Source organism: Xyrauchen texanus, chromosome 16 (assembly GCF_025860055.1).
Source record: "Xyrauchen texanus isolate HMW12.3.18 chromosome 16, RBS_HiC_50CHRs, whole genome shotgun sequence".
NCBI classification, from domain to species: Eukaryota; Metazoa; Chordata; class Actinopteri; order Cypriniformes; family Catostomidae; genus Xyrauchen; species Xyrauchen texanus.
Window position 1 is genome coordinate 32777694 of NC_068291.1, and position 72089 is coordinate 32849782.

At 42.2% G+C, this 72089-nt stretch overlaps 2 pseudogenes; both read left to right on the plus strand.

Moving 5' to 3' along the window:
• Positions 1 to 2124: 2124 nt before the first annotated feature.
• On the plus strand, positions 2125 to 24521 carry LOC127656769 (ryanodine receptor 2-like; annotated as a pseudogene).
• A 17-nt stretch (positions 24522 to 24538) lies between these two features.
• On the plus strand, positions 24539 to 40656 carry LOC127656770 (ryanodine receptor 2-like; annotated as a pseudogene).
• Positions 40657 to 72089: the final 31433 nt, after the last annotated feature.

A 72089-nucleotide genomic window follows, 5' to 3' on the forward strand; every position in this document is an offset into this window, starting at 1 on the left:
TGGGATGTTGAAAGTTAACCTAAGTTAAATATACATTCATGATGTGAAATCGTTCTTTTCCAGAGTATTGAATTATCATTCTAAATGTATTTGATTGTTATAAATTGGGTTTCGTTTAATTAGAGAGTCTGATGTCAGTTTTTAAATAATCTGAGTACATTTTGTTTGGAGTTGTTGGCAAAAGTGTGTAGTAGCTGGTTATTTTAAGTCTAAATGTGATTAATTAGTGGTTGAAAATATTTTGTTCTTGTTACACTTAAATGGTCTAGTGGTGGAGCCAGACAAGTCTCAACTATTCTGTCCGGATCACAAAGCGGCCATGGTGCTGTTTTTGGACAGGGTTTATGGAGTTGAGGACCAGCATTTTTTGCTACATCTACAGGAAAGCTGCTGTTAACATGGATACTGTAAGTGGGCAGACATAACAAAAGGAAAAGGAAAATTCGGACCATTTATTTAAAACCCCATGTATCGTTTCAAACCCTAGAAGGAAAATCACTTGCCTTTTTTCTTCCAATAGCTGTTGAAGACCCCTCAACATTCAGTCTTAAGCCTGTGAACACCAGCAGTGTCACTCTGTACTGGGATCAGTATGAAAGTGAGAACCAGACTGCCTCTTTAAAGGGATAGTTCACACAAAAATGAAAATTCTCTCATCATTTAATCACCCTTTTGCCATCCCTGATGTGCATGACTTTGTTTCTTCAACATAACACAAACAAAGATTTTTAGAAGAACATACAGCTCTATATGTCCATAAAATGCAAGTGGATGGTGATCAGCACTTAAAAGCTCCAAAAAGCACAGACAATTGTGGTAAAAGTAATCCATATGATAGAAGACAATTGATGTCTTCTAAAGTGAAATGATCACTTTGGTTGAGAAACAGACTTATATTTAAGTCCTTTTCACTCTAATTGTTTACTTCCATTCGCTCTCAGATGTGCGTTCACTAGGGGACCTGTTTGGCGATGCTTCTCGCGTGATGTAAGCACGTTGGAATGATCACGAGAGAAATTACGCGATACAACTGGAAGTGCAGCACAATTTGCTTACAAGAGATTGCTGTTCACAAGCTTCATTGGTTTTGCTTTCATTTAAACATGTCAGCGGCTTACATCACTTGAGAATCAGTGTGAATGAGTCCCTGTATCTGTTTTTCACCCAAAGTGATTGTATCACTTTAAAATACATTATTTAGGGGGCCTGGGTAGCTCAGCAAGCAAAGACGCTGACTACCACCCCTGGAATCGCAATTTCGAATCCAGGGACTGCTGAGTAACTCCAACCAATTGGCCCGGTGGCTTGGGTGGGTAGAGTCATGTGGGTTTCCTTCCACGTGGTCACTATAAGGTGGTTCTGGCTCTCGGTGGGGTGCATGGTAAGTTGTGCGTGGATACCACAGTAACACGCTAAGATGCGCATGCTGACTATCTCAGAAGCGGAGACAACTGAAATTCGTCCTCTGCCATTCGGATCAAGGCGAGTAACTGCGCAGCCATGAGGAAAAAGATAGCATTGGGAATTGGGCATGCCAAATTGGGGAGAAAATACATTATGAAAGCATATGAATTACTTTATTACAATCGACTGTGCCTTTTAGAGCTTTAAAGTGCTGATCACCATCCATATGCAATATATGGACCTATAGAGCTGAGATATTCTTCTAAAAATCTTCATTTGTTTTCTGCTGATCTGACAACTGGGATGGCATGAGGGTGAGTAAATGATGAGAGAATTTTTATTTTTGGCTGAACTATTCCCTTTAATGTAACTTCCTGAATCTTAGTCCTTATAGTTGTCACAATGATAAACTGCTTGATGGACCATTTGGGACACACTCTGCCTTTTAAACTTTTCATGGCAGTTTATGGAGAGTCTCAAAAATATCTCCCCATTATAAAAAGCCCTGCACTTAAATCTAAATAAATCCTACAGGTGAAATCAGAGATTATACAATATATTAACAACTAATTGCTTATTTGACTAATATTATACGTTTGTTTAAAATTGGAGTTGGGAAATAACAGAAATATTAGTAATTCTAGAAAGTGCTAGCCAGCTCTGTACATTAGAAGGATTAAAAGAGAAATTAAATGCACTTTCTTTCTGGTTTTGAAGGCCATGGCTGAGCAGTTGGCTGAGAATTATCATCACATCTGGCCTGTGAAGAAAGTAAGTAAAGGTGTGTATTACAGATGCAGTAAATTTCATTAGGGTTCCTGCGGCCACCTGCGTCTTACAGTGAAGCAGGACACAGTGAAATAGCAATTCTATTTTAGGGGGAGGTGCACTGTACAGATATGGGTGATGAAAATAAAAAGTATTTAACCCTCGATATTGTTGTTTGTAATTTATATTGTTCAAAATGTTATCTTCTTTTTACTAAGTAAGGGATAAACTAAATAATAAAGGAGAGCCCAGTAAAGGCTAAAGATAAATTGTAGACATTCTCTCACAAAAATGTTATTAAATCTAATATGTTTTCTTTATTTTTCTTTTTTACCATGGGGATTGTCTGAATACCAAATTGGCATACCTAAAATTATTTGTCAGTGATGATGCTGATAATACAGTAACATTCTTTGTCCAGGAGGGGGCAGTCATCACTTGCTTGTACCATATGATGCTTTGAATGGTAAAGATAAGAGTCGAGTCAGAGACAAAGCTCAAGATGTTCTTAAATTCTTCCACATCAATGGGTACTCAGTGAATAGGTAAGAACTTTTCCCTGCTGTTCAATACTAGTATGACCACAATGCTTTTTAATTGCCCATTTCCTTTCACTGACTGCATTCTCACTGCATAGGAACAGAAAGATTGCAGATGCTGACTCTCCAGCGATTGCCAGCCGCTTTGCCTACGGCCTGCTCCAGCAAGCCCTCTGTCTCACTGAGCAAGCCAAGGAGCAGTTACTAGAGCTGGGTTAGACACATTCAAATATTCCAACTGTTCCACCATCTCCTCTCCACTTTGCTACAATTAGTTATTTAGACTTACACATTAGGCTTTTGGTGATCTCAAAAACAGGCAGCACACTTCTCTTGTTTAATGCAAATGTGCAAGAATTTCAAGGCCACATTAGTCACGTTTCCACAAACATTCCAGTGCGAGCCAGGGCTATCAACTGGTCAGCGAGGGCCAATAGACAAAATGGATCTGCGTTCCCACCACTGGGCTAATAATCCCTCAGCATTGCCCTAAAACTCACCCTTAATAAGCCACCCTGGTGATACCTTGACACACTCCGCCCATTTCACATGCAAAAGGGAAGCTCAAGCTGAGGTATCAGACTCTGGAGACTAGCTACCCCTTGAAATGAACATGGTGGAGACTAAAGCTGCCATTTGTTTGCTTATTTTGGTGTTTGCTTGGTGGAAAGCGAGACCTGACTCAGCTAAACGCCACCTTTGACAATGACCCCGCCTCAATCCCCAGTTGACCTTCTTTGGCCCAAGGGTAATTGGCGGGCCAAAGGTGCTTTGCTGTTGGCCCCAAGGAAGAACAGAAGAGGCATGATGAAGCCGTGGAAGTGACAGTGGGAATGCAACTGGCCCTGGCACACACTAGTACACCCTCATTTGGCCCAATATTTGAATAAAAATCAATTTACTCACACTCATGTTATTCCAAACATGTATGCCTTTCTTTTATTCAAGGAATGCAAAAGGAGATGTTTTGAAGGATGCTCACACTGCTCAATTCCATGTCATTGTTTCCTAATGTTTTCCAAAGTATGCCGTACTAGAGAGTATAATCAAAGTCCCCATTTTCAGTAGAGGAAAACACAATTTCGTTTGAATGAGGTGTAAAACTTGGCAAAATCAATGCGCTGTCAACTGAAAACACATTAGTGTTTTTTTTTTTTATTCCAATGAAGTAAGAAATTATCTGAAAGGAAATATTTGTGGTGGCTTCTCATAAGAACATGAAAACATATCCTAGGTATCTTCTTTCAAAAGAACTTGCATTTGGTGTGTTTCTGTTTTGCAGATGTTGTTCAGGCTGAAGGACAGACGCACAAAACCGCTTCAGAAGCAGGTGAAAACCTGGCCAGCAGGAGCCATCTCTGCTCTTCAGGACTGTTTTGAGTGTACTGACTGGCACATGTTCAGGGAGGCTGCAACATATGGCGATTCTACCAACTTGGAGGAATACACAGCATCAGTGACCAGCTACATCAGCAAGTGCATTGATGATGTCACTTTCTCCAAGACCATCACCACATGCTCCAACCAGAAGCTGTGGATGACTGCGGAGGTGCGCACGCTGCTGAGGCCCCGAGACTCCGCCTTCAGAGCAGGCGATAAGGCAGCCCTAAGAACAGCTAGGGCCAAACTGTCACGGGCAATCAGAGAGGCAAAGCGCGCACACACCCAGAGAATCCACAGTCACTTCCAGGACAGCGGTGACACGCGGTGCATGTGGCAGGGCATCCAGGCCATCACCAACTACAGGACAACATCATTTGCCTGTGACAAAGATGCCTCCCTTCCAGATGCGCTGAACGACTTCTACGCTCGGTTTGAAGTGCAGAACGACGTGATGGCGAGGAAGTCCACCCCTCCTCCCAATGACCAGGTGCTCTGTCTTACCATGGCAGATGTGAGGAAAACTCTACGTAGAGTCAACCCACGGAAGGCTGCTGGACCAGACAACATTCCTGGCAGAGTGCTCAGAGGATGTGCAGACCAGCTAGCGGATGTTCTTACCGACATCTTCAACATCTCTCTGAGCAGCGCCGTCGTTCCAACGTGCTTCAAGGCCACCACCATCATCCCCATGCCAAAGAAGTCTTCAGTGTCCTGCCTCAACGACTACCGTCCCGTCGAACTTACACCCATCATCATGAAGTGCTTCGAGAGGCTCGTCATGAGGCAGATTAAGACCCAGCTGCCCCCTCACTAGACCCACTGCAGTTTGCGTATCGTTCAAACCGTTCAACGGACGATGCCATCACCACAACCCTCCATCTGGCCCTCACCCACCTAGACAATAAGGACTCATACGTTCGAATGCTGTTCATAGATTTCAGCTCAGCATTCAACACAATCATTCCCCAGCACCTGATTGGAAAGCTGAACCTGCTGGGCCTGGACACCTCCCTCTGCAACTGGATCCTGGACTTCCTGACTGGGAGACCTCAGTCAGTCCGGATCGGGAACAGCATCTCCACCACCACCACACTGAGCACTGGGGCCCCCAGGGCTGTGTGCTCAGTCCACTGCTGTTCACTCTGCTGACTCACGACTGTGCAGCAATGCACAGCTCGAATCACATCATCAAGTTCGCCGATGACACGACCGTGGTGGGTCTCATCAGCAAGAACAACGAGTCAGCATACAGAGAGGAGGTGCAGCGGCTGATCGAACTGGTGTAGAGCCAACAACCTGTCCCTGAATGTCGACAAAACAAAAGAGATGGTTGTTGACTTTAGGAGAGCACAAGGTGAACACACTCCGCTGAACATCGACGGCTCCTCTGTGGAGATCATCAAAAGCACCAAATTCCTTGGTGTTCACTTGGCGGAGAACCTCACCTGGTCCCTCAACACCAGCTCTATCACCAAGAAAGCCCAGCAGCGTCTCTACTTTCTTCGAAGGCTGAGGAAAGCACATCTCCCAACCCCCATCCTCACTACATTCTATAGAGGGACTATTGAGAGCATCCTGAGCAGCTGCATCACTGCCTGGTTTGGGACTTGCACCGCTTCGACCGAAAGCCCTGCAGAGGATAGTGAGAACAGCTGAGAAGATCATTGGGGTCTCTCTTCCCTCCATCAAAGACATTAAAAAAAACACTGTATCCATAAAGCAACCAGCATTGTGGACGACCCCACACACCCCTCACACAAACTCTTTACCCTCCTTCCGTCTGGCAAGAGGGACCGAAGCATTCGGGCCCTCACGGCCAGACTGTGTAACAGCTTCTTCCCCCAAGCCATCAGACTCCTCAATACTCAGAGACTGGTTTGACACACACGTGTCCTGAGTTGCACTTTAATTACTGTCACTTTATAACTGTCTGCTACCTCAATAACTGCTATGTGCGTAGAACACTATTTCATAGTATGTTATGTTTACATTTTTAGAAACTGTCATCTTTTTGCACTACTGAGTACTGGTCGGCGCTGCACTGTCTATTGTCCTGTTCATTGTCAGAAATTTGTTGTACTGTCCCGTACTTTTTGCACATGTTTGGACGTGCACTTTATATAGGTATATATAGGTTTTTTTATATAGGTATTTTATTTCGTTGTGTTGTCTCATGTGGTCCTGTGTTGGTCCTTTGTTGTTTTTATGTAGCACCATGGTCCTGGAGGAACGTTTTCTCGTTTTGCTGTGTACTGTACTAACTGTATATGGTTGAAACGACAATAAAAACCACTTGACTTGACTTGACTAACAAGACTGATAAAGTTCCCCAGGAACAGCACATGTATTTCTTCATTAAGGTCAGGCATCAGAAATTTGGATCAGACCTTTTGTACTGAAAGCCATGAGAATTCATCCCAGCATAGCAGCTGACCAAGTCAAGATGACTTGTTTAAACAACTGTCTGATTTGATCTCCAATCAACCATATACTGTAATGGATTTGTGGATTCTCTTTAAGTGACAGCAAATATGTATTTTGAAGATTGGGAATTTATTACTGTGTTTTGAATCTTACATTGTAATCACACAAATATCTCAACTTGTGTAAAGCAACAAGATGAACATTTACACATATTTATAACCTGAATCATAGTTGTCATAGTCAATTTTTGTAAGTGCAGATAATTATTGCTTTTATGTTGTTTTTGCAATTAGACATTTGTGAGGGTCATGCCACTGTCGATCTTGTAAATGATTAGAGGTCATGTTTTGCTTTGCGTGATGGTATCTCCCGCTGTTCTGAGACAATATACTGCCTGTCAGTTAAAAGGCTTCTTTTCCATGCAAAGATCAATAATAATGGTTAGCAGTTCCCTGACCTCCACATGAACATCCATCTCATTAATGTGCACTAAAAATGTTCACTTCAAAGCTAAAACATCTCACTGTCATTTTAAATTAACTTTTCTTGAAGGTTTTAATTCTAATACTGCAGATTACTTGATTTTATTTGGTTTATTCAAACCTCACTGTTGTTTTTTTTCTGTCCCAGGCTGTATTGCCACTGGTTGATCAATACTTCATACATCACTATCTTTACTTTCTGGCTACTACAATGTCTTCCCCTTAGAGATGGTCTTCAGTCCTCCAACAAAGAGAACGAAATGGTGACCAGGTAATTAGTGAAAACCAACTACTGTGACAGTAGTGTGTGTGTGAGTGTCTGTGAATAGCAAGGCTCAGTATTAAGGACTGCTTTCTACATCATCTTGCATTCATAGATGAAGAAAACCATGAACAAATTATATATATATATATATATATATATATATATATATATATGAGGGCTTTCAGCAAATATTTGTATATATATATATATATATATATATATATATATATATATATATATATATATATATATAGGGCTGTCGATTTAATGTGTTAATTCAGTGGGATTAATTTGACCAAAAATAACACATTAAAAAATTAACGCAATTAATCGCACCATAATAAGGAAGATTCCTGAGAAATGCAAGCGTGTAATACCACCTGTTTACTCCAGAGGGCAGTAAGTGAAATTTCAGCTGTATGAGCAACGCACAGTTTATACAGTGAAGAAAACAACCCACAACACAGACATGCGTTACGTGCTTGCGTTCAAAACACTTGAAGGAGCGCAAATGCAAACTAAGGGATCTCAAGATGTTTTTAAAGATTGAGTATTAAACTATATTTAACTTGAAACAGTGAACTAAACATTTTATGTTTATGATGCAACGCACCCGAGACGCTACACAAGCATGTCTGACGCCGGTGTAGATTGATGGGCTCTTAAACAAGCCCTCATAATAAATCTCCAAATGATTGACAAATTCACTTGTGAAATGGATTGCTGTGAACTGTTTGCCAATGATTGATTTATGATCAATAATATGGTAGTAAACAATACATTGTATGCTAAAGCCACTTTTTGTATGGTCTTATCAATGATTAACTCTTCTGCCACAAGAATGTAATGCATTTTAATTATCTGAATATTTTTAATTTTATATATATATATTTAAAGATAACTATTTATAATTATATATTGATCTAAATATGTTTAATCTTTATATATTGAATTATTGTTATATGAGGGGCTTTCTCAGCAAATATTTGTATACGATTAATCGTGATTAATTAATCGGGACACAATGTAATTAATTCGATTAAAAATTGTAATCAACTGACAGCCCTAATATCTATCTATCTATCTATCTATCTATCTATCTATCTATATATCTATATATCTATCTATCTATCATATCTATCTATCTATCTATATATATATATATATATATATATATATATATATATATATATATATATATATAGATATTTATTAGATATTATTAAAGGAATAGTTTATCCAAAAATTTAAATTTATTCTACATTTACTTCCGTCACTCCAATCACTTGTATGAATTTCTTTCTTGCATACAACAGAACATTGTGATTTTGAAGAACTGTACTGGTCACTCCTTTCTGTGCAGTGACAATAAATGGGGACCAAGGCTTTCAAGCTTAAAAATGTGCAGAAGTGCTCTAAAACTATTATCAAAATGTCCATTCGACTTCTGTGCAATATTACTCCAGTAAGTCGCCAGGAAACTTCCGATAGCTTTGTGTGTGAAACAAATAGAAATAGAAAGTCGTTATTCACTGAAAATCTTGACCTCCACCCTCAAAATTTCTCCTTTTGTGTTCCATGAAAGAAAAAACATACTGTAATACAAATTTGGAATAACAGTGAGTAAATGTCATTTTGATTTTTGAAAATTATTTTTATTTCACTTTTATTTTATGTATTTATTAATTGTCTAGCTGTAAAGTATGGTATATGAGATGTCTGGGCTCAAACCCTGTTCACTTTTGCTACTTTTGCTATTATTGTATATTTTCAGTTCCATCCGTCTTGTTATTTCCACCCATTTACCTAATTTCTTCTCTTATACTCATCCTTTCTCCTGTCATCATTTTAGTTTGCTCTGTAAACTTGGAGCTCTAACTAGATGCAGAATCTGTTTGGTACAAACACTTGTAATTTAGTCAATTCTTTATATTCAGATCATTCAGTTGCATGTGAAAATCCCAGTAGATCAGAAGATACAGAAATACTCAAACCAGCCCGTCTGGCACCAACAATCATGCAACGGTCGAAATCACAGAGATCACATTTTTCTCCATTCTGATAGTTGAGGTGAACATTAACTGAAACTCCTGAACTGTATCATATTTAGATCATATTTTGTAGTTTCCTTATTTTATACTATTATTTCTGAACACCATTGTTATTTGAAATCAATTAGATTTTCATTTATTTTACGCTTTTGACAATTTTGTGTCTTGCAATTTTTTTTATTTCTGTTACACATATTTGTTTACTTTAAGGAATGCCTTGCATTCAAAGGAACATGCTATTGGAATCATGTTGGAGTTACCTTTTTGAAAAATACTTTCAAATATAGCAAAATCAAATCAAGAATCGTAAATCGTCCTTACTTTTGAAAAGAATATCGCCTAGCCCTAATATAAGGAGGTGTTTGATTCTAATAAATTATTTCTAAATAATTCATTCTGTTAAAAAGCATACTATTGAAAAAGCATCCAGGCTGATATCTTATGAAACTAGTGATGATGCTAGGCAAAGATTTCTACTTTGAAGAAGCTTTTGAAGTTTTGATTTATTAAAAGAAAATACAAAATAAAATACAAATTGGTCACCCATGCTTCAAAGGTAGTGTGTTTTCTTCAGTCCGTAAAATCAGTTCTGAAGATCACCATGATCTCTATCACCAATGTTTATAAATAGTTATATCACATTAATAACACATTTATTACTATGTAATATGTGGTTTTTTCCTTCAGTGGATAAAGTGCTCACCTACTATTACAGGATCCTCAGCAGTCTCTACATTCTTGGCACCTGTAATGGCACCTTCATTGAGAGGTATTGCTCTAACCCTTTTATTTATTCTTATTATATCTTATTGTGTAGTGCTCTATTAGTCTTCAGTTTTGTCTTTTGAAACATTGAAATCCTTTGATAGTAGCTCAGGTCTTGGCTTGTTCTTTATCTGTCAATCATTCTTTATCTTTGTTTTGGTCGGTCCTAGGGGAGTGTCTGGCTGCATTATCTGCAGCCTTTCCTGTGTGTTTCTTGGAGCTGAATGACCTTCATTCCCCCTCTTCATTCCCTAATAAAGAGAATGAAAAGTTAAATAAAAAACACACACACACACACACACACACACACACACACACACACACACACACACACACACACACACACACACACACACACACACACACACACACACAGTTGTGTTTCCATGTTTTATGGGGACTTTCCATAGACATAATGGTTTTTATACTGTACAAACTTTATATTCTATCCCTTAAACCTAAACCTACCCCTAAACCTAACCCTCACAGAAAACTTTCTGCATTTTTACATTTTCAAAAAACATAATTTAGTAACATTTATAAGCTGTTTTCCTCATGGGGACCGACAAAATGTCCCCACAAGGTCAAAAATTTCGGGTTTTACTATCCTTATGGGGACATTTGGTCCCCACAAAGTGATAAATACACGCTCACACACACACACACACACACACACACACACACACACACACACACACACACACACACACACACACACACACACACACACACACACACACACACACACACAGTCAAAAAATAATTTTTAACTCTTTTCTTTAACAAGAAATTAATCTTTGGCCTGTAAACCTAGAGGCCCTCATAGTCATTATTCATTATTCTACCTATTTATGCTGATAAATAATATAGAATGAAACTAAATTGCATTATTTTCCAAAACAAGGGGATTGTGACCATGAGAGCAGGAAGATAAATGAGAAGGGTGATCGTTACTCCACACTCACCTCTCTCATTGTTGCTGCACCAAAAAACTACTCTCTGTTGCCCAGAATGGATGTTGCCATGGCAATCAGGGTCTGGTCACCCTGGCCAAAAAGTGTTTCTATCAGATAAGGGTGCAGTCAACCTGTTTATCTGCTGAAAATGTCTTGTGAAAATGCCAATTTGGGACTTCTCGCCTCACTTGTCACTATGCCTTCACAACAGGATCTGTGTGAAGGCATAGTTGATCCCCTCAGTGTTGAGGGTTTTAAACATTGCCCGTGTCCTTTTCCACCTGGATCAGGTTAGACTGCAAATGAACAGCAGGAACCTTAAGTTCACTTGTAGCAATGTAGTTATTTAGAAATGTTGGTTATGTTTGAAAAGGTATTCTGGTATTCTAATGTAGTTGTTCTGTGGTAGTTGTTACTGACATCTTATTATTGATTGGTTGACGTTCTGATGTGTTTCCGGTCAGGTGGAGCGGCCTCAGAAGATGAAGAGGGCAGTGTGGCATAAGATGCTGTCCAATCAGAGGAAACGGGCTGTATCGGCGTGTTTGAGAATTTGTTTATACAATCTTCCCAGGTATGCTGCAAAGAATGTCAGAGTGTTACGATAATGCCATTTAACATTCATACTAAATTATGAATTACCCAAGTGATAAAAACTGAGAGGCAGCAGAATTACTTATGTTAGGAATTACTACGTCTAAAATTCTCTCATCATTTACTCACCCTCATACCATCTGCTGAACACAAACAAAGATTTTTAGAAGAATATCTCAGCTGCTTTGGTCCTTATAATGCAAGTGAAAGGTGACTAGATATTTGAAGGTCCAAAAAGCATATGAAGGCAGCATAAAAGTAATCCATATGACTCTAGTGGTTAAATCCATATATTCAGAAGTGATGTGATAAGTGTGGGTAAGAAACAGATCAATATTTAAGTCCTTTTTTTACCATTAATTTCCACTTTCACTTTCAAAATATGAATGTAAAAGTGAAAGAGGAGATTTATGGTTGACACTTTTTTATTTTTGGGTGCCCCTTTGGGTCACATCTCTGATTTTCGAGTAAAGTGTGCTATTCTCAAAACCAGTTGAAACAAAAAGCCTTTTATATTTATTAAATTGTGTGTGAAATTGTTGATGAATCAAGTTTTTCTGGTATGAAAACGTTCACATACAGGTTTTATACTCAAGAATATGCATATGCATGGTTGGTGAATGAGACCCTATTGCTGTATTTTGCTGTAGATTTGTCTTCTGCAGGCACAGAGCAGTGAATCTCTTCCTGCAGGTTTATGAAAGAGTCTTGCTAACATGCCTGTGGCGATTTAGCTGTGAGCGTGTTTGATTTGCTGTGTTCCCTGATAATGCTTGACTATAACATTTCATTTTTTAAATGTATTTTTCACCTAGAGATTTTTCTTTTTGATTTTATGGTAGTAGAAATATTTTTACCCATCAGAAAGCAGCTCATGTAGAGATTGTGAACCAGGGAGTGGAGCAGAGAAAAAAGATTGAGCCACTTCTTCAGCTTATCAATCTCTTCAGTCAAAGTGCCCTGACTGAGAGAAAATGTGTATGTGTGTGAGATGAATTCATGCATTTGTGTGTGTGTTTTCCATGTAGATCGATGCCAAGAAACCCATTTTAAACGTACTTTTAAGTGGATTATAAAATTTCGTTTGCTAGTGTTTTAGTGTACATGTTCTAGCTCTGTTCCAAAACATAATAAGTACAACTGTATCAAGCAATCTGGCCAATATTCACTCTCTACTTTCTTTTCATCTCTTTTCACAGCAAACTGTGCTATGCTGATATCATGGCCAAGGTAAGAAGCACTGTTGGGACTCAGCTGCTTTTCCTGTGCAAGGTTTGTTGTTTTCGCCACAAAAACCTTAGGCTAAATTGTAATGTCTTTGCAGTGTTGCCAAAGTGAGGAAAATCAGGATAAAGATGGGCTGAAATCATATGAGGTTAGCTATAGGACTTATGTGAAATGAAATGGTCTCATTGTCTGATATTAGGTTATTTTAGTAGAAAGAACTGGAATTTAAATAGTAAAAGTAGGAAAATACCAAATCAAAACAAATTTCAACGGTATCAATGCAAAGACATTAGGAAAATCGTGTTTATCCTGGATATCAAGAAAGAATAAAAAACAAAACAAAACAAAAAAAAACACCTGCAACAACAACAAAACACAAGACAAAGGCTCTACTAGAATACATTTTGAACAATCGTCAAGTCTGTTATATAACTCTCTACTTTATCTAATTAGCTTTTGTTGACATCATTAGCCTAGGGATTCAAATACTTTTTCCAAACTACACTGTGAAAGTTTGAATGATGTATTCAATATGTAAAAGGGGGACAAGGGGAGGGGAAAAAAGAGGAGAGGGAAGGAACAGTGGCAGAGAGAGAGAGAGAGAGAGAGAGAGAGAGAAATACCTGGTTCGCCGTCACCCAGATACGCTGTCGCCCCGGGTCTCAGCCACTCCCCGACCTCTGGCGGATGACAGCTCACTCCTCCCCTGGTGTACGGTAGTGGCTCCTCCGGCCCCGGGTAAACGATCATGCTGCTCCTCCTCTTTTCTCTTTTTTTTTCTATGGGGGGACAGCAGCGTGCCTCAGATCCTCCGTGGCCGGCAGTGAGGCCTCCGTCCCTGGGCGGATGGCAGTAGCTGCTCCTTGGTCAGCTGGTAGTGGCAAGGACCCAACAACAGCGCATCCCTCTTCCTTCTTGGGCTTCGGCACCAATGTAACAGGAGGGTTAAAATGGGAAAAGAGGAAGCGGGAACCAGACGAACCATTACCAAGTAATGTTTAATGTAAAATGAAAACAAAGACAAAACACAAACGCACACACGTCAGCTGCGTGTGGCTATCTCTCTCCTGAACTGCCACATCCGGCTGCCTTTATCCCTCTCATCGTTTGGTTAGCCCAATTGGGGGCCAGGCGTGCATAGTCATGGACCTGCCCCGCCCTCCTCCTCATCACAAGGTGATACAGGTGGCTGCCTAGGGCACTGACATGCCTGGAAGGACCCCATGAACACAAGCAAAGTAAATTATGAACAATGAAACAAGATTATGAAACATTGAAGAATTTTTTTTAATATTCTCCGCAGTTGTATCGCACACACACTCAGGGCAGTGTTCAACACACGTGGAACTGATCATTTAACTTACAAATCACAATGACAGTGAAAATTTAAAACAACATATAAGTATAAAATGAGCTCTGAATAATCACAAAAATTCAAATAAATTGAAGTTACAACAAATAAAATAGCAACAGTGTATCTAAAATCGGCTAGAAGGAAAGCTAAGTAATACACACAAATCTGCAAAATGTATTCATAATGCAAAGCATTGCTGGGAACTGCAGCGCGGCTTCTTATAACAGTATTATTAGATCACACACCTTGCTGACTAATGCTCACACCTGACAGAAATGCAGGAAATAAATATTGCTTTGTGGCTATTTGAGTCTTTAGGCTTATTTTGTGTAAAGGATAGCAGGAACAGCACTTGTCAAATCATTAGGGCTTTTCATGTTTTCTCAAGAATAGGCTGTAGTAAACAGGTGGTACTACAAGCTTGCATTTCTCAGGAATCTTCCTTATTACAATCCGGAGACATTGTGATTAATTAACCCGTTATTTTTAGTACAATTAATCGCACTGAATTAACGCATTAATTCGACAGCCCTATCAATAATTTATCAGTAATTGAAATTTCAGCTGTTTGGTAACACATAGTTTATACAATGAACAAAACAACACTTCAGCAGACAGAAGAACACAAACATGCGTTACATTCTTGTGTTCAAAACACTTGATGGGGTGCAAATACGAACTAAGGGATCTCAAGATGTGTTCTAAGTATTAAACTATAATTAACTTGACACAGTGACCTAAAATTATTATGTTTATGATGCAAACATAATGACATAACAACATGTCTGACACTTGTTGAAATTGACGGGTCCTTAAACAAGCCCTCATAATAAATCTCGAACTGATTGAGAAATTCACTTGTGAAATTGATTGCTGTGAACTGTATGCCAATGACTGACATTTGTTCAATAATATGGTAGTAAACAATACATTGTATTCTAAAGCTGCTTTTTTTTTATATGGAGTGGTGGTGGTGTAGTGGGCTAAAGCACATAACTGTTAATCAGAAGGTTGCTGGTTCAATCCCCACAGCCACCACCATTGTGTCCTTGAGCAAGACACTTAACTCCAGGTTGCTCCAGGGGGATTGTCCCTGTAATAAAATGCACTGTAAGTCGCTTTGGATAAAAGTGTCTGCCAAATACATAAATGTAAAAAGTAAATGTATTGTCTTATCAATGATTAACTCTTCTGCCACAAGAATGTAATGCATTTTAATTATCTGAATATATATATATATGCATTTGGATATATATATATTTATAATGCAATATATATATATATTGCATTTTTTTTTAATATTTAAAGATAACTATGTATAATTATTTCATCATTATATATTGAATTATTGTTCTATGAGGGGCTTTCTCAGCAAATATTTGTATATGCGATTAATCTAGATTAATTAATTGGGACATCATGTAATTAATTCGATTAAAATTTTAATCGATTGAAAACCCTAGTTATTTCACATTCTGTCACTTTTCACCAACCTGTCTCATGTATATATGTGTTAGATTAGATTTATGTTTAGAATAGCAATAAAGTTTGTCTGTGTTCAAAGATGACTTGACTGTGGTATATTTTGATAAATAATCTCATCCCTGTTTCTACAAGATTTCGCTTCTAAGCTGTACCTAAATACATGCAATACTATTTTCAATAAGCCATGAGAATAATATCACTCCATTAAGTGAATTAATCATAATTCACTTATTAAAGCTAATTCCTTACAGTAGAAATTGTGAGTGGATACAACTAGACGTTGTATTATGATTTCAATGGTTGAGAATCTATTAAGACAAATAATCTAGTTATTTGTCATTTATCTAATTTATAATGGTTGTCGAACGCGACTAATTCCATTATACATTTCCTTACCTATGTAGGACAGTTTAATTTAGTTCATAGCTCACATATTTCGAGACTCTAAATTCCTTTCTAAATTTAGCTTAACAAATATCCTTACATATTATGGTGGTAAAATGCGTGCAAAATACCCTACATAACTGATCCTGTCCACATCTCTAAACTATATATGTAATACCCTACATGTGTTTGCGTGTTCAACGTGTCTGCGGGGAAAAGTTGTTTTATGTTATGTTTAATTGGAAAGATAATGTCTACGTGTTATCAAGCCGGTCACTGCTTCCTCCTTGCACATCATGTTAACATGTTACAAGGCCCTATTTAAAATCTGCAGTTGTTTAACTTTTATTCACTTTTGCACACATTCTGGCCACCTGTTTTTTTCATTGATTTTGTTGCTCTAAATAAACTTTTACGCAAAATTATGTGGGTAGTTGAAATGGAATTTCAAGCATTGTTAGCACTATCCTATACTATTAAATTATTTAAAACTATTTTAAACAGCATTTTATTATTTTGTGTAACTTTAATGGGTGATATTAAATACACTAATGGTTGTATTTGTTAACATTAATTTACTACATTAGTTAGCATGAACTAACAATGAATATAATACTTAATAATCTTGGTTAATGTTAATATCTATAGTAGTCCATTTGTAACATTAAAAATTGTATAAGTTAACATTAGTTAATACAACATGAACTAACATGAACAAACAATAAACAATTGTATTTTTATAAAAATGTGTTATACATTGTTAATGATGCCTAATGCAAACCTTATTGTAAAATGTTACCCATTAATTATCATACTTGCAGGTTCCATGACCTCATCTTAATTGAGACATTGGTTTATTTGTACTACTAGAAAAAAGTTGAAAGGCTATCAAAATAAGGCGATAAAATGGGGACATGGCAAACCACCTAAAATATACACATTCCCTTATGTATGCATGTACATTTTAACCTAACATCTTCATGTTGTGAAAAAAAGCTGTTGGACACATTATTTCTCATCTAACGAGCTACACAGTATAATGCTTCGTTTTGCTTTCTATTAACAAAATCTGCTCATAAATGTTGCAGTGGTTCTATGGATGTTTTAAAGTTATTACAATTTTCATGATTTCACCTAGGGCCCCATGAAACACAGGCCCTTCAAGTTTGTTCATTATTTTATCCTAGATGAAGTTTATACATAAATGCAGGTAATTCCAAAGGGTTCACATACTTTTTTTGCCACTGTAGCTCAAGTGTGCTTTAAATATATGTATGGTACAGGTTTAGAAATTAACCAGAACTCAGGGCAAAAAAGCCAAAGAGAGTGGCAAAAATATCCCAGATATTTAAAATGTGAGATGAAAAGTTTCTCTGTTTTTTAATTATCTAACATTTTATATACTTCATAACATTCTATTCTGACTCAACCATTTTCATTTTCTAGTTTGTATACTAGCATTCTATTGTAAAATAAACTCTGCAAGCAATAAATGCAAATAAATCAACCATTACAACTCGATAACATAAAAGAGCTTTGTGGCAGCGGGGGCGTGGTCAAGCGCCCGTCCGGGAGAGAAAAGCGGTAAGGGCGCTCAAACCTGAGCTAAATGATGACTAACACCTGTGTCTGATTGCAGTAACATGAGGAGAGCGGCATAAAAAGGGCAGGAGCGACGGCGCACGGGAGAAAAAAGAAGCAAAGACTGTCTCTGGATACCCTTTAAAGAAAAGATTAAAAAGACTTACCCTTTAAGTTGACGCTGGTTTCCTTGTATTGTTTTACAAGCTTTAACATCCATTCATACTGAAAGTAGTCAGGAGTTGGCAAACGTAACATCCAGTTAATGAAGTGAGATTGGAGGTGTGGGTTAGAGATACTTTGACTTACAAAAAGCACTCAAACATTTTGAGTTCGCTATTCACAAGAAGCATCTGCTGACTTGGACCATGCTTCACAAAAAAGAGATCACAGAAGACCTATGATCAAGAATTGTTGCTTTGTATAAAGCTGGAAAGGGTCTCAAAGAGCTTAGATATTCATCTGTCCACAGTTAGAAAAAATTGTCTATAAATGGAGACTATTTAGTATTGTGGCTATTCTCCCTAGAAGTGTCTGTCCAGCCAAGATGACTCAAAGGGCACACCACAGAATGCTCAAAGAGGTAAAGAAGAACCCTAGAGTGACATTTAAAGACTTGAAGGAATCATCAGAACTGTTTAACATTTCTGTTTATGAGTCTCTACACCCCAAAGGCAGCAACAAAAACATTGCTCAACGATTGAACTTTGCCAAAGGCCACCTTGACACTCCACAACACTTCTGGGATATTGTTTTGTGGACTGATGAAACTAAGGTTAAAGTGTTTGGGAAGAACATACAGTTATGGCTTAGTCGCATACCAACATGAAAACATCATCCCAACGGTAAAGTACGGTAGAGAGAGCATCTTGATTTGGGGCTGCTTTGGTGCTTTGGGGCCTGGACCGTTTGCCATCAATGAGGAAAAAATGAATTCCCAAGTTTATCAAGATAACCTACAGTAAAATGTCAGGGTGGCTGTGAACCAACTGAAGCTCAGTAGAAGTTGGGTGATGCAGCAGGACAATGACCCTAAACATCTAAGTAAATCCACTACAAAATGGCTACAAAAAAAGAAAATACATCTTTTGGAGTGGCCCAGTCAGAGCTCAGACCTTAACCCAAGAGAAATGCTGTGGAAATGTCACACCAGACATCCTAAGAATATGGCATTGAAGCAGTTCTGTAAGGAAGAATGGTCCAAAATTTAATGGTGCAGTTCTAATCCGCAGATAGTGGAAACGCTTGGTTGAGTTTATTGCTGCCAAAGGAGGATCGGCCGGTTATTAAATTTAAGGGTTCACTTTTTCCACAGCACTGTGAATGTTTAATGGGATGTGTTCAATAAAGATTAAATTAAAGTAAAAAATAAACATTGTGTTTGTCTATACTTTTGACTTTGATGAAGATGAGATCACATTTTATGACCAATGAATGCAGAAAAATAGATAATTCCACAAATTTCTTGCCACTGTATACACTTGTATCCTGATATCTTGAGTCAGCTGGCTCTGACTTTTCTTATTTTCACTGCTAAAATGTTATGCTACTGAAGATGAAGTAGGATTTGATGTTTTATGAACCAGGTGATATGGGACCTATTGTGGCGGCCACATTGAAGCATGGCATTGCAATTTTAACCCACTTATGTCCAGCAGGTAAGTTTTAAAAGGTCAGCCTGTATTACCTATGTTAGATAATAACCCAAATTTTTTGACATTTAACAACAAAAACAACTTTTGCTGTGGAATATAACAACTTCCTATGTTCATTCTTTTTCTTGTTGAATTCTCTGTCATCCCCTCACCCCTTTGCCTTATAGAAAATGCTGGATTACTTCCGACAGATAGGAGATGTGGGCTTCTTTCACAGTGTGGCAGGCCTATTGCATTCTTGTAGGTTTGATTGTTTTTGGGTAATACATTGCTAGACAGAAAGCTCCTCAAACCACCTACAAGTGGTGAATTGCTTTGTTCCCCCCATATGTTCAATTTTAAAGTTACTCTGTATAATCAGAGAAAAGAACATCATTTTAAATTGCTTTTCCCCCCTTCAGTATATATCTTTGCTGTAATGGAAGTGCCTGTTGAGTGTCTCTGTTAGTTTGTATAATAAAAAATTAAGAGGATTGTGTGTTTGATGTTGGTGTTGTGATTCTGTGTGTCACAGCCTGCTGGATTTGAATGTGTTTGAGAGGCAGATCAAAGCAAAGAGTTTAGGAGTGGGTGCTGAGGAAAATTCAGGTACATCACTGACATCTCCAACAAATTGCTTATTTGAAAAATCTATTTAACTATCAGAAGGTAGATTTTAATTTGATTTTATTGGCACTCTACTGTATATATTTCTCACTCTTACTCTCTCTTCGGTGATAGGGTAATGGTAGATGAACCACTGACATGTGATCTTTTCTGATTCCTTCAGCTTCTTTGAGAAGGCCATAACACAGGTTATTAAAGATACAATATGAATTAATATCATTGCGCTCATACAGTTATTTTAGTACTGGGTCTTTCCAAGTTAGGTGAAGTATATCTCTTTTTTGGGGGGGAAATTATTATAAAGTATTAAAAAGAAATTACATTTGGTGACTAGAAATAACACTTCAACTTATTAAATACATTTGTTTAACACCTAATTGTATATAATATATATATATATATATATATATATTTTTTTATAACTAAAATCCAGATAGCTGTGTTTTTAAAATGGAATTTAATAATGATTAGAACTTGTCATATTTGAAATATCACAGATGACAAAAATAGTTTTCTATACTTAAAAGAGGAACTGAATGTATTACATTGAGAAATGAAAAAATATCCACAAATTCAAAATATTAGATTAATGGTATTTACTACAAAATAAAAAAGCCCAATCTGATTTATCACTATGTATCAGCCCATGTTTCAAATGTGAAAGTTTATTTTTCCATAAGAACTAGTGGTATGAGACAGATTTTCACCACACAGATTGCCAGAATTACTCAAGGACTCAAGCTGGAAATAACACAACCATCAACATCATTATCTCCACTATGGATTATCTGCTCAAGGTCCAGGCAAGCCCAAAGACTTAGCAAACACTAGTTTATTATGTTTTCCATTTTGTCTGTCTGTAATGTACAGTACATGTACAGGGTCTGAAAAATACACATTTGCTGCTGTGAGTCATTTGAGATTTTCACCATGGAATTTTACAATTTGAAGAAAGAACCAAAACAGTGAGACAGGGCTTGTAGCCAAATAATGTTGCCATAAACTATTCGCTGCTGACAGGCAGCCTCAGTTTCTTTGTCTAATACTTAACCTGATGGATGGTCTCATATCTGCTGGAGTCCATCAGCGAGTTCTACTGGTATTATTCAGGGAAGGATGTGATTGAGCATGGTCAGCACAACTTCTAGAAAGCCATCAGCGTGGCCAAACAGGTGTTTAACACACAAACTGAATACATTCAGGTAAATGCACAAACACACAGTTTTTAAATGGGTCAGCAGAGATGATTTTTCAGCAAATAAACTGTAAATCTGCTTGGCCTAATTTTAGAGATACTGTGCAACATTTTGTTAACTGCATCATATAATGGCAGAAACATTTCTAGAAGCTTTTCTTTGAATGTCCTTATCATGCCTGCCTCCACAATACCGTGAACACCCAACTTTATGGCCCACCCTGAGAATCGTAAGGCCCACCTTACCTCCGAGTGGCAGTTCACACCGAAGGCAGTTTTGCATCTGTTCACACTGTTTTTCAATTGTATTTCTATGTAAACATGCCATGTAAACAAACGTCTTTGACTCTTGTGCCAAGTCTAGCTGTTTTTCAGTGTCTTGTGCTGGAGGGCTGTGTTTTGTAGATGCAGTGTGAAATTCAGTATGATTTCAATTTAAAAACACATCTCAAGACACCTGCATTCTGCTCTATTCATGCCGCTATGTAAAGTTTTTTTAATTTTTTTATTTGCACAATGAATTGCTTTTTTATCTGTGTGAACAGCCACTTTTAGTTGGAACTGAGCCTGGTTCATAATGAAGAGATAATAATTTGTTTGATTTCTGAGGCTGTATTACTTAATATTTGAAACACCTTATTTATCACCTGATCTGACCTGTCTTCCTAATGTAGTGGGACAAACAGTGAGTATTACATAGTCATCTCTTTGTAATCATTGTACCACACCCCTGGGTGCATTGCTTGTCCAATCAGAGCTCTTTAGGGATCCTATAAAATGAAACCGTATGGCACTGCTTGTGTGTCAGAGCACCGCTTGTACGTCACTGCCTGAGGACCGCCCATTTTCTGGTTTCATTCATCCTAATTTCAAGGTATGTTGTTTGGCTACTAGCTAACTCTCATGTGCTCTGAGGTAATCGGTTTGATTCTTTTTGTCGATTAGCTTCGGTACGGACTGTTTATATCTGCGGTCAGCTGGCGGCTGTTATTTTCTCAATGATTCCCCTCAACATTATCCCTTGGACGTTTATCCGGCGCTGCTGAGTTACAGGTGTGTTGATGCCTTTTTGATACTTGCGTGGGTGTGCGATTTCTGTATCTACAGCTGGAGTTATGACATAAAGGTATGTGGAGCTGTCCCTATTTAGGTGTATTTTTAAATGATTATGTTGTAAATAATTATTTTGTTTGCATTGTAGGAAGAACCATTGGGTTTTAGGAAACCTCTCAGCTGATTAAGCCTGCGGGGCAACATACTTCAATGCTGCTGTTTTGTCTCTAGATTTGTTTTCTTTGTTTTGATTTGGTTGTTTTGATTTGTTTTCTTTGTTTTGATTTGTTTGCTTTGTTGTTTTGATTGGTGCTTTATTTAACCTCTCCTTTGGGTGATCGAGTACTATGTGAATCACCGCCATTTAAGTGCTATATTTATTGGCCTGTGAGGTTAATCTATTGTGTTCTGCTCATAGAGAGTGGTTAATCCATAAACTGAGGTTTTGTCACCATTTTCCCTGTCTAACAACTGCTACTATTCTTGTGCTGTTGAAGTGTTTCATTTCATTTATTATTATTATTATTATTATTATTATTATTATTTGTAGTTAACTTTGTTTCAGTTTACAGGAACGGAGACCCAGGGCAGGCTGCTAGCTATCCTCGTGTGGTGGGGACTTCTGTCACTGAGTGACGTGTGTTCACGCTTTCCTTCATTGGTGTGCTGATGTGTGTGTGGTGAGATTCGTGCACTGGGTGGTAAGATTTAATGATAGGAGCCTTGTGCTCGTTCACTAGCTTATACCTGCCACTGGTAAGCCTCGGTTTCTTGTTGTGTAGTGTTTGTGTTTATGTGTGCAATTTCTGCCTGGGTCATACAGTTTTAATTATAACATGTTTTAAAGTTTCTGCTGGATAATTGTAGCCAATAAAGCTTTTGTATTTTTGGTATCCACGTCTTGGGTCTTGATGTGAAACAAGTGAACCTGTGTGCCCTTTGTGGGTTATCTATTTAAAGATTGATATTTCCCTGTTTGACAGGGTGGCGTAGTCAGCTATACTAGTTTTGCCCTGCTTCCTCCTAACGCCACGTTACACTAACATTCACCAAAAAGTATTTTTGAATGTGTGATTTAGGGTCCATGTACAGGTAAGCCAGATAGAGTTGCTGAAGGCGTTGATGGACTTACAAAAAGACATGGTGGTAATGCTGCTTTCCATGCTTGAAGGTAGGAGTAATGCCCATAAAAACTTTAAAAAGGTCTTCTCATTTTCCATGCAGTTCCATACTCTTGTTCTGCTTTTGAGAAATGTGACATTGGTAATTATCCTGTCAGTAAACTAATTTATGTCTCTAAGAAACTTGGTGAATGGGACCATTGGCAAACAGATGGTAGACATGCTAGTTGAATCATCCAGCAATGATGAGATGATCCTCAAGTTCTTCAATATGTTCCTCAAACTCAAAGACCTGACTTCTTCTGAAGCCTTTAAAGAATATGACCCAGATGGCAGAGGACTCATTTCCAAGAAGGACTTACCAGCGAGCCATGAAAGCCATTCCTGTGCTGAGACAGCAGAAAGCGAACTTCTTCTGGATTACCCGGATTTCATGACATGTTTTCATGAACCAGCCAAAGACATTGGCTTCAATGTAGCAGTTCTTTTGACCAATCTGTCCAAGCACATGCCCAATGGTGTCCGTTTGCAAAATCTTTTGGAGCTGGCGGACATTGTACTTTAGTATTTCCATCCTCATCTGGATAGTATCTAAATCATGGGTAGCTGGAAACGGACTGTCAGGGTCTACTTTGAGATCAGCCAATCTAGCCGCACACAGTGGGAGAAACCACAGGTATTAGAAGATAATTTACATTTGTGGCCTACTAGTGTGGGTCTTGTATATAATTATTTTTTTAAATGTCTGTTGTATAACTTGAATGATTAATGGTAGGCTGTTCTCTAGGTAGAATGTTCTCAAAGTATTTTTGTGTTGATTCAGGTGAATGAGAGCAAACTGCAGTTCATCTTTTTTGTTGTGAATACAGGAGGAGAGAAAGAAAAGATGAAACCATTTGTCAATCTCTGCAAAGACACTATATTTGAGATGCAGATTGCTGCTCAGATATCGGGTTCAGAGAGTGCAGAGGAACTAAAAACAAAGGATGAAGAGGAGGAGGAAGAAAAAGTAGAAAAGGCTGAAAACCTTGAAGATAGCAGGATGACTAAAGACTTGAGATGTTTCTCCATGATGAATCTTCTCTCCATAAGAAACATCAGAAAGAATAAAAAAGATACAAATCAAGGGTATCATCTCAGGGATATTCTAATTTTTCCAGAATTTTTTTCTGTTTATCACTTTTTACTTTTTGTGCTTTGTCTTTATCTGCTCTACCACATCTTCTTGAGTGGATGGATTTTTGACATGGTTAAAGAAAAACCGGTCAAACTTTTGGGCGACTTTTGGGACACAACTTTATTTGAGGTCACATCGGTCAGAGAAGGAGGTGTCAGAGATAATAACAGTTAATAACATGTGTGCATTTTCTTCTCAGTTTTATCTTAGAGGCATGAGTCTGGATATGTCTGCAGTGTCCAGGGACAACCAGCTCCTCACATATATTTTTGGCTTGTGTCTGAAGGAGGGAGGAAATTACAAGTTGTTGAGCAGTGATCAACATGCCAGTCTGTATGAACTTCTAAACACACCCAAACATCAGGAATGGTTGTGTACACTTTTACCATTTGTATCCACTAAGTGAAAATTTGTGTAGAAATTTGTGCCAATTTGAAAATATTTGTTCACTAAGAGGACGTTTTGTGGATATTTATGTCCATTGTTAACATGTGTCTAATAAGTGGACTTTTGAGTCCATTAAGTGGAAATTTCTGTGGACATTTCAGTCTGTTTTGAATGGTTATGTCCACTTTGACCATTTGTGTCCACTAAGTGAACATTTGTGGATACATTGTGTACGTTGTGTACATTTGTGTCCACATTGTCTCTTTGTGTCCATTTATTTCTGCTTTGCTAATCTTAAAAAAATTGGAAATCTCCTAGAGGGATTTTCAAGAGGTGCAGGAGAATTCAGAGGCTGATAAAGCTATGTAAGTGCTCCAGACTGGGTAAAAAGCTAAAACTCACACATTTAAATGAGAGGAAATACTGCTGCTGTTTAACAGGGAATACCACTGATTTTCAGCTTTCAAGTGTATCATTACAAAACCCTGCTGGAAACTCAGGGAACGTGTAAAGAAATGTTTGAATATTCTCCACAATTCCCTTGGGCATTAAGGCTGCCCAGGCCCTGTAAAATTCAAAGGGCATGAAAATAAAATATACTTGTAAGAAATAACATTAAAAAAAAATCATATTTAATTGCATTTCAATAAGCTTTGACATTTACGTAATTACAAGGATGGGCGAAAGCATAGTGGACGCCGATGATTTGGTTGGATAAACCACTTGCAAGTTATGCAACACTCGATCAGGTGATGAAAGACATGCAATTTCATTCCCCAGTGGAGAAAAGGATGAAACGAGAGTGAGGAAAAACACTCAGCAGAGAGTTAGTAAGCTTAGCTCTCCCAAACCTGAGGAAAGTGAAATCCAGGAATCGGCAGTTTGGAAAATAATCCGCTCTCAGAAGACTAAACTGCTGGTATGGTTCTTAATGTTTTTTCCTCTTCTCTTCTTCATTCTGTTGTTTTTCCCACTTCCCAAAACATGCATACTCACAGATGTTTGACCATATGGGGCTGGACAACTGTGTGTAATCTGATGACCTGCAGTATGTATTTTCTCCTCAGAACTGTTTTGCCACAATTTCTTCAACATGCGATAGTTGGCTCTGTTCATGGCTGTTGCCATACATTTTATTCTCCTGTTCTACAAAGTGAGTTTTAATTTTTGTATATACAGTTGAAGTCAGAAGTTTACGTACACCTTATACACCAAATATATTTAAACTCAGTTTTTCACAATTAATGACATTTAATCGTAGAAAACGTTTGGTTACGTATGTAACCTCCGTTCCCCGAGGGAGGGAACGACACGTTGTGTCGGAGAAGCGACACTAGGGGTCTCTCTTGAGCGCCGATATTCACCTCTGACCTATTGAAAAGGGCCAATGGGAGTTGGCAGTCAGTATTTGCATACCCCGCCCCCGGACATACGGGTATTTAAGCGGGGCAAATATGGAAGTTTAGTCAGGATTTTTCTGAGGAGCCGGAATGGTCCGGCCACAACAGTGGCTCGGTTCAGTGACATGGTGGAGGAAAGACACAACGTGTCGTTCCCTCCCTCTGGGAACGGAGGTTACATATGTAACCAAACGATCCCCTTCTGTCGCTCTCTCCACGTTGTGTCGGAGAAGCGACACTAGGGGACCCATTCCAATCTTGCCGTGTGCTGAACCATGTACGTGAACCGCCGATACAGAGGCGGGAGTTGCTACAGCACGGCGACCGAGGCAGCTGTAACTGCCTAAGGGAGACACGGGGGTCTGCTCGTAAGGGGACAGAACCGTGGAATTACACACAGGGGGAGTCCGAGCAGGAGGCCTTACCTGTGGAGCACCTATACCATTACAGGGTAGCCACTTTCAGGGTACCCGCAGTGGCTTGGGTCGGCGAGTTCCTCCGCTGAACCGCGGACCCGGAGGGCTGGGGAGGAATCGACCAGGGGCCCGACTCGGAGTGGGGCGCCCTGGGAAGAAGGCGCACTACTTTACCTTGACGTCAGGAAAAGGGCGCTGGGCGCAAGCGATCCACCCGGCCGGTCGGTCTATGTGCTACCGAGTTCTACCGGCTCGGACCTGACAAAACACGAGACGCAACCGACTCAACGCGGAGGTTGTAAAACCTTGCGAAGGTGTTGGGTGTTGCCCAACCCGCGGCTCTACAGATGTCTGCTAGGGAGGTGCCCTTGGCCAGTGCCCACGAGGACGCAACACCCCTTGTTGAGTGAGCTCGGACCCGCAAGGGTAGGGGCACGGCCTGGGTGTGATAAGCCAGTGTGATGGCATCGACAACCCAGTGGGCGAGCCTCTGTTTGGAGACGGCATTCCCTTTCTGCCGTCCCCCAAAGCAGACAAAGAGCTGCTCAGAGCGTCTGGTGCTCTGTGTGCGGTCCAGGTAAATGCGCAGGGCACGCACTGGACACAGCAACGAAAGGGCTGGATCTGCCTCCTCCCGGGGCAGCGCTTGCAGGTTCACTACCTGATCTCGGAATGATGTGGTAGGAACCTTGGGCATATAGCCCGGTCGCGGTCTTAGGATCACAGACGTATTTGCCGGACCGAACACCAGGCAAGTGTCGCTGACAGAGAACGCTTGCAGGTCCCCGACCCTCTTGATGGAGGCGAGCGCGATCAGCAGGGCTGTCTTAAGAGAGAGGGCCCTGAGTCCAACTGATTCGAGCGGCTCGAAGGGAGGTCTCTGGAGTCCTGCCAAGACTACCGACAGATCCCAGGAGGGAACTAGGTCTGGCCGGGAGGGATTCAACCTCCGGGCGCCTCTCAGGAACCTGAGGATCAGGTCGTGGTTACCCAAAGACTTGCCGTCTACAGGATCATGGTGGACGGCGATAGCGACAACTAACACCTTGAGGGTGGACGGGGACAGCCTCCTGTCCAGCCTCTCCTGTAGGAACAGAAGCACTGACCTAATCGCGCATCTCTGCGGGTCTTCGGCTCGGGAAGAACACCAATCTGCGAACAAGCGCCACTTTAGGGCGTAAAGGTGCCTGGTAGAGGGGGCTCTGGCTTGGTTGATTGTATTCACAACGGTCGCCGGTAAGCCGGCTAACTCTTCCGCGTCCCGTCCAGGGACCAGACGTGGAGGTTCCAGAGGTCTGGGCGCAGGTGCCAGAGCATGCCCCGTCCCTGAGAGAGGAGGTCCTTTCTCAGGGGAATCCGCCAGGGAGGAGCTGTCACGAGGAGCCTGAGTTCCGAGAACCAAGTCCGAGTGGGCCAGTAGGGGGCCACCAACGTGACTTGCTCCTCATCCTCCCTGACCTTGCACAGCACCGGTGCAAGAAGGCTCACTGGGGGAAATGCGTACTTGCGCAGCCCCGAGGGCCAGCTGTGTGCCAGCTGCCTGTCCCGAGGGGAGCCTCTGTTAGGGCGTACCAGAGCGGGCAGTGGGAGGTTTCCTGGGCGGCGAACAGGTCTACCTGGGCCTTGCCAAACCGTTCCCAAATCAGCTGGACCGACTGGGGTGAAGCCTCCACTCCCCGCCGGGCAGGCGTTGTCGTGATAGCGCGTCCGCTACGACGTTGAGCTTGCCGGGATGTGAGTGGCAAGCAGCGACTTGAGTCGCTGCTGGCTCCATAGGAGGAGACGGCGGGCGAGTTGTGACATGTGGCGGAGCGTCGCCGCCTTGGCGATTATGTACGCCACCACCGTGGTGCTGTCCGATCTCACGAGGACATGTTTGTCCCGAACTAATGGGAGGAACTTCCTGAGAGCAAGAAGGACGGTCAACAACTCCAGGCAATTGATGTGCCAATGCAGCGGGGCCCCTTTACAACGGCCCGCTGCTGCGTGCCCGCTGCACACGGCACCCCACCCGGACCGGGAGGCATCGGTTGTGACCAGAACGCGTCGGGACACCTGCTGCAGGGGCACTCCTGCCCGTAGAAAGCAGAGGTCTGTCCAGGGTCGGAGTGTTTTGAGGCAGGCGGGGGTGATCCTTACCCGATGCGTGCCGTGGTGCCATGCTTTTCTCGGGACTCGAGTCTGGAGCCAGTGTTGGAGTGGTCTCATATGCATCAACCCCAACGGCGCGACCGCCGTGGAGGACGCCATATGCCCCAGGAGCCTCTGGAAAAGTTTTAAAGGGACCACTGTGCCTGGCTTGAAGGAAGCGAGGCAGTCCAGCACCGACTGAGCACGCTCGCTCGTGAGGCGTGCTGTCATTGAGACTGAGTCTAACTCCAACCCGAGAAAAGAGATGCTCTGAACCGGAGTGAGCTTGCTCTTTTCCCAGTTGACCTGAAGCCCCAAGCGGCTGAGGTGCCGGAGCACCTGGTCTCTGTGTGTGCATAGTAACTCTCGAGAGTGTGCTAGGATGAGCCAGTCGTCGAGGTAGTTGAGAATGCGGATGCCGGCTACTCGTAGCGGGGCAAGGTCCACCTCTGCGACTTTCGTGAAGACGCGAGGGGACAGAGACAGACCGAAGGGGAGGACTTTGTACTGAAACGCCTGGCCGTCGAACACGAACCGTAAGAAGGGTCGGTGTCGTGGCAGAATTGAGACGTGGAAGTACGCGTCCTTCAGGTCTACCGCTGTGAACCAATCTAGATGCTGAATGCCAGCCAGAATATCTCTCTGCGTGAGCATTTTGAATGGGAGTTTTAATAAGGCCCGATTGAAAACTCACAAGTCCAGGATTGGTCGTAAGCCGCCGCCTTTCCTGGGTACAATGAAGTAAGGGCTGTAGAAACCCTTCCTCATTTCGGTTGGAGGGACGGGCTGTACCGCGCCCTTGGCTAAGAGGGTTGCGATTTCCGTGCGCAGGGAACTGGCATGCTCGCCGTGTACTGCGAAGCGGGCGCCCTGAAGGGCGGAGCGGGCAAACTGAATTGCGTAACCGAAGTCGTATGGTCCGGTGCAGCCAGCGTGATGCGTTGGGAAGCGAAAGCCACGCTTCCCAGCTCTGCGCTAGGGGCACCAAAGGGACGAGTATTTTGGACGTACCCGGCGGGGCCTCGCAGCGTGGCGGAACAGGTAATGCAGCGTCGGGCGGCTTCGTTGCGGCCTGAGGCTGAGGTGCTGAGAATAGACTCAAAGCACTTACCTTGCTCCGCGCGCCCGGCAGGGGCGGGTTCTTGACTGAGGAGGAGGTCTGATGTTGGCGTCCTCTGGACTCGTCTGAACCGGCCGGCCGGGGACAGTCATGAGCAGGCGGAAGGCGGGATCGCCGCGTCCGGTGTACCGGGACTGTTGTGATCTGAAAGCACATTGCCGTGAAAGCGGCATTTGCAGGCCAGGTGACCCAGAGGCAAAGGAAATAGCTCTTTTATTGAGAATGTGGGTACCACAGCCCCGTCAGGGGTGTGGCAAATGAAAAAACAAAGGATTCTCCTCCCGGCCCTCCACCGGGGGCGGAGCGGTCTTACCACCTCCGGAGCTAACGTCTTCGGCTCTGGGTCGGCTGTCTCAGGAACGGCTTGGGAGCCTTCCGGGTCCTGGAGGGGGTTCGTGAGACAGGGGCGTCGCGCCGCCTGCGGAGTGCTTCGGCAGCTGGGGCTGAGAGCTGGGCCCGGGTTGAGGCAGAGCAGGAGCTGGTTTCCTCGCAGGGGACGCCCTCGGAGGGCAGACGGGGCAGGGCCCGTAGCGGCAGGTCTGCTGGCGGGGCATGATGTGCTGAAATGGCCTCCGTCTGCTTCTTCACCGCGGAGAACTGTTGGGCGAAGTCCTCGGCGGTGTCACCGAAAAGGCCAATCTGGGAGACAGGTGCGTCCAGGAAGCGGTTCTTGTCAGCCTCACGCATCTCGACCAGGTTGAGCCAAAGATGGCGTTCCTGGACCACTAGGGTGGCCATCGTCTGTCCGAGTGCCTGCGCTGTGGCCTTCGTCGCTCTCAGGGCGAGGTCGGTCACTGAGCGCAGTTCCTGCAGCACATCAGGATCAGGTCCACCCCCGTGCATGTTTCTGAGAGCTTTGGCCTGGTGGACTTGCAGGAGGGCCATCGCATGCAGGGCGGAGGCAGCGCATCCAGCTGTAGTGTAGGCCTTCGCGTTGAGTGAGGATGTTGTCTTACAGGGCTTGGATGGGAGTACGGGGCGACCCCGCCAGGAGGTAGGGCTACTGGGGCATAGATAGTGCGCAACTGCCCTATCGACCTGGGGAATCGCGAGGGTGGCACCTAGACGAGCGGAGAGCGGGGCTCTCCACGTAGACGTCAGCTCATCATGCACCTCCGGGAAGAAAGGGACCGGGGGGATGCGAGGCCGCGAGCGCGCTGCCCCCAGGAACCAATCATCCAACCGAGAAGGCTGTGGGGAGGATGGAGGGTTCCAATCCAACCCCACGCTCAAGGCGGCCGGGCAAGCATGTCGGACATCTGAGCGTCGGCCTCAGCCTGGGCCTGCTGGCCCGAGCGGCAGTCCAGGGGAGTCCTCGGCATCAGACACCGCACTCTCCGATGCAGCGGCGAGCTCATCTGCTTCGGACACGGGAGGATAAACAGCCAGGCCGTGAGGCAAGCTGCTATCACCGCGAGCGTGGACGGAGACCAGCGAGCGTGTCGGGAACGGGAGGTTCGAGGGGGTTACCCGCGAAACTGCACCCGCTGCCGCCTCAAATCGCCCCTAGCGCCAACCGCACCGTCCTCAATCCCATGGGAAGAAGGAGCAATGCGGGTGCAGCTGGGGTGGCTTGCTTTCTGTTGAAAGCAAGCCGCGACCGTAACGTGGTCATGGTCATGTTCTCGCAGTGAGAACATGAACCATCCACAAACGCCGCCTCGGTGTGATCGCGGCCCAAACACACGAGACAGCGCCTGTGGCCGTCTGAAGCGGAGAGCACTCTACCGCATCCAGGAACGACACAGGGGCGGAAAGGCATCTTGAAAAGACGCGTCCTTAAAAGGACGTTCAACGCCGCTGTGTTTGCTCTTTTAGAGGAAATTACTCTTTTAGTAAAAACTCTTTTAATACACAGTGTGTGTGTGTATGTGTCTGCGCTGTCGAGCGCTCAGGGGCAACAATGCACGCCGTGCAATGAGAAGGAGAAAGCCGCTGTTGTGCGCCGTCAAGATCCAACAGCATGCAGATCGTCAGAGGAAAACAGGAACGTTTGAGTGGTGTGTAACTCGCAGCAAACTGCAGACAGACCATCGGCTCCGAATTTGCCCCGCTTAAATACCCGTATGTCCGGGGGCGGGGTATGCAGATACTGACTGCCAACTCCCATTGGCCCTTTTCAATAGGTCAGAGGTGAATATCGGCGCTCAAGAGAGACCCCTAGTGTCGCTTCTCCGACACAACGTGGAGAGAGCGACAGAAGGGGAACATCAATTTAGGTCAATCACATGTGCTACTTTTTTTTAAGAATGTGAAATGTCACAATAATAGTAGAGAGAATGATTTATTTCAGCTTTTATTTCTTTCATCACATTCCCAGTGGGTCAGAAGTTTACATACACTTTGTTAGTATTTGGTAGCATTGCCTTTAAATTGTTTAAGTTGTGTCAAAAATTTTGGGTAACCTTCCACAAGCTTCTCACAACATGTTGCTGGAATTTTGGCCCATTCCTCCAGACATAGCTGGTGTAACTGAGTCAGGTTTGTAGGCCTCCTTGCCTGCACATACTTTTACAGTTTGCCCAAATAATGTCTTTCGGACTGAGATCAGGGCTTTGTGATGGCCACTCAAATACCTTATCTTTGTTGTCAACAAATTTAACCATTTTGCCACAACTTTGGAGGCATGCTTGGGGTCATTGTCCATTTGGAAAACCCATTTGTGACCAAGCTATAACTTAATGGCTGATGTCTTGAGATGTTGCTTAATTTTCCTTCCTCATGATGCCATCTATTTTGTGAAGTGCACCAGTCCCTCCTGCAGTAAAGCTGCACATGATGGTGCCACCCCCATGCATCACGGTTGGGATGCTGTTCTTCGGCTTGCAAGCCTCACCCTTTTTCCTCCAAAGATAACGATGGTCATTGTGTTAAATTTTTGTTTCATTGGACCATAGGGCATTTCTCCAAAGAGTAAGATCTTTATACCCATGTGCACTTGCAAACTGTAAACTGTCATACAGTTTTTTTTATGGCGGTTTTGGAGCAGTGGCTTCTTCCTTGATGAGCAGCCTTTCAGGTTATGTTGATAAAGAACTTGTTTTACTGTGGATAACTTAGTGCATGTAAACTTCTGACCCACTGGAATTGTGATATAGTCAATTAGTAAAAGTAATAGTACAATTTATCAATTGTAAACAATTGTTGGAAAAATTACTTGTGTCATGCACAAATTAGATGTACTAAACAACTTGCCAAAACTATAGTTTGCTAATATTAAATGTGGAGTGGTTAACAAATGAGCTTTAATGACTTCAACCTAAGTGAATGTAAACTTCTGGCTTCAACTGTACCTACACATTCATACTGTCATCAAAACCATGAAATAATACAAATGGAAGTACAGAAATTTTGTAGTGACTAAAAAGAATAAAAAAGTAACAATTATTCTTAATTATGACTATTTTCAACATTTTTGAATAATAGTAAAGACACCAACGATATCAAATATTTAACTTATGTAATGACAATAAACTTTTCACAATTTAAAACTATTGTATATTTAAGCATTTTCACACTCTTGGCATTCTCTCAACCAACTTTATGAGGTGCCACCTGGGATGCTTTTTAAACAGTGTTTCCTTCTTCCAGCTTTTTTTTTTTTGTTACAGTTTATGTTTGTCTGAAATACATGCAAAGCATCTAATCATATACCTTTAGATCAAAAGGATCTATCATGAACAAAATCATGAAAATCATGAGAAAAATAAGAGAAATTCTGTCAAGTGTATCTTTGTTTTTCCACTAACTTCTAGGTGTCACCATCCATGGACAATGATGATGATGAAAAGGCGTGACTGCTGTTATGAATGACAGCATCATGTATTCACAGGCAGTGTATTTTGAACCAGAAGAGAACAGTGGCTACATGAAAATGATTCTAGTAAGTCTGGCTGTCCTGCACACTCTCATCTCGCTGTGCTGTATCTTCAGCTACAATTGTCTGAAGGTTACACTCACAGATGTAGACACAAAACAGATAAATCATTTGAGTGTGCCTATGCAAGTAGCTCCTTAAATTTCTTATGATAAAACTAAACACACCGTGAATGATAGACTAAATAAACACCCCTTTTCATCTGCCTAGATTTTGTTAAAGCTCTCTAACATACATGAATGTCCTTAAAGTAACTTGCCTAACCCTTTCATTAATATCATCTGACCACTGACATAATATATACACACAAAGGTATTAATATAAATTATTAGTAAATTACTGTGGAAGCGGGGGCGTGGTCAAGTGCTGACCAGAGAGAGGAGGGCTCTTCCGCCCTCGGGTACGCCACCAAATGGTCCTCCGCAAGTTGGACAGCTTCCTTCAGTGACGCTGGGTGGTGGCACTGGAACCATTCCGCCATCCCCTTTGGCAGTCGATGAATAAGCTGCTCCAGTACCACCTGGTTGATCAATTTTGAAGCCGCCGTGCATTTTAAAGAAAGTATGTAATTCAATACATCTTAAAAATGTACGTTACTGTTTGCTAAGGTGTTCTGAGTGGCTGTTATTGCATTGATATTTGTTTGCTAGTGTTTTCTGGGTGGGTGGTTGCCAAGGTGTTGCTTGGTGGTTTCTGTGGTGTTATAGGTGGTTGCTTAGGTGTTGCTTGATAGCTGCTAGGGTGTTCTGGGTGATTGCTAGTCTCTATGATATTCTGGTCCCTAGAAAATGACTGGGTCCCTCCTTCAGTATAAGTCTATGGGATTCTTTCACCCATTTTGTTTTCTGTTTTAATTTTAAGTCCAATGGCAAAGAAATGTAATGGTAGACCTTTCCACAGTAAGTCACATATTTTGAGATATCATTCATGTCCGTAACTCAAATCATGTGGAATGAGTTGCGTACGGAAATGTAATACCTGTGGTTAGCAACACTTAATTATTATCTATTCCCTGGACATGGTAATGGTGAGGCTGTGTAAGTTGTGTGGTTTGAGCTACAGGTTAAAGACGTCTGTCTGTGTTGTAAGTGATGGCAAAATATAAAGATGTCTCTCTGTGCTGTAGGTGATGGCAAAATATGGAGAGCTGTATGGTTCAGCACGCATCAGTGAGCTACTGGGTTTAGATAAAGCTGCTCTTGACTTCAACTTTGAGGCTCAGGAGAGAAGGAGACCTGTGAAAAGGGGTGCCTTCACTACCCTGTGAGTTATGTGTAAAAATTCATTTAAAAAATCTCTTAACATTTAAAATTCCTTCAATCAAATCAAATCAGTTTCTGTTTAGTGAAACACAGCTCTGTCAGTTTATCTGCAATTACCACAATGAGAATGAGAATTATAAAGTATATTACTGTTTGCCAGATGATGGCAGCAGTGTTCAATATGGTAAGCTTAAATAAATAAATAATTGTAAAAAAAATGTGTGATTTTCACAATGTATATGAATCGTGAAGATCTCATTCTAATTACGTTCTCTGAGTATTTACATGATTGTGACTGAAGGAATTAGCAATGAATGAGCCAAATCTCATAAGAAAGTTGTGTTTTTGTGTCTGTTTCTTTTTATCTCTTTCTCAGTTCTTCCTTTATCTGGCCTGGTATATGTTTGTGTCAATTTTGGAACATTATAATAACTTTTTCTTTGCCACACACTTACTGGACATTGCCTTGGGCTTCAAAACACTGTGCACCCCATTGTCATCTGTTACACATAATAGCAAACAGGCTGTTTTAGGTATGTTTATGTGTGCATACATTTGAAAGTGTGAGATGAAACACAATTGTCTGTGTTTTAGCTGGTTTTGACAGTAGGTCTCTTGATTGTGGTCGTTTATCTATTGTTGCCTTCATCTTCTTCCACAAGTATTACAATAAGTGCAAAGACAGAGAATCGGTGGACATGAAATTTGATGATATGCTCACAGTGATTATCTGTCACTTATGTTGTATGTACATGTATATTCATTTGTTTATTTAAAGACAAAATTCAATAAAAATGGAGCCCACTTACTAAAAAGCACCATGGTATTATGGTTTTAGTTTTTTTGGACATGGTCTATAGTAATTCCAAGGTATTTTTTGAAGTACCTTGGAGCATAATGTAAATATCATGGTACATAAATATGGAAATAATTTGGTACCATGGTACATAGATATCAAAGTACCAAAGTCAGGGCTGTAGCAAGGAATTATGGGACCCCTGACTGTATATTGCTCTGGGCCCCTTTCATATGAAAAATACAGTTTAAAATTGGTTGTGGGCCACCCTGGACCTGTGGGCACATTTCACCCTCTTAGCTACTGCCCTGACCATAGTATTACTTTCTTAATAAATTCCTTAATGTGCATGATTTAGCAGTATATGTAATTAAAAAAATACAAAAATAAATGTTTTTATAATTTTCATAAAAATGTAATAACTTTCCCCATCTATGAAACAACTTTTCTTTTCTGCTCATGTAACCAAGGCTGCACAGGCAGGAGAAATAATATTCACAAATAATGTCATTGGTGGTGTTGTTTCACTTTTCACAATCCAAACAAATCAGAATATTTCTAACTTTGTAAGTTATTGCAAATGCTGTTTCAGTTCTCTAAATAGCGTTTTGCAGAGACTTTATATAATCAAATGTGTCACTCACTGGCGTAGCCACGGGTTGGCCTGGGTCTTGTACCTCTATTTCACAACCAACCAAAAGCTTGCTGGCCTCGAAACATGGACCACTAAAGTCAGAGGCTTTTGGGCTGGATAATGTCAGCATCAAAGCTTTCAAAACAACAGCAGCTCATAAAAAAACAAAACTTGATCACTTTTATTATAATTAAGCTATTTATACTGTTAACACCAGATGCTGCGATGAGACGTGCATTCAATTGATGGGAATCCCGCATCGTGCAGCGGCTCCAACCACTTTATTTTCCCTATGTAATAAAATATTTGTAACAAATGTCACATATGCTAATTGATTGCTATGAATAGTATTAATTATGCTATTTATTTAAACAACTTTTAACCTGTTCATCAAAACCAGATCGAGTTGAATTAATACGATGCTGAATTAAATATCTTTGGATGTTACGTACTGTATATGCTCTCAAGCCCCTAAAACTCTAAACTCTATCCAGTTTATTTTTAAGATAATATAATGTTAATTACAAATATTGTACTGTATGTATGAATTGATTATGCATTTTAATCATCATTACTTTTATTTGTTGCATCAAAACTGAAATAAATGATTTTGGATAAAACATAAAGACCTTTAAACTTCCAATATCATATGCGTGTATTCATTGCTATGAATTTTATATGTCATAACTTAAGGAAACAGTTGCAGGCATAGATAGCGCTGAATATTTTGTCTCTACCTTGGAAACTGATTCCTTTATGCTTTTTCTCTCTTTCCGCACTATCACAGCAGTTGACAATAAACCATTTCGGTGTCAATACCCAATTCCATAATTTTATGTAATTCCGTTATTTTCATATGCCAAAATTACCTAAAGAAAATGACCAAAATTGGTCCATTCTATGGTTAAAATGTCCATTCTGTTTTAAAATTTTCCAACGTTTCTAGGGTAGGAATCCTCATATGATTATAAATATGTGTTCTCATCCACAATGCCTAAAAACAAAACAATAAAACAAAAATATCTGAAATAGCTAAATGTCCTAAATATGCCTCAGGAAACAATTAGCTACACAATATGTGAACTGGTTTGGTTTGAGCAATGGAGGAGTCAGGAGACAACGAAGCAGGTTCAAGGTCAGTCAAGGTAATATTCTCCTTAAACATACAATCGACGGTAACCGTCGATAACAAATAAATATTCTTTTAAATATATGAAAGCACTCTAAATGGAAAACACTGTCTCTCGGTTCAGTGCTGTCATGCTTTCTGGACACTCGCTCCCCCTCTCTTGACACTTGGTGTTCCTTAAATGTCTCTCTCCATATCACTATAACAAGACACAGGTGTTACAGATAATTACAAACCAGGTGACAAGCCTTGCCGCTCTCTCTCTCTCCCGCAGACCGAAACACGACCACTCCCCCCATCCTCCCTAACAACCTTTTTCTTGTGCTCAGGGAGACAATAGGGCCGGCTACGAATCACCACACCCGGGGTGGTCTCGATATGGTGTTCTATGAGGTTAGTGTGACCGGGCAGGGGAGAAAACACATCTGCGAACTCCGCTTGCAGCCTCGCAACATCTGTCAGCTGTGACAGCGAGAGGTGGTCTCCGCAAGGGACCGGGGTAAATTAATTAGCTTTGAGAGATACCTCCGGTCCGAGCTCTGCCTTCTCTGGAACTGCCTTCGCCAAGGCTACAGGTGCCACCTCCCTCCATGGTTTGAGAAGGTTAAGGTGGTAGGGTTGACGTGACCCTCTCCTATCCATTCGCTTAACCTCATAATCAAGATCTCCAACTCGTCACGTGACCTCAAAGGGTCCTTGCCACTTGGCGAGTAATTTGGAGCTCGAGGTGGGCAGCAACACAAGTACTTTATCTCCCTGTGAAAATTCCCGTAGCCGAGTGCCCCTGTCGTACAGCCGGTGTTGGCGTTCTTGCGCTTGGAGAAAATTACCTGTGTTACCCATCCCAAAGTGTGGAGTTTTGCTCGAAGGTCAAGAGCGTATTGAATTAGGTTTTTGCTGTCCGAAGGTCATTCCTCCCAAGCTTCCCGTATGACGTCAAGCACGCCCCATGGCCGGCGCCCGTACAGTAGATCAAACAGGGAAAAGCCGGTGGAGGCTTGCGGGACCTCTCGTACTGCAAACAGCAGGGGTTCGAGCCACTTATCCCGGGTTTCGGCACCACTGTAAACTGGTTTGGTTTGAGCAATGGAGGAGTCAGGAGACAACGAAGCAGGTTCAAGGTCAGTCCTTTTATTATTCTCCTTAAAAATACAATCGACGGTAACCGTCGATAACAAATAAATATTCTTTTAAATATATGAAAGCACTCTAAATGGAAAACACTCTCTCTCAGTTCAGTGCTGTCATGCTTTCTGGACACTCTCTCCCCCTCTCTCGACACTTGGCGTTCCTTAAATGTCTCTCTCCGTATCACTATAAGAAGACACAGGTGTTAGAGATATTTACAAACCAGGTGACAAGCCTTACCTCTCTCTCTCTCCCCCGCAGACCGACACACGACCACGCCCCCCCATGGCACACAATAAAAAGGTAAAAAAAAAATAAAAAAGTTTACAGATCTCATGCGATCGATAATTTCTCTTGGCCCACCAACCCAAAGCTTTCTGGCTATGCTACTGGTGTCACTAGATCTTTTCAACATTGCAATGAAAGAGGCCTTAAATCTGTAAACATATGTTTGTACATAGTGTTACATGTTACACGTGTACGTTGGTGTTCATGCTGGAGGAGGAATTGGAAATGAAATTTAGGATCCAGCCGGTGATGAGTTTGAGTTCTAACATATCATCTTCGAAATCAGCTTCTTCTTCTTCGTCATTGTCATCCTCCTCGCCATCATTCAGGATGAGAAACTAAGAATAAAAAAGAACTTCTGAAAGCACTAGAAAGTGAAATGAATGATTTGTGCAGAATTTTTGCGCTTTAATTTTTTTAACTTGTCCTCTAACTCGAGTCATGCTGAGCATCTCTGGAGAGCTTCATTGAAGGTTCTCGCTCTCACGTGCTGAGAGGGTTTACGAGAGATCTGAGAATCATTTGAAGCTAAAGGAAAGCTTTATGCATGGAATAATACTCATGCTTTAAATATGTATTGTTTACTAAATTGTGTTTGCGACTGTTGAATTGCTCTGTTGTTTGTCAATTTTAAATATTTTCAGAATTCCACATTTATTTTCAGGTCTAATTATTGATTCATTTTGGGGAGTTGAGAGACCAGCAGGAGCAAGTTAAAGTGGATGTGGAGGTGGAGGTACAAATCTCTTTATTATTTGCTGTGATAACTATTAGATATGTTAGATAAACTATTAACCCATGACAAGTAGCTAATTTTAAACACCCTTCTGTACCACATATTTGGTCTTCACCATCTCGACTGCATCTAACAAATACATCATTAAAACAAATTAAGTAGATCTACATTTTGCATGCAACCCTGTTACTCATTACAAAAATGTAGCATTTCATAAAAATTCAAAATCAACCATGCAACCCTGTTACTTTGTTTTAAGATTAAATATTTTATTTCATTAATTGGAAATATAAATTTATCAGTAACTACAAACCAACATTTAATTGCGCTAGAAGCGTAATATAGGTTAAAATGCAACCCTGTTACCTATTCTGGCTTTTTCAGTTGTATTCATTTCTTTAATTTAAAATTTTTTGTACATTTAATTGTAAATGGAAAATATCCCATAAAATAAATAGAAAACAAGAGAGGTCATATACTGTAATCGCATATCAACATTTTCTGGTTCAGCAGAAAAACTTAGCACCATGGTATATTGGTATTACCTTAATCCAGATTTACAGCACCTGTCTTCTTGTGTTCCAGTTAACATACTGAATTAATGTATTAAAAAATATTATTCCCCTAATAATATCGTAGAGCTGTGTTGCTGTGGTAATATTTCTCTGTAGTTAATACGTTATTAATATCTGTCAATGGCTCATCAGGCTAGCCATGTATTTTATGGTAATTCATCATGTTTTATTAAAACAGTGAATGTAGCCATTAAATCTATGTTCTCTCCTTTTCAAACTAACTGTTTTATCTGTGGCATTGGGAGTGAGTACTTTGAGTCACACACACTGCTAGAGCACAATCTGGCCAACTACTGTCCTGCTGGATGAAGATTTCAAAGGCTGTTCTTAGATTTGTATTAAGTAGGAAAATGTGCCTTTTGTGCTTTTTAGGTTGGTCAAGATAAGAGGCAAAGCATTTGTCTTCTGCTTGCCTTACAGAAAAGTAATGTGGTGGTACCATTGTACAGTGAAGATATCAGTGGTAATATCATTGATACTTTGTTAAACGCCATGGTACTGAATGATTACCATATTTAAATACAGTACTGTTGTATTTACCTGTTACTCCAATATACTCCAAAAATGGTACCTTGTGTTACCTTAAACAAAATATATATATATATTTTTTAAAGTGTTACCCAAAAAGTTGAGCTTGTTTACTCATGATGAAAATTGATGAACGTTTATTTTTGTATTTTGCTTGCCCTTTAGGTTCTTTCTGATGTACCTAATCAATAAAAATGTCACAGAACACACTGGACAGGTACCAGTTCAGTTCTCAAATGTCATAAATCTTTATTGAAAAAATATGTATGGATTGTTTAATGAGAGTGAAACTTATTGTGCACTTTAATACTCCATAATACGTGCAACAACTGAAATATTTTGTTTGAAATAAAAATAACACAATACATAAGAAATAACTAATAGGAATTGTACGTGTGGAAGATGTTCCAAGAATGCTGCTTGGAATTCTTTCCAGTTGGAAAGGAAACAGTATGAGGATCAAGTCAGTTGAAGAATTCCAGTTCAGTTCGTACAATTCAGTTCAGTGAAGTTGGAGACTTATGAAAGCATGTCTGGGAGGCTGATGTTTTGTTCAGTTCTGTTTTGCATGGTGATTTGGTGTATTCCACACTAGATATATATTATTTAATATTACTTGTTGTTGCATTTATTGTTTACTATTACTTATTGTTTGCATTTAAGGGACTAAATTGATGCTGCACTTGTAGGACATGCCCTAGATAACATTGTTGCAAAAATTGCAAACTTCATATAAAATAAATTAAAAAAAAATTTGAATTAGAGATTTTTCATATAACTTTTCACTTAGGAATAAATACAACAATTATAAAATCATAAAATACAAGTCTTTTAACCTTGATACTCTTACCCACAGTAATCTCTTCAATTGACCAATATCTGGTGGTATGAATACTGTTAATATATAATGGATAATCTAATACAGTCAGCTGATCAGGACTCTGATGCAAAGCACTGCACAGGCTGGCAGCATGTCTTCAATTGCTTGAACACATACCAGTGGAATGATGCAAGTAATAACTCATCCCAGTGCTGTTATACTGAATATCAGCACTCTTGGAATGCTGCTTGTCCAATTAGATTAGCGGACTGGAACTAAAACCACAATACAGCTCTCTAAACAGATACTCATCTTATTTCAGCTCTTCTGGAGCTCTTTGTGTTTGAGTCAAATCTTCACTTACAATCCTTGTGTCCCCATCTGACAGTCTCAATTCTGAATTTAAGTCAATTCTCTAATTTTTTGCCCTTCCCAGATAGCAATAAGTCGGTGGGCCGCTGGCGGTGCTCCGGCGGCAGTAGAAGCGGCAGAATGGCGATATCGCAAACACGTTTGACGGGGCACCGCCGGCGGCAGCCGCTTTTTAAAAGCGGCAGCTGGCTTCCTACCGCCTTAGTTCCGCGGCCGGCCCGCTGGCTATCCGCCGTTCCGCCGGCGTTATATCGAAGGCGGACCGTCGGAGGCAAACGCTTTTCGAGTGATCTGTCGCGCTTATTGTGTGTGTATATATATATATATATATATATATATATATATATATATATATATATATATATTTATAGCATGCAGTTTATCAAGAATAATGATTGATCAAACCAGACAAATTTCCATTTGCCGTTTTAATTCCACATTTCAAAGTACAGTAACTGTCATTGAAACAAGATGTCAGATCACTGAAATATAAATAACAGAAAAATACAAACAATACACACACACACACACACACACACACACACACACACACACACACACTAAAGAACATGCAGGTTTCTAATTCAATTTTTTAAAAAAAACACTATTGTAACACTTACAATAATTGTTAATAATATAAAGAGGTCAGCTCTGGGATAAAAAGAATTACCAGTAAACATAAGCAATGAGGATATTTGGTACAACATCATATTTACAAGTCATTTCTAACAATAGGTTAAGTGGTAATAATTTAGAGTAAAGCTCTGGAGTAGAATATACCATTATAACTGCAATGCTGACCTGTGGCACAAGGATTTACAAGCTATATTTAACAATAGAATAACAGTTAAGCACTGTGACGGAATGAAAGTAGAATTTTTGGTACTAGTTAATGTGCAATATCAAGTATAAGAGGTATGAAATAGGATTTACAAACTATAATAGAATCGTTAAGCACTGACGGAATGAAATAAGCCAATACTAAAGTCACGGTAAGTAGAATATTTTATACCAGATAATGTGCAAATATCAAGTATTAGATGTATAATCTAGGATTTACAAGCTATATTTAAAAATAGAATAGTTAAGCACTGTAACAATGAAATAAGCAGCAAATTGTATATGAAATAATTGAGATCTTTGGCATCAAGGAATGTGCAGGATAACAGGTATAATATACATTTTGACATTCAACTTACACATTACAACAAGTGGGAATAAATATAATTAACAGCAGAAAATCTGGCTGTAGAGAACACAGCCAATCAGAATGTCTGGAGAGGTTGGGGACTGCGTGGCGTAGTGGGCTAAGAATCACCGGTTTTCCCCGACCTCCAGAATGAGGCAGTGCAAATTGGCATATCTTCAGTGATTCCTCTTGCGCCTGTATAAAAGGACAAACCATCCCATATTCATCCAAGGAGCTGCCCTCAAAGCAGGGTCACGAGAGAGAAAAAAAAAAAAAAAAAAAAAGCAATTTCCACAGTGAACAGTGTGGATTGGGTGAGTGTAGTCTGACACTTTTAGCAGGCTTTTTAGGGGTCTTGATGTTACTGACTGCAGGATAAAGAAAGGGTTCCAGTTGTCAGTGATGCTGGGGTGTCAGTAGTCAGCCTAGGTTTAAGGGGTCGGCTGTGGGTCCCTCTCAGCTGTGCGGCGCCTTTTCCACCTTCATGTTCAGATGCTCCTTTCAGGTAGCGCGTAGCGTTAACCTGGATCGCCTCATCAGTGGCATCCTGGGTTGCCGGGTTCTTCCGGATGGCTCCTGTAGAAAATAAAGATCTGTCATTCCATTTGAATGGCATAAGGTCATACACATCTACTTAAATATAAAAAAAATATCCAACTTACTTTGAACAATGGTCTTCAGGAACATGTCTCTAAAACATGCTTTATCCCCTACACCAGTCCAGGTTGTATTGATGGAAAGGTGATTAGAAAAGATACTCTGAAGCATTCGCCACACGGTTGCCTTTAGGTCCCTGGGCTGTGGATTCAGACTGTAGAATATGCAGTGTACGATCTTAATTTTACTTTTTAGATTACCCTATGGCGTTATAAACGAAATTGGCACACTTACAAATCATTGCTGGAGCTCTTTATCCTGCCTCAAACTGTTGTCAAGCAACGCCAAATCTTCCTGGGTGTCTAGGGGGGAGTAACAGATCCCCTGGCCGGGATAACTCTCCAACAGACACATTGGCACTGAAATGTTGCAGCATAGCATTTTGTTGTCCATGCTACGCACAACATCGCCAAACTCCAAGACGTCGCAGCATTAGGGTTTGATCTGCACCTACAGGGGTTCCCAGAATAAAAGAATAAAGTAGTCAGTCCTGGTCCTTCAACTACTAAACTATGACATTTATATCTAGGTCTACTACATGTACAGGTGGCCCCAGTGGGAATTAAACCAACAACCACAGGTGTTGTTTGCAAGTTGTACCTGATTGCCCAGTGCGAGCAAATGTCTTCAACATTGTCCCAACTTGCTTCACCTGCTCTTGAAGTGAGCCGCTGTCACCTGGGAAGTAACAATATATTGATTAGCAATACACTAAATATAATAGTAATATAATATAACCACAATTATCATACCAGTAACTTTCCCTGTAATTTCTATCCACAGTATGTTATGCATAGCATACAAGTTCATAATGAAGAACCCTTATGATAACATCAATTTCATTTTTTTTCTTTGAAGCAGAATATTTGTTTGTAAAGGGGAGGAAAAAGAAAATAATGAAATATTGGTATACAGATTTTGGTTGATATATCATACTGTACAGTGAAATTTGCTATTGTTGTATCCCTACTCACCTGAAGGACGGATAGATCAGGCAAATCTCCAGTCAGGCCTTTGTAGAGTGTGTGCTCCTGCATATCCACAGGTATTTTAATTCAAACATGCAACATTGTAATAAATCTACAATATTCAGCCTTTACCTTACACCCTCGGTTGTTGCTCTACACTTTTATTATATTAAATACTTATTTATATAGCTTGCTCACTGTATAATCATGATAGCCTAATACTTATAACACAAGATTGCATCTTAAACGAATGACTGAGTTGAAAACTTGAATAAGAACGCATTTTACACAGAGGGGACCAGTTAGGGAAACTTACCTGCCTACAATAACTGTTTTCATTTGATTTGAGTTACATTAAACATGAATATCCTTAGCCGAGTCCCCAGGAACACCGGGCTATTAAAGTAACAAGCCTGTAACTGCGGTCTTATCAATTCTAGCTTCACCATACACTCAAACTGTGAGGTTTATCTGTTTTCCTCATGGACCTGTAGCACAATGCCCTGACAGTGACTTCACCTGTGCCCTGATCTTTATTAGAAACTGAGAGGAGAGCAAGTTAATATAATTTATATAACAATTATCACAAAAATTAACAAACAGTCTGCTTTAAAACTAAGAAAAAACAAGCTTCTATACTAACCTTACATAAAAAATGAACACGTGGCGAACTAGCTTAGCCGCTATCTGCCGGCACACCACATTAGATTAAAATACTTACCCTTGTAGTTTTGCAGATAACTCGATATGTAGAGTTCTCTTACGAGAGGTTCTCTCGTATTGCGTAAGCTAGCTTACACTACGGGAAAGATTCATCTTTTCTGAGATATTGAAGCCAAAAAATTATCCTTAATTTTTGTATCCATTGTCAACGCAGTGCGGCAGCTGCAGACCTTCAGCGGGCTAGCTAGCGAGCTCATAGGTTGCTCTGCGGCAACTGCTGCAGCCTATAGAGGAGCTTGGGCGAACTCGCATCCAATGAGAGGCGTCCGCGCGCTCACTGCAACAAAGCCCGCCAAAATGGGCGTGACTAGAGTGCATATAAGCGTAGTTCAGTAGGCTGGAACCCTGATTTTCATCTCTTCAGCGAAGCTCTTCGCATCTCTGAACTGGAAGCCGCGTCGCCGTTCGAGGGGCATCAAGCAAGCGTGGACAGCGCTCGAAGAAGCCGGCCGTCTTCGCCACCTTCAGCCGTCCTGCGAGCTACGCCATCCGGCGACGTATCCTTTTTTAAAGCAAGCTAGTTCTTATGAACTTCACAAAAGATTACGAGCGTCTTTTTAAAGATGCCTCGCTCCACTTGCGCCTCATGCCGCGCCCCTCTCAGCACCGGAGACCGCCACGTCATCTGCGCTCTCTGCCTGGGACTGGGGCATGCAGAGCTCGCCCTCGCTGAAGGCAAGGGCGAGCACGCCCGTGCGCGCGCCCCTCCTCTGCCCGCTCTGTCACACGGCCAGCTGTATGTAAGTCCCGTACGCCCCCTGTCAGTCCCCTTCTCTCAGGCTACTGCAGTGGTGGATTCAGCAGCCAACAAGCCGGTGATATTACCCGCTTGCCTGCACTCAAACGCCGTTTCCACGGCGACCCAAAATAAAGCCTTATGTGTAGAAAATGTGCCCACAATTCAGTGTTCACCCCTACACACAAGCATTACACGTCCCGTGTCCCTATCAGAGCACACTCACATAAAGCGGTTACGACCCGCTCGAGTGTTAGGGTTAATAAACGCACCCACGAATCCGTGCGCGCGCCCATTCTCTGGCCGCTCTGTCACACGACCAGCCTTATGTGTAGAAAATGTGCCCACAATCTAGTGTTCACCTCTACACACAAGCATTACATGTTCCATGTCCCCATCAGAGCACACTCAAAAGCGGTTAGGAACCACTCGAGTGTTAGAGTCAATAAATGCGCTCACGAATACGTGCGCGCGCCTATTCTCTGCCCGCTCTGTCACACGGCCAGCAAACACTTCTCTGTATGTAAGTCCCGTGCCCGTGGCTATGCTTGCGCATCACTTAACAGACGTGACTCTTTCCCCATTCACCTCAATCGGGAAGTCACTCACAGAACAGCCTGTCCATGCTGTCTGCGAGCAGTCCAGCATAAGCACAGTAAGCCGCTCACACATTCTGTTCAGCGCGCTGTGTGCGGCAATCAGAGCGATTTGGCCATTCACCCTCTAACATTACGCTTCAAAGCGTGGGAAGATATTCCAGGGATATCCGAATGGGTGTTAAGCACAATAAAACAGGGCTATTTGCTACAGTTCGATCGCCGTCCTCCTTGCTTCAGAGCTGGCTCGAAACTACTTTGAACACGGAAGCAGCGTGCATGCTTCGTTCAGAAATAGCAAACCTTCTGTGCAAAAGGGCCATAGAGAGTGCCGCCTCCCTGAGCTGAGTCGGGGATTTACAGCTGTTATTTTCTTGTCCCCAAGAAAGACGGCGGCCTCAGACCAATATTAGATCTCAGGGTTTTGAACAAAGTGCTTGCAAAAAGACCGTTCAAAATGCTTACAACCAGCAAACTCCTTGCGCATGTGCGCCAGGGGGACTGGTTTATTTCTCTCGATCTGAAAAATGCATACTTTCAGATTCAGATAAATCCCCGTCACAGGCCATTCTTGAGATTCGCATTCGACGGCCAGGTATATCAATACACTGTCCTTCCGTTCGGCCTGTCCTTAGCACCCCGTACTTTCACGAAGTGCATGGACGCGGCGCTCGCACACCTGCGGAGTCAGGGTTTACGAATTCTGAACTATTTGGCCGATTGGCTGATTTTGGCACAATCACATACGGAGCTTCTGTCTCACAGGACAGTTCTCCTCAGTCATCTGAACAGTTTGGGCCTTGCAGTCAATTGGACCAAGAGCTCACTACAGCCCAGTCAGGCAATTTCCTTCCTTGGAATAGAACTAGACTCAGTGGCAATGACGGCTCGCTTATCTACACAGCGCGCGCGCCGTGTGCAGCGACTAACCGCGTCATTTCAGATGAACAGCCTCACACCTCTGAAGAAATTTCAGAGAGTGCTAGGCTACATGGCCTCAGCCGCAGCAGTACTTCAGCTGGGTTTACTGCACATGCGTCCGCTTCAGCATTGGCTAAACACCGCGCGTCTCGCCGGGCTTGGGCCACAGGCCGCCAGCCCATCAAGGTGACTCAGACCTGTATTTCAGCTCTGCAGCCCTGGACAGTGGCCGAATGGTATCAGCGGGGAGTGACAATGGGAGCTGTATCTCGCCGAAAAGTCATCTCGACAGGCGGCGTCCAACACGGGTTGGGGCGCGGTCTGCGAGGGCTCTCCGGTTTTCGGTCTATGGTCAGTTCAGGAAAAGCTCCTTCACATAAATTGTCTGGAAATGATAGCGGTCGAGTACGCGCGCGTCGCTTTCTCCCGGTCATTCAGGGTCACCACGTCCTGGTCCGTTCGGACAACAGATCTGTGGTATCCTACCTAAACCGTCAGGGCGGTGTCAGATCCAGGAACCTCTTCCATCTGACGAAACGCATACTGAGTTGGTCCCAGTGCCACCTGCGCTCGCTGAGGGCGACGCGCGTGCCAGGCCACCTGAACAACGGCCCGGACAGACTGTCCAGAGACAATATTCCCCCAGGGGAATGGTCCCTGCACGCTCAAACAGTCCAGACGTTATGGCACCTATTCGGCAGAGCGGAGATAGACCTCTTTGCGTCCAAAGAGAACTCTCACTGCCCAATATTTTTCTCGAGCGAGGGCAGCTGGCCCAGGACTGGCCCAGACGCCGCTTCGCCTTCCCTCCCGTCTCGCTATTGCCACAGGTAATGCAGAGGATCAGGGAACGCGTCACTCGGTGCTCCTCATAGCCCCGCGTTGGGAGAATCAGACATGGTTCCCGGAGCTTACGCAGCTGTCACTGACAGCGCCGTGGCCCATCCCAGTGAGAGCAGATTTCCTCTCTCAAGCTCGCGGCACAATCTGGCATCCCCACCCAGAGCGCTGCATGCGTGGGTGATCAACGACTACCCGTCGCTCTGCCAGAAGGAGTAATAAACACCATCATACACGCTAGAGCCCCTTCCACGAGAAGACTCTATGCGTCAAAATGGTCTGTGTTCTCAAAATGGTGCACCGACTGAGACCTGGACCCGCGGACATGTGGGGTGTCGTCGCTGCTCGTATTTCTACAAGAGCTGCTGGATAAGGGCAGATCCCCATCCACGCTCAAAGTGTATGTGGCGGCCGTTGCGGCGTTCGCTGAACCCCTGCACGGCCAGTCATGGGGTAAAACGAGCTGGTCATCCGCTTCCTCAGGGGAGCTAGAAGGATGAACCCCCGCGCCCCCATCGGTTCCTATCTGGGATCTTTCTATAGTTCTCGAAACTATGAAAGCCCCCTTTCGAACCACTTCAATCCGTGGATTTGAAATACCTTTCACTCAAAACCGTTTTTCTGACTGCCCTGTCATCAGTCAAACGTGTTGGAGACCTTCACGCGCTGTCTGTCAGCGCTGCGTGTCTTGAGTTTGGACCAAGTGACTCCAAGGTCATTTTAAAGCCTAGACACGGCTATGTTCCCAAGGTGATCGGTACTCCTTTCAGAGCACAGGTCATTTCCCTATCGGCGCTGCCAGCACCCGATAGCGAACGCGACGCCAATCTCCTTTGCCCGGTCAGAGCACTGAGATTGTATACTGCGCGCTCCGCCGCTTTCAGATGCTCTGAGCAGCTTTTCGTTTCGTTCGGAGGGCACACCAAAGGTCTCGCCGCCTCGAAACACACTATCTAGATGGATAGTGGACGCTATTGCTGCTGCATACGCGTCAAAAGACCTGCCATGCCCGTTGGGCATTAGGGCTCACTCCACTAGAGGCATGGCATCCTCGTGGGCATGGTCCAGCGGGATTTCCATTCACGACATATGTGTGGCAGCGGGATGGACTTCCCCCTCCACCTTTGTCAGATTTTACAATATGGAAGTGCCCGCTCTGCAGGCAAAACTACTAGCGGTTTAATACGCTACAGCTCCCCTGGTGAGCTGCACTGATGGGACACATTCCACACAGACCGGCACCGCCGCTCTGTCGTTCCCTTCCCACTATGTGCTTATGTATTACACAATCAATGACCCGCATTCTTGCCGGCCAAATATTATTTCCCCACTCATAAGGGCTCCCCGGGTCCCCCTTAATTCCCTGGGGCTCATACAGTGGATGCTTGGCGCGACGGCGTTGACAATGGGTTCCCGTAGCGTAAGCTAGCTGACGCTAATACGAGAGAACCTCTCGTAAGAGAACGTATCGGTTACCTAACGTAACCTCGGTTCTCTCTAGATGAGGGAACGAGTATTGCGTAGCCGGCCGTGCTCGCGCCACGAGCGACTTTTCGCTTCAGTCAATGAAAACCAGGGTTCCAGCCTACGAACTACGCTTATATGCACTCTAGTCACGCCCATTTTGGCGGGCTTTGTTGCAGTGAGCGCCGGACGCCTCTCATTGGATGCGAGTTCGCCCAAGCTCGTCTATAGGCTGCAGCAGTTGCCGCAGAGCAACCTATGAGCTCGCTAGCTAGCCCGCTCAAGGTCTGCAGCTGCCGCACTGCGTTGACAATGGATACAAAAATTAAGGATAATTTTTTGGCTTCAGTATCTCAGAAAAGATGAATCTTTCCCGTAGCGTAAGCTAGCTTACGCAATACTCGTTCCCTCATCTAGAGAGAACCGAGGTTACGTTAGGTAACCGATACGTTTAAAGCCCTTGTCCCTCTTGCTTGTCGGAGCAGGGGACCAGGCATCAACAATGCGATGAACATCGCTGAGGCGTATTTTCGGAAGATTCTGGAGACATCGAGTAAAAACAGACATTTTGGGCGACGCGCAAGTAAACCGGAAACAGATATGGCGACAGCGGAACTTCACAGTTCAGTCTTTGTAATGTGTTTTAGCAATACATTTTTAACATTTATAATGCGTTTAGATTTTTTTTATTGCCTTTACAGGGACTTTAACACTTTCTTAAACATTTGTACAGGTCATAATTGCAAAACCTGTAAAAGGTAAAATAACAAAAAAAAAAATCGAGGTTGGAAAAAATGTAGACATAAACAAAATTTCTGCGCAACTGTGAAACCAGAGGATAATTTCGCTTTTTCATTGAGTTTATCCTTCACGTCAAAACAGGGATTTTCATGTTTATGACAGATATCACCATGGTTGCAAATTAATAAAAAAAATTAAAGTATACCCGAGATTTTGGCCATGTTGCAGATGTCTTTCACTGTTCACTGATAGTCAGGCATTCGTGAAAAGTCTAACTTCATCAGTTTGTTCTGCTAAATTGTTCATACCATGAATTAAATATCTATTTTAAAACCTAATCAGAATCATTAAGATATTTATTGCCAAGTAAGTTTTACAAAAGGAATTCTTTTTGGTTTATTGGTGCATGTCTCAAATGCGCAGCAATAAAAGAAATGTAAACAATTTTCAAATGCATAAAATAATTCAATATATTTTACATATATTACTGTATAATCGCTTCAGAGTTTCAAAGTAATTTAAATGGCATTTCCTAAACCTTACCTTATCATGGAATCAAGAGTCAAGACTCTGTTATAAACCCTAATGGCTTTGGAGCAAAAAATAATAATAGCCAACATGGCTGGTCGATTTTGAGGGTAGAAATCCTTGTATTTCAAAGCGGCTTGCCGCCAGCCGCCCGCGGTCGATCAGCCCGAGGCAACCGCCAGAGAAAATGAAGTGGGCGGCCCACCGTCTGATCGCCGGCGGCATCTCGCAAGAAATGGGAGTGACGAATTCGGCGGCAAACGTTTCATCCCCGCCAGTGGGATGCACCTAGCCGACAGCTTAGGGACAGCGGCAAAAAGAAGCCGTGTGGATATTTTTTGCTATCTGGGTTACTGTATGCCCTCAGTAAATCCCCTTTCTCTCTTCCACCACTGTAAGTCTTCTTCCACTCTTCATCATATTTTTAACAACCACTCAATACTCTTTGGTTCTCATCTTATTCACCTTCTCTTTCCAAATCTTTCTCCACCGTGTGAGAGGTAGCTCTCAGATCTTGAGCATGAAATGAAATGGTGGCCCGCTGGTTGAGTTCTCGCTGCTGCAGGGCATGACGCATTGATCACCGACCATTCCAGAAACTTTGTTAAAGTGCCCCCCCAACGCACTCACACAAGATTGTTTCACAGTTCTGCTGCTGTCAGCCTTATTACCATTAAGACAAAGGACAGAAGTGATTACCATTACCTGCAATACCATTTGATAGAGCGAAAAAAAAGAGTACATAGATAGATTTCTTTGAGTGCCTTTTCCCTCACCCATATTTACATTTACATTTAATCATTCGGCCAATGCTTTTATTCAAAGTGACTTACAAAAGAGGATTAGCACAAGCAATTTATTACTCAGGAGACAACAATATTAGCAGTTCCTCAATAGAGTTTTGAGAGTAAACCAGAGTATTTGTGATAGGAAGTGCTTTTGTTTATGGTCCTGGATTAATTAAGAGTTCACAGAACAGGTATGTCTTTAGCCGTTTCTTGAAGGTTGTGATGGTCTCAGCAGATCGAGTGAAGGTTGGAAGGTTGGCTCTACCACAGAGGAACAAAGAAACTAAAGGTTCTGGTAAGTGACTTTTTTTTTCTAGATGGGATGGTACCTCCTGGCACTGCTCACTTATTGACCACAGAGGATGGACGAGAACATAAAACTTTTTGGGACCTCTTTGGTTGGTTGGTTGATTGAAGAAGACCAGATGTGCCACCACATACTGGATTACCTTTAGAGACTTGAAAGTGCTATCTGAAAGGCTGGATAGCAGAGCATTGCAGTAGTCCAGTCCTGAGCTGCACTATTGTAAAGCAGAGACTCAATGTTCTAGCTGCCAAAAATAATATAGCTGCTCTGGTTACATTTTTCTTGAGATTACATTTTTATGCACCACAAAAACCTTGTCCAGTCACCTTTTTATAATATTTGAATGAATACAATTAATTCCCAAAACCACATTGGAACCTACACTCTGTGTATATAGTATTGGATTGAATGAACATTTGTAATTTAATTGTGTTTTGGAGAGGAAGATGATGGACTGTTTGGCAATGGCTCTCACTGTAATGGCCACACAGGAATGTGCAGGAGTGATTCTAAGTATTGATGATGGATGGTAGAGTCATGGCTCTCTCTGTGTAATGTACCCAGCTTGTGGTCTACTCACTGCTTCAGCTCTGTCCACAGTGTAATCCAGAGCATGTTGGTAGTTCTAATTGAGAGTAATTATGTAATGGAGAATGTTGGGAGAACAAACTGATTCCTTGGATCCATCCTGGGATCCAATCTTTCCTGAACCCCATTTTCACCAATAAGATCTGTAGATAACAACAAGGTTTCACACAATTCCTTATTCACTTAGTAGGTTAATGGCTATCCATCAGGTTCTTTATCCACACCTGGAGTTGCATTTATTGGTCAAAGATACAGTGGTAATAACAAACAAAATAAAACAAAATAATATTACATCATGTGGATCAGCTCTATTTGGCAATTGGCCTTGTAATAACACTTCTCCAAGATCATCCAAGAATTGCTGAATCCCCTAGGTACTGACAGTTTGGCTAAAGAGCAACAGATTTCTGCCTGAGGTCGCAATGCTCAGAGAACTGTAATTAATCATATTAGGGTTTAAAATGATCAGGGACATAATGGGAGAAAACGAATTATCTGATCTTATGTTTAATGCATAAGACTGTGTATTGTTTGTTGTATGGTGGTACTGTAGTGGTAGATTTGATCCAATATTGAAACATCAGAAGGGACGATCCATAAACTAGAAGGTGGCTGAATCATCCAAACACAGATTTCGCCTTGAGCAAAAAATGTAAATGCAGGTTTGGTTGGAGACCATTTGTGACGTTCAAAGGTTTGCATGGGACCTAAAGGTTAAATGAACAAATATGCATCTATGTGTCAGCGTGAAAGCTGATTTTAATCTGGCAGGTTTTAACATAACTGGCTGTTGTAGAAACACATATGTGTGACACTACTCTGCTGGGGACAGTAATTAATCGTCACATATGTGTTATGGTACATATGAAAGGGTTAACCCACACAAAACAAAAAGTGTGAAGAGCAGGGGAGAGAGAGGCTGATAACAAATCACCCTGCTACGATCAACATCATACAAATAACAAAAAATGAAAATGGTTTCAATCAGAACAAAATAAAAGTTTCCAAACCAATGACAATCTCATTGCCTCAAGACATACAGACACTTGTCTCTGTGAATCCCAAAACAGTGCTTTCAGAGCCAGCAGGTGAGTTTTAAATGGAAACATACCAAAACAAAACAACAGCAAATCAAAATCAAAAGCAAAAAAAAAAAAAAAAAGAAAAAGAAAAACTGCAGCGTTTGAAGTTAACCCTGTAGCTGCAGAAAGATGCATTCTGGTGAGCATTTTATTTCACTTAAAATGGACAGACAATTACAAAATGCATAAAAACATTAAACATAGACATGTTTTAAAATTGCCATTGTAGAAACCGATTTCACATACCGGAAATGTTGGAGCGACAGCCATAAACATGGCCGTGAACACACACACACACATCAAAGGCACAAACACACTGAATGAAGGCAGAAGTTTGCCAGTGAAGCTCGGAACGAGCCACGCATAAACAACCGATATCACATAAATAGAATATTGGGTACCAGAGCAAAGCGGTTAGCCTAACATCTAACATAAACAAAAAAAAACAACCCATACCATAAAGGAGGCGGCCATTAGACCACAACGCACGTCTAGGCAGCACGTAGCTTCCCTAATATTCCTCACAAACGCACCCTTATTGGCTATCAAAACCCACCTAATACTGATGGACGGTATACAATAAAACAGACAGATGTGCTGTTCTTATACACACTGCATATTGCAGGTCGCATTAACGTTAAAATATATTATACATAAAAGGGAAAGTCACCATTATACCAAACAAACTGAAATGACAAATCCAGGGGAATTATAAAAGCAGTCTATCTCACTATTTAAGTATTATCATAATAATAAATTGTACGATTTACACAAAGTTTTGCATATATCATCTAGGGACCCTCCTGACAAAAAGCTTTTCAAAGAATTTAGATTTTTTTTCATATGGTTTTGAATATGTAAGCCTGTACATTTTGGTCACAACACAAATCCACCCATCGACCTATATCTTAATAAATAATCATAACTTAACATAACATTTTATGGATGCATGGTATGTTTTTTTTTCCTATTAGAGTGCACTACAACAACAAAAAAGTTCTTAATCCGCAACCATTTAATCAAGGATGTTGATATTTAGCATGCATCTTCTTTGGGGAAAGTGCTAACATGTCCTTAAAATATAAATTAGTCAAATCAACAAAAATGGACACCAACAGCCAATCGGAATTGCCCTTGAGATATTTGTGAATGTCTATTGGTTATCAAACCAATTCACGTTGTTCAAAGTATTTTAATTCATTAAGTTTTTGGAAGATATAAACCATAAAATGTTTAGCTTTGGCCCATAATGACTAATCTGCCTTTATCTTTTGTGTGCAATGTCTTGGTACACATGTACAACAGGACACTCTGAAGACACATGCCAAATGTAATCATTTCCCAATAACAGGGGGCACAATTAATAAAGAATCTTTTAAACTGTTGACATTTACAACCAAAACTAGATCCATTGAATCAGCAGGATTTTATTCATATTATATCAGCAGCCACTTAATTAAACATACTGTATAGTGGGATCCATAAGTCTGAGACCATTGAAAGTAAGACAAGGAGCAGTAGGATGGGGGATGTAAAGACCTTGAACCTGCATTGCCCAAATGAGCACTGCAGCTTTGACTCAATGGTGTACTTTGATAAAGGCTCTTATCGGAGCTAGAAGGACTTATTTCAAAAACATATATTCAGTTCTGCTTCCTTCTGATGGTTTGAAATAGCCAGGACACTGTCCTTTAGCAGCTGGTTCAGTTTTTCGGCTGAATAAAGAGTCTTCACCAAGTGCCAGGGTCATTTATATCAAACTCAAGGATGCCATTGTGGCTCCTACCACTGAAGCCAGTTTGTAAACACTCATAGGCTGCTTGCAATTACAAAAGTAAAAAAAAAAAAAAATCCTTTATCCTCTTACCTCTCTTTTTTCTTTCTTTGTCTTTGTCTCTTCTGAGTTTTATTTATTCTTCTTAGGACTCATCATCTCAAAATTATTTATTTTTCAGTCTGCCGAGCTGACCAGAGAGAATACATAAATAATATACAGCTGAACTGAATACAAACATGAAGTAAAGGACAATGGAGAAATACATCACAGACTGGCAAAGGGGTTGTGAGGACAAAATATCAAGTATGTGTCTGTGTGTACTGTATGCAATAGAAAAAGAAAGAGTTAGAGGGTGAATCTCATAAAAAGGTAACATTTCAAGAATTCTTTTTTTTTGCATGAAAAAAACTAAGCCAATTTTAGGACCATTTAGCATTTTTACATTTTCATAGCAATATATTTTCTCCCACAAATTCGAATTACTCTAATGTGAAAAAATCTTATTGAAAAACTAACAGTTGTTTTTGATTTGTGACACTTTTTATCTTATATTAATTTATATTATTTTATTATAATTTAGTTTTGTTAAGTGCCACTTTTGTGAGATTTACCCTAAAACAATAGTTGAAGAATCAGAAAGAATCATACAGTAGATCTAATTCAATCAACCGAAAAGAGAGATGTGGTAGACAGACACAGACCATTTATGTCAGAGGAATTCAGGCATTTTAAGATCAAGAGTCAATACCCCTAATCTTTCTTTTCTGCAAACAGACTCCAACTTCAGTGTTCGGCCTTCACTGTAGTTTCTCTACAGCTTTAACTCTTGATTTAGGGACATTCAGTTTTTGTATTTCAAACTAAAAACTACTGAAACTATAGAGTCTATTTAGTGGCTCTTCCGTTTAGGATTTTCAGCAGAGAAATGCATCATGAATCATTCAAAATCAAGACAATAGTATTACAAAAAGACTCCAATGTATCCAAATAGAATAATATGTATACCTTGGCAGGCCCTTGTGTCTTTGTTACATAATTTATTTCTTAAATAACTACATCAGTGATTTTGTAGTGAGTTTGACCACAGGTTTTTGCATGAACCTTCTATGCAGAACTGAAATCCTTCCTGAGCATTGGTTCTAAGTCTACATGCGTGATTAATATGCTGCAGAATTTTCCATGCTGCTTTGTTGCTCAAAATGTCTATGTACACTCAGTTTGGCACTGAAGCAGGGAAATTTATCTGTCACTTTGAGCTTGACATAAGTGGCACCACAAGTTAGAACTGTTAGATTTTGATTTAGTCATTTCGCAGATATCCTTTCTCAAAGTTAAAATGTTGATACGGGTAATGGGATGCTTGCTGCATTGCAATTGGTTTGCATGGCATCCAAGGTCACACTGGCCTGGAATATTATCACAAAATAAGCACTGAAAAATGAAATGTTTAAAAGTACAGACATTTGGATCACAAAATGCAGTCTGCAATACAAAGAGAAAGATACTAAAGAATGTAATGGGATTAAAACAACAAAAAGAGAGAGAAATTGTGAGTCATTAGAATAATGACTGAAACTTTTCAAAATAGAAAATGGAAAAAATTTTAAATAAGATATACACTCACTGAGAACTTTATTAGGAACGCTATGGTTCTATAAAGTGTCCGACATGGTCTTCTGTTGTTGTAGCCCATCCACCTCAATGTTCGGTATGTTGTGCATTCTGAGATGCTATTCTGCTCACTGCAATTGTACAGAGTGGTTACCTGAGTTACCGTAGCCTTTCTGACTGTTCGAAACCAGTCTGACCATTTTCGTTTACCTCTCTCATCAACAAATCGTTTCCGTCCAGAGCTGTTCACACAGGATGTTTTTTTTTGTTTTTGGCACCATTTTGAGTAAACTCTAGACACTTTTTTATGTGAAAATACCAGAATATAAGCAGCCACAGAAATACAAAAATCAGCCCCAAAATCTGACACCAAAAATCATGCCACGGTCGAAATAACTGAAGTCAATGAACATTGACCGGAATTTATAGCCTCGGCTGATGTAATCATTAGATGCACCTGCGGCCAGGCTATAAATGGATACGTCACCAGGTGTCGTCAGATACTTCTTTTTGAAGAGCAGTCCTGGGACGTCCCAGTGCGGCAAAGCAGCGCAGCATCTCGTTCCGCTTTTTTCAGGGAACAAGGGTTACACATGTAAAGTTCGATGAATGTGTGTGAAGAGAACCCTATCGCAACACAAACTTGTCATAAAAACTGATGAATGTGAGCGGAGAGGACCAGCCTGCCGCATCACAAACTTGTTCAGGCATGAGCTGAGATGTCGACTCAAGGGCATAAGAGCCCAGAGTAGCAAAGCATCTAACCCATAAAGTTCGATGAATGTGTGCGAAGAGAACCCTATCGCAACACAAACTTGTCATAAAAACTGATGAATGTGAGCGGAGAGGACCAGCCTGCCGCATCACAAACTTGTTCAGGCATGAGCTGAGATGTCGACTCAAGGGCATAAGAGCCCGGAGGAGTAGCAAAGCATCTAACCCATAATGTTTGATGAATGTGTGCGAAGAGAACCCTATCGCAACACAAACTTGTCATAAAAACTGATGAATGTGAGCGGAGAGGACCAGCCTGCCGCATCACAAACTTGTCCAGACATGAGCTTGAGATGTCGACTCAAGGGCATAAGAGCCAGGAGTGGCAAAACATCCAAACTATAAAACTCGAATGAATGTGTGCGGAGAGGACAACCTGCCGCATCACAAACTTGCTGCAGAGGGAGACCTCTAGACAAGGTTTTAGAGGAGAGCCCTCTGGTAGAGTGCGCCCTAAAACCTACTGGCGAAGCTTGACCGCGTGCCTCGTAGGCCCGGGCAATAATGAGGATGCCTCTTTGAGGGCACCCCGCCCACCAAGCCGTGGCAAACCGCAGTGGCCACATAGAACCTGGCAGTGGCGAGGCAAGTGCCCGCTGACAGTTCTTTCTACAGAAAATCCAGAAGTGAAGCAAACTGGCAGTAAGCTGGTTCTGTAATAAGAACTTTAGTAGAAGGAAACGCATGCAGGCACATTTGTGCTATGTATGCGTTACTATGATCAGCCCCTCCCGAGGGGGGGTGGGGGACTGGGCGACTCAGGGAGAAGTAGAGGAGACATTGCGCTATCAACAGAGGCGAAGAGGTCCTCTTCTGCCCTGTAAAATCTACCCAGATCAGTTCCAAGTGGAGGGAGCCCTAGCACTTGAAATGGTCTCGATAATCTCAAGAGAAAACCCTGTGAACCTCATTTGGTACCCTTAGGGGCCAGACATGAAAGGTTTCACAATTCGGGCCAAGGATGAGAAGGTCCTCCCTGTTCGGAATCGCCCAAGGCGAGCCGTCGAGGAGAGGAATTAGCTCCGAGAAACATATCCTGTTCGGCCAGCGCAGCGCCATTAATAGGAGGCAAGACCCTTGCTGGTGAACATCGCCAAGACTCCCGGGAGCAGAGAAACCGGGGAAAGAAATGCATACAGACGCATTCTGGGTCATGTATGTGTCTTAAAGTCCCAAGGGGGCTGGGTGATTTCAGGGAGAAGTAGAGGAGACATTGCGCTATTCATAGAGGCGAAGAGGTCCTCTTCTGCCCTAAGATCTCACCCAAACTTGTTCCAAGTGGAAAAAGCCCGGCATTTAAAAAGGTCTCGATAACCTCAGAAGAAAGCCCTGTGTCCCTCAGTTGGTACCCTTAGGGGCCAAACATGAAAGATTCCACAATTCGGGGCAGGGATGAAATATTGCCCTGTGCCTGAGATAGAAGATCCTTCCTGTTTGGAATCGCCCAAGGCGAGCCGTCGAGGGAAGAGATTAGCTCCGAGAACCAGGCCCTGTTCGGCCAGAGTGGTGCTATCAGTAAGAGGCAAAAACCCTTGCTGGCGAACTCTGGGCAACTACTACCTTAGGGTGGAGTTCTTAACTCCCCCTTTGGTATTTTCTGTCTGGACCGTAAATCTGCTCCCATATACGGGCATCCAGGGATATAACTGACCTGAGTGACAGGAGCTTACCCTGGGCCCTAAGGAGAATCCGACGTGTCAGAAATACAGCTGACAAGAACGTGGGTCTCCTTGATGATTTATGTAAGAGGCTACCGCTGTATTGTCCACCCGCACCAAGACATGTCAGCCTCAGGAGGAGGTATTTCAGGGTCAGAAATACAGCCATCAACCTGAGACAGTGACTGTGACAACCGAGCTGATGACCCTCCTATCCCCTTAAGCTGGACGACCACTTAAGGCCGCTACCCCGCCTGTCAGGGAGGCGTCTGTCTTTAGCAGCCTGCGACAACAAGACGCACCTAGAGTGGGACCCAAGGCAGAAAACCGGGGTCTGAACCACATAGAAAGGGAACGAAGCCTGAGGCGCGTAACCCTATTTAGCCTAGGGGTTTTGGCCCTTGGAAGAAATCCCCTGGCTTTTGGCCACAACAAAAATGGTCTCATGAGCAGAAGGTCCAGAGGGATCACCGTGGACGCGTTCGCCCTGAGACCTGGAAATCGTTGATACTGATAACAGTGCAACCTTGACCTAGCCTGACTTTGCTCAGGGTGATCTGAATGGACTCAATCCTAGCGGGAGACAGTTGTGCCCACATTGTGATTGAACTCCATATGATGACCACGGGTAGTTCAAGCTTTAAGATCTAAGCCAGACGCCACCCCTCACCCTCCATGGGAAACGGGAAGTATTTAGTGTAATAACCTAACTCTCTCTGGAAGGGGAACACATACCATGGCCCCTTTAACCAGGAGATTGAGTTTTTTGTTTTTACATAAAAAGAAATCCGGTTTACGGTAGTGAGAACACGCCATTGAAACACGCGGCGAGATAATTAAATCCTGACGCCCTTATAAGACCCACAGAAAAGAATATATCCGGCAGAAGTTTCCACACTGCCAGGATCTCTGAGATGGGTATTATATTTTAACACTTCCTGTTGAGGGGTTGTCGAGTGTTTCGCATCCTGAATAAAATGCAGGAACAGCGAAAACACCCAATTTTGATGGAAGCCTCTGCAACCCAAAACACCAAGAGGTGGCAGGAATGGAGGGGCTTCGAGGGGGTACCAGGAGGGGTGAAGTGAAGCACGCGCCCCGTCCCGAGGGGAGCTACCCCCTAATCTAGGCGCAAGACCGTCAGGGTTTTCTTTTACTAGAATTTATAGTCCTGAGGTCTTGCGTCGGGGGCTGGCGAGGGCGGCGAGACTGTCCCCAATCCCTGGGAGGAGGAGCACGACTCGCCACGCTTTGCTTTTGAGCCTCCCTTCAGTCAGGACCGAGGCGGGTCTGAGGCTTGCTCGTCAAGCGCAGAACCCACACTCAGGTCGTCCAGGAGGTCAGCCTGGTACGCCTGTAAAACAGCATAGTGTGCAGAGCAGCACCAGCCTGACCTGCTGCTTGATAAGCCCTTCCAACTAAAGTGGAGGTTGTCCTACAAGGCTTTGAGGGGAGAGAGGGCTTCTTAAGTGACGATGCCGAGCCCGGCGAGAGATAGCCCGCAAGCATCTCTTCGACCAGCGGCATCACTGAATACCTCCGTGCCTCAGCACCCACGATAGTCGAATATAATGACGTCGAGGGTATGTGAACACGGGAAGAAAAAAAAAAATATATATATATATATATATATATATATATATTATTTATTTATTTATTTTTTTATTTTATTATTATTTTTTTTTAGGGGTTCTCCATGAGTGAAAAAGCTCTTCATGGCGGTTATCAAAGAAGGGAAGGGACCCATGAGGCGTTCCCTTTCTTAGACTGGAAGATAAAATCTGGAGCATTTGGGGGTCTCTTTTTCACATGGCCAGTCCAATCTGGCAACCGCACGAGTAACAACATCGAGCAATTCCTCCGTAGATTTTCTATCGCGGACGGAAAGCTCGGAGGCGGGAAGAGAATCGCGATCCACCTCATGATCCGAAGAAGCGTCGGAACGCGCTTCGAGATCTTGTGAAGGACCAGCTGGGTTTGGGGAGAAAGTGAGAGAAAGGGAACAACCCGTCTCTTGCTCCTCAGCCAAATCCATGCAAGAGCCCCACGAACAATCTTTTTTTTTTTCTTTCGTGAGTGCTGACTCCTGGAAGCAAGCGAGGCGAGCACGACGCACTCTGCCTGTTAAACAAATCGCACCCACCCTGCTGCAACGCGAGAGCAGCGTGCTCTTACCCCCAAACAAACAGCAAAAACCGATGTGTGTCGTCTTCAGCTATAGAGCGAGAAGAGGGGAACACACACCGTTTGCGGCTTTCAGTCATTCTCTCTTTTTTTTTCTTTCTTTTTTTAGAAATATATATATATAATATTTTCTAAACAGAAGAGAAAAGAGAACAACGTTCACTGCACACTGCCTAACTGATTCTATCTCCTAACAGAGGAAAGAAAGTTTTGACAGGGTTTGTGAAACACACAGAAACAGAATCGCTCTGAAAAAAGAGTTTCTGACGACACCTGGTGACGTATCCATTTATAACCTGGCCGCAGGTGCATCTAATGATTACATCAGCTGAGGCTATAAATTCCAGTCAGTGTTCATTGACGTGTTACACACACTATTTCAGCTCGGTTCACAGTTGGACTTGTTCCCCGTAGCGCTTAGCAGCGCAGCATCAAAGTGAAGCTTTTTGTAAAGGGAACTGCATGATTATATGCATTGCACTGCTGCCACAGGTGTACAGGTCTTCCTAATTAAGTGCTTGGTGAGTGTATGTCCAGTTCATATTTCAACAAAGACTTATTAAAACATTAGCACGTCATAAACAAAAATGTAAAGTGGATTTGGATTAATTGGTTTTGGGTTTATTAGAGCATTCAAAAGATTTCAGTATCAATGCAATACATATGAAGTACATTTAATTGCTATACTATCTGCTGTATTTAAATACACTAAATGGTAGAATAGAGGATGGGTTGGGAACTGATGACCTTGAAAAACTCATCTGTCAATTTCATCATAATGAGTTTGTCAGTTTTAAGTAATAGTTCACCCAAAAATGAAAATTCTGTTTAAAAATCGTTTAGTCTCCCTCGTATGATTTGTTTCCCATGGAACATGATAGGAGATTTATTTATTTTTTCTTTCAATTTTGAAAGTCATTTATCAGTTTTGAAATTGACAGCAGCACAATTCTTCTGCACTTACTGCACTTTTATAGTGGCAGTTTAACATGGCTCTTTTCTATTCTGTTCAAAAAGAGGCCACTTCCATCATCCCTTTCTTAAACACACCCACATACATTTGCAGGCAAGTTTCAATGAGTGTCTTGCCAACAGAACTTGTAAAGCTTGCAACTAATAGCCCTCCCCACCTTCATGTCAAAAAGCAAGTTCCCTAAATTATCATTTTGATTACAAACCATGAACAATCGGTCCAGTCAACAGGCCATCCTTTAGGAACATGCTGTTTCTTTATAGTGTAGATCTGAGCTGAAATTGCTCACACAGCTTATACAATCCAAAAACACTGCTCTCTGAATATAAAACAAATATAGTCTCTAAACATAACACATTTGACCTCTATGTAGAGTGTGTATCATCAGTTTGGTTTGTTAATAATTAATGTGGAAAATTAGCTTAGCAATAGAATGGTCAGATGGGGATAACCGAATTTCAGCAGGAGATCAAGAAGAGTTAAAATCTTCCGATTTACAGATCTCAGCCTCAACTCTAGTATGTATATGCGACTTTAAAATTGCTGAAAAGTTTTGCTGCATTGTTGGAAAATGTCCATCTTCAAAATCATTTAAGTCGCTTCCAAACTTTCTAATCTAGAGATTTAAAACCTTCCCAGATGGCAGGCTCTTAAAAACCTCTTAAAAACTGTCAATGAGACTAATCTTCCTGCCTTAAGAAGGCGATAAGAGAGCAGATCACATGCTAGACTGTGTCAACCACCCACCCAATCTAAATAATTTTTTTTTGTGTTGGTTTATGTGAGCAGACAGTGCTGGATGGTCTAACATGGCAGGAATGCAGATGCAACGCCAGCCTAATGTTGTGCACAATGATTGCGCCAACACCCACGCTCTCTTTTCTCATTTCTTTCATAATCTTTGTGTTTACTTCCTCGTGTCATCATCCCTCAAGCACTGACCTGGACTGTTTCTCTCTCATTCTTTTCCTTTCATCTTTTTTTCTCCATCTCTTCATCTCAATAACAGATTCTCCTCTATGCCAAACAATCTCAACTGCTGTAAATTGCATTCAAAGACCTGTAATATACTCTACGCAATAACATAAATGCAGATGCTACTAGTTAAGCATGCTCAATTTCACACATTGTTGTGTTCCAAAATGTTTTATACCACAATTCATAATGCAATGCAAGTACGCATAGCATTCTCAGCATCATAGCAAGGGAAGCGCTATAGCGAGCATTCACATAAATGTTTTCTATGATCAGTTATGTATCAGATTACCAAAATGAAGTATTTGTAATTGCATTAAATTTTTAAATGTGCATATCAGGTTACAGTTAATTTGAATGGATTACAAGATTACATTTTTGATAACATTACCAATCAGCCAATGGCAGTAACTAGTATGCAATTTATTGATTATGTGTGGCTGGGTGGAGGTCATCCTTCACACCCGGTCCCGTATTAGGCTAATTAAGCCTCCGAGGGATAAAGGTCGACTGCAGAGGATCGTGCGGGAGAGAGAGACATGTCCGTCATGTGTATGTTTATGTTGTCATTTAAGTTTATCATTAAACTTTTATTTATATTGGAAAGTCGGTTCTCGCCTCCTCCTTTCCATTGATACTTTACACTGGTGCCGAAGCCCGGGAAGGAGGAGGGATAAGCCGTAGTAGAGTTCTCGCCACTACTGTCCACCCCAATGGAGCAGCCGCGGCCATCTGCCGGGGGATGAGGAGCCCAGCCGCCTGAAAGAGGACGATGGCCGCCGACCGCGAGGGGAGAAGGGGCTCCTAACCGACTGCCTGGAGCGGTCAGGGCCGCTGCCAGGAGCGGAGGAGTTCCCTAGGAGTTTCATGTCCATCATGTGTGTGTTTATGTTGTCTTTTAAGATATAGGTGATCCAAGATGGCGGCGCGGTAGCACGCAGCGGCCACTCCGGATCCACAATGGTGCTATTTTTGTTAAAAAAAGCCCGACTTTTGCAACACATGGACATCAGAGCAACCAGTGTTTGTGTCTACCATCGCCAGACACTACTCAAATATAAGACTCATGCAAAATCCAAGCTGCATGATGACCTGCAGGAGGCGCTACGCGTACTCGGCTTGCTGCGGAGACCAGGCCTCCAGCCCTCGGCGTCGCCTGATGCCGGTGGCCGGGGAGAGGACGTCGTAGCGGTGTGCGAAAGCGGAAGCGGAAAGAGGGCGGGGGTCCATGCTAGGCTAAAAACAAACCCTAGCGGCCGGCTCTCCCGTCTATCCTGCTCTCAAATGTTTGCTCCCTGGACAATAAACTGGACTATTTCCGACTCCAGCAGGCTATGCAGCGTGAGTTTAGAGACTGCTGCGTCTTTGTTTTCACGGAGACGTGGCTCAGCGACAGAGTTCGGATGCCGCCATTCAGCTAGACGGGCTCGCCTCGTTTCGTGCCGACAGAAATACAGCTCTCTCGCGGTAAGACTCGCGGTGGTGGCTTGTGTGTTTACATCAACACGAATGGTGCAAGAATTCTATGCTAGTCTCTAGTTACTGTTCATCGCTGTTAGAGCTTGTGACTGTTAGATGCAGACCTTTTTATCTACCACGGGAATTCACCACTGTTTGCATAACCGAGTTTACATTCCCCCAGCTAACGCTAAGGAAGCGCTCTGTGAACTGTATGGGGCTATGAGCTGAACTGCAGAACGCTCACCCCGACGGACTGTTTATTATCGCCGGAGATTTCAACCATGCAAATCTCAAGACAGTGCTCCCTAAATTCCATCAGTATGTGGACTTTGCAACGAGAGGGGCTAACGCGCTTGATCTTGTTTACACAAACATCCCAGGCGCGTGCCGGGCGGAGCCCCGCCCCACCTCGGCTACTCAGACCACATCTCTGTTATGTTAATTCCAGCATACAGACCGCTCGTCAGACGCACAAAACCGCTTCAGAAGCAGGTGAAAACCTGGCCAGCAGGAGCCATCTCTGCTCTTCAGGACTGTTTTGAGTGTACTGACTGGCACATGTTCAGGGAGGCTGCAACATATGGCGATTCTACCAACTTGGAGGAATACACGGCATCAGTGACCAGCTACATCAGCAAGTGCATTGATGATGTCACTTTCTCCAAGACCATCACCACACGCTCCAACCAGAAGCCGTGGATGACTGCGGAGGTGCGCACGCTGCTGAGGTCCCGAGACTCCGTCTTCAGAGCAGGCGACAAGGCAGCCCTAAGAACAGCTAGGGCCAAACTGTCACGGGCAATCAGAGAGGCAAAGCGCGCACACGCCCAGAGAATCCACAGTCACTTCCAGGACAGCGGTGACACGCGGCGCATGTGGCAGGGCATCCAGGCCATCACCAACTACAGGACAACATCAGTTGCCTGTGACAAAGATGCCTCCCATCCAGATGCGCTGAACGACTTCTACGCTCGGGTTTGAAGTGCAGAACGACGTGATGGCGAGGAAGTCCACCCCTCCTCCCAACGACCAGGTGCTCTGTCTTACCACGGCAGATGTGAGGAAAACTCTACGTAGAGTCAACCCACGGAAGGCTGCTGGACCAGACAACATTCCTGGCAGAGTGCTCAGAGGATGTGCAGACCAGCTAGCAGATGTTCTTACCGACATCTTCAACATCTCTCTGAGCAGCGCCGTTGTTCCAACGTGCTTCAAGGCCACCACCATCATCCCCATGCCAAAGAAGTCTTCAGTGTCCTGCCTCAACGACTACCGTCCCGTCGCACTTACACCCATCATCATGAAGTGCTTCGAGAGGCTCGTCATGAGGCAGATTAAGACCCAGCTGCCCCCTCACTAGACCCACTGCAGTTTGCGTATCGTTCAAACCGTTCAACGGATCGATGCCATCACCACAACCCTCCATCTGGCCCTCACCCACCTAGACAATAAGGACTCATACGTTCGAATGCTGTTCATAGATTTCAGCTCAGCATTCAACACAATCATTCCCCAGCACCTGATTGGAAAGCTGAACCTGCTGGGCCTGGACACCTCCCTCTGCAACTGGATCCTGGACTTCCTGACTGGGAGACCTCAGTCAGTCCGGATCGGGAACAGCATCTCCACCACCACCACACTGAGCACTGGGGCCCCCAGGGCTGTGTGCTCAGTCCACTGCTGTTCACTCTGCTGACTCACGACTGTGCAGCAATGCACAGCTCGAATCACATCATCACGTTCGCCGATGACACGACCGTGGTGGGTCTCATCAGCAAGAACAACGAGTCAGCATACAGAGAGGAGGTGCAGCGGCTGATCGAACTGGTGTAGAGCCAACAACCTGTCCCTGAATGTCGACAAAACAAAAGAGATGGTTGTTGACTTTAGGAGAGCACAAGGTGAACACACTCCGCTGAACATCGACGGCTCCTCTGTGGAGATCGTCAAGAGCACCAAATTCCTTGGTGTTCACCTGGCGGAGAACCTCACCTGGTCCCTCAACACCAGGTCTATCACCAAGAAAGCCCAACAGCGTCTCTACTTTCTTCGAAGGCTGAGGAAAGCACATCTCCCAACCCCCATCCTCACTACATTCTATAGAGGGACTATTGAGAGCATCCTGAGCAGCTGCATCACTGCCTGGTTTGGGACTTGCACCGCTTCGGACCGCAAAGCCCTGCAGAGGATAGTGAGGACAGCTGAGAAGATCATTGGGGTCTCTCTTCCCTCCATCAAAGACATTTACAAAAAACACTGTATCCATAAAGCAACCAGCATTGTGGACTGACCCCACACACCCCTCACACAAACTCTTTACCCTCCTCCTGTCTGGCAAGAGGTACCGAAGCATTCGGGCCCTCACGGCCAGACTGTGTAACAGCTTCTTCCCCCAAGCCATCAGACTTCTCAATACTCAGAGACTGGTTTGACACACACTGTGTCCTGAGTTGCACTTTAATAACTGTCACTTTATAACTGTCTGCTACCTCAGTAACTGCTATGTGCATAGAACATTATCTCATAGTATGTTATGTTTACATTTTTAGAAACTGTCATCTTTTTGCACTACTGAGTACTGGTCGGCGCTGCACTGTCTATTGTCCTGTTCATTGTCAGTAATTTGTTGTACTGTCCTGTACTTTTTGCACATGTTTGCACGCACTTTATATAGGTATATATAGGTAGTTTATATAGGTATTTTATTTCGTTGTGTAGTCTCATGTGGTCCTATGTTGGTCCTTTGTTGTTTTTATGTAGCACCATGGTCCTGGAGGAACGTTGTCTCGTTTTGCTGTGTACTGTACTAACTGTATATGGTTGAAACGACAATAAAAACCACTTGACTTGACTTATCATTAAACTATTATTTATATTGAAAAGCCAGTTCTCGCCTCCTCCTTTCCATTGAATACATTACATTATGCTTCTAACTTTTTAATTTAAGAACCAGAGCCTGATAGGTCTAGACAGGTTTTACATACATTAGCCGTGTTTCCACTGTCGGTGCTAGTGCATGACAGGGTCAGTTATGTTCCCACTATCACTTCTGGGGCTTCATCGGGCCTCCTCAGGGCTTCTTCTGGGCCAATGGCCAAGTGCTTTTGGACCGTAGATTACCCTTGGGCCAAAGAAGGCCAATTGGAGATTGAGGCAATGTCAGGTCTCGCTTTCGGCCAAGTAAAGACCAAAATAAGCGAACAAATGTCAGTTTCAGTGTCCACCATGTTCATTTTGAAGGCCAGCTAGTCTTCAGGGTCTCATACCTCGACTTGAGCTTCCCTCTTGTTTGTGAAATAGCCAGGGTGTGTGACGTTGGCACCAGGGCGTAGGGTGGGTTTTAGGGAAACTCCTGTGGGGCTATTGGCTCGATGGTGGAAATGCAGATTGATTTTTGGTTTCAAGGTCCTACTGGCCCTGGCTGATCAGTTCATAGCCTTGGCTCGCACTGGCCCTGATAGATGAAACACAACTATTAAAGTGCGTTCCTGTTCCACACAGGACAAAACATACAAAAATAACTTGTCTTTCAAAGAAACATGGGGGGAAAATGGTGAAAAAAAATTCTGAGTGCACTTTGAAGTTTGGACAAATGGATTGCACACTGGCAATGCGTTGGACAAGCATTTGTGTCTACATTTGAGTATTTACGCCCATAGAGTATGTGTCTGGGCTAAATATTTGTTCAGCTTGCATTACCACAAGATCTAAGATGGAGGCTTATTTAGGCCTAAAATCATTTAGCTTTTTTGACTCAACCAGACCTAGCCCATGATGCACAAGTGAAACAACAGAGATGCTGCAGTAGCTTCAAATATTGGCTTCAGTGTCTTCAACAAGGGCTGTGTGTGGATGTCACATCTCCAGAATTAAGGAACTAAAGCCTATTTGATCGAGCAAGATACAATCTTATAGGTCAGTAGGATTTACTCACTGCAACTGAATGGGAGACAGTAAGCAGGAAGGGGGATTGTGAGTCTATTACAAAAGACTGAATGATGACTATAACAGTCTTGACAATAATGGTAATGATGATGCTTATTTTCCTGTCTTCACTTCTATTGCTCACTGCTCCTCCATCATATCCAAGCAGCTTGCTGGTTCATTATCAATCTCTGTCTCCATTAAAGGCATGTTTCCAGGTGGATGCTGGATACAGATGGTGGTTGAGGAAAGCCCCCTGTTCACAGTGTAAAGTGCTTTGAGTGTTATGCCAGAAAAAGTGCTATATAAATGTAACATTCATGTCAAGTGTTTGTTTTGAAAGCCACTTTTTTTTAAAAGGAGAGTTCCCTCACAAATGAAAATTCTGTCATGATTTACTCACACTCATGTTGTTCCAAACACATATGAAAGCTAGTGACATGGGTTTGAAATTACCTGAGGGTGGGTAAATTATTACAGAATTTTCATTTTATAGTGAACTATCCATTTGAACACTATTTGTCTTTCACATGCAGATCAGAGAAAACATGGATAAACAGGGTCCAAATGACAGAACCAAGTACTTGTGTTTGTGTTCAAACTGCTATATAGTTAATGCTATGCCAAGCAGATAGAGGCCTGAGAGAGAGAGATAAGGAGTGTGCTTGTGAGTGCTCTGGTCTGGCTGGGTCGTCTGCAGCTGATTTTCAAGCTCCTCCATTGACCTCAGAGGTGAGGACGTTTTCTACAGTGTAGTCCATTCTCAATCTCCCCCAAACAGACTCACTGCTGACCTCAAGCAACCCTGAGATCTGTATTACAACACTTCCAGTATTATATTCTCCCATAACTTATCTACGAATTACTTTTTCCTATCTCACACTATTCAATATGTATACATGCTCTTTAAAAGTTTGATTTCCATCATACTAAAACAATATTGTTTTTCCCTTTAAGATGTCATGTAAATACTTTAGTCCGACTGAAATCATACAGTCTGATTTTTGCAAAGTCGGACTAACAGACCTAGATTATGCGATTCTAGCACAGCTTTGTCCAGCATGCATACACATTAATTGGACCACAATTGGCCTCGCTGTTGTATGCATGCATGCTATAGCAGATGCATGATGTGTAACCTGGTCTATTTAATGTCCTTCCTTCAATTATTCTATTATGCATTGTATCATAAATACTTGGACAGATGAGGACTGAAGCTTGACAACACAAAGCTCTATTGTAACTGTGCATGTACATGAACTGATTGTCTCTTTCTACTTTTTTCAGTGGCTTTATTAGTAAGTCTTTATTTGCAAGTCGCTTTGAATCTTACTTTTTCTTTTACAAAATAGCTAATTAGTTAAAGCTGTGGCACAAGGGGTAATGTACATGTACATGACATACAAGTGCAGTTGCTAAGGTAGGTTCAAATCTGTAGGCAGGCTGAATTCTAGAACGCTTCCTTTGTGAACGCTGCCAAGTACTGTCACCACTTTGTAACGTAGTTCAACAATATCAAAGCACAGTGCAATGCCTTCTCTGTTAGATTTACTAATTTCCAGATTTCTAATTTTAAAACTTTCATTTTAAAATGTATACTTACAAGCATCCTTGAATCTGCTTCATCGTGTCTAAGTTCAGACATATGCAGTCAGAATTCCAGACTGACTGAAAAAACAGTCAAATAACTTCTACAGATGAGTCCTCTTTCCAAAGTATTTTACAATCAAAGTGATTGCCCACAGACATAAACTGCAGTGAACTGCATTACAGAGCAGATACTCTTTTCCAATTGTGCCTTTCATTCTCTAGCCGAGGGCCCAGAATTCCTGATACGCTGTTGAGTGAGCCTCCTGAACTCCCGAAGAACCATTTACAATGAGAGGTGTATAATAGGCTAAGGAGATAAAAACATGAAATAAGATGATTTACACTTTTATTTTTATGAGTGGCTAATGCCATCTCAATCAAAGTTTCTCTCAGTGAATAAGCAGTTCAATCACAGGAATCAGTAAAATCACAGATGTGTGAAAAAAATATGAATTAAATAATGCTATAATATTAAGCCTTTCTTGGATAGCTTTCAAAGAGAGCTTAAATAAACCCAAAAAATTGTAATACTACACAAGTATGGCAAGGAAAACATTGTTTCCATCCGTAAATCAAAAAACGGTTTAGAAGAACAGCTCTTATAGAAAGAAGTAAAATGGGAGCATTATCAACAAAATATGCCAAATTACAAATTCCAAGCAAGCATCCCACACATCTTTACACAATCCTCTCATGCTCTCTGAGAAATGGCCACTGGACTGTTACTGATGTCTGTCTGCTACTTTAGTTCAGCATAGACAGGACACAGAGAGCGCAAATGAGATAATAGTCTGGTATACAATGGGGAATTATATAATGAATCTCATGGCATCAGGGAGACTTAGTATGCTCAGTGTGTTTCTCTGTGTGTGTGGGGGGTGGGTTTGGGTGGTTTATGAGGACATTTGTTTAGGTTACAGACTTGTACTTACAAGGGTATTATGCTATAAATGTGGTTTATGAGGAC